Genomic DNA, 72,089 nt, shown 5'->3' with positions numbered 1-72,089 from the left:
AGATAATTCATTCAGGAGAGAAGCCCTACCACTGTGACCAGTGTGGGAGCAGGTTCAGCTGGAGCAGTGCTCTCAAAAGTCACCAGAGAATTCATACAGGAGAGAAGCCCTATGCCTGTGACCAGTGTGGGACTAGGTTCAGAGTGAGCAGTCAACTAAAAGTTCACCAGAGAATTCATGCAGGAGAGAAGCCCTATGCCTGTGACCAGTGTGGGAGCAGGTTCAGCCGCAACAATGGTCTCAAAAGTCACCAGATAATTCATTCAGGAGAGAAGCCCTACCACTGTGACCAGTGTGGGAGCAGGTTCAGCTGGAGCAGTGCTCTCAAAAGTCACCAGAGAATTCATACAGGAGAGAAGCCCTACGCCTGTGACCAGTGTGGGGCTAGGTTCAGCCAGAGCAGTCAACTCAAAAGTCACCAGAGAATGCATACAGGAGAGAAGCCCTACGCCTGTGAACAGTGTGGGAGCAGGTTCAGCTGTAGCAGTGCTCTCAAAAGTCACCAGAGAATTCATACAGGAGAGAAGCCCTACGCCTGTGACCAGTGTGGGACTAGGTTCAGCGTGAGCAGTGCTCTCAAAAGTCACCAGAGAGTTCATACAGGAGAGAAGCCCTACACCTGTGACCAGTGTGGGAGCAGGTTCGGACGGAGCAGTGAACTAAAAGTTCACCAGATAATTCATACAGGAGAGAAGCCATATGCCTGTGACCAGTGTGGGACTAGGTTCAGCGTGAGCAGTGCTCTCAAAAGTCACCAGATAATTCATACAGGAGAGAAGCCCTACGCCTGTGACCAGTGTGGGAGCAGTTTCAGCCGGAAAGGGGAACTAAAAGTTCACCAGAGAATCCATACAGGAGAGAAGCCCTTTGCCTGTGACCAGTGTGGGACTAGGTTCAGCGTGAGCAGTGCTCTCAAAAGTCACCAGATAATTCATACCGGAGAGAAGCCCTACGCCTGTGACCAGTGTGGGAGCAGTTTCAGCCGGCAGCAGGGACTAAAAGTTCACCAGAGAATTCATACAGGAGAGAAGCCCTACGCCTGTGACCAGTGTGGGACTAGGTTCAGCTAGAACAGTCATCTCAAAAGTCACCAGAGAACTCATAGAGAGAAGACCAGCTACCACTGACTCTGTAGTTCTGTAGACTTCTCTGTAGTCTCACCTCAAACAACATCCCATCGTAGTAGTGGTGCACAGTGCACACTTACCGATGCACAACATGCCAGTGGTGGAAAGTAACTAAGTACTTTTACTTAAGTACTGTACTTAAGTACAATTTTGAGGCATTTGTACTTTACTTGAGTATTTCCAATTTCCAATACCTTTACTTCTACTCCACTACATCTCAGAGACAATTTTGTACTTTTACTTTTACGACAATTATTTGAAAACTTTAGTTACAAGTTACTTTGGAGAATTAAAATTTGATTAGAAAACATACAATAACCACTTCAACCCTATACATTTCGGCCATTTGAAAATAGCCGATCTAAAAGCTCACAAATAATGTGTCGCAACACGATGCATTGTGAGCTTGTAGATCTGCAAGCTCTACACAAGTGTCTGTGTGTGTGTGCGCGCATGCACACACACACACACACACACACACACACACACACACACACACACACACACACACACACACTCCCCTCAATACATCTTCCCCCTGAAGAAGATCTCTTGGAATTCCTTAAATTCTAGGCTACCACCCAAAGTACTCACTTGATTTCCTGTTTTCTTCATTACATCATAAAAGTACTCACTTCATTACCTGTTTTCTTCATTACATCATAAAAGTAGGCTACTCACTTGATTACCTGTTTTCTTCATTACATCCTAACTTGGTTTGCCTGATGGGTGGTGATCCACCTGAACTGAAGCCACAGCTGTTGTATGATAAAGGGTGAGGGGTTAGGGGAGGGGCTGGTAGTGTGATGTCACTATATTACAGTTTTTTTCATTGGCACGTTTGACTGTCAAGGTTTCAGCCTCCAGGAAGAAACCCTAAATACAAAGGGAAGACATCATTGCACATAATGAAGTACTGTCACCTCTTAAACACATGAAACATTGGAAAAAGCATAACAATCACGGCACTCCATCTTTAAGGTCAGGTGTAGTTGTGGAAAAGCAGTGGTTGTAAAGTAATTAAGTTTACTCAAGGACTGTACTTGAGTTAACTTCTTATTAAAGGACTAAATTAATTTTGCCTCTATAACATGTGAATCCCTTGACTCCTTCAAAACCGCTCTCAAAGGGCACCTATACGGACGGCTGCAATTCGAAACTGGCCCCCGTAAAGTCGAGTCCCCCCCACCCCCTTTTTCCACCCCTTGTTTCTCCATATTGTGTGTTTATATATAATTATCCTTTTTACCTCCTTTTATGATGACTTCCTGTTTTCTTTTATATAGAAGTGTATATTTGTACGTCTCTAAATGTGCTGATGAATTGAACACGGTGGACCCTCTTGTAAACAAGTGTAAAGCTTTATGGTGTCGTCCACAGTTAACAGTTTTTGTATTGAGTTGTGCTTTTCGTTTGAAATGTACCCATTCTGCATACTGTTAATAAAATACTTAAATCAATCTACATCTCAGAGACTTATTGTAGGCTATACCTTTATGCCACTGCAATTTAAATGGAACACTTTTATTTAATTATTATTATTACAGTGGTTTATGCTTGTTCTGACTGTAACCTGACCTACGTCAGATTATTATTTGTATTTATTGTTCTTGTTCTACTTGTGTGTAGGATGCACTTAATGTAGTGAGGAGGAGTATCATATTCTTTGTGATTACCATTATACTGACACCTGTGGGTGCTAATCTGCATAACCACTAGAGGGCGATGCAAGCCAATGCATCTCAGTTATGTCACAGGCCAGCGGTGAATACATTATTAGCCTACTAAAATAAATAAATTACTCCTCCAGATTCGGTCCAAAAATCCTGCAAATCGTTTCACAGTATCTCTATAGTCATGTGCTCAAGACGGATCTGTCCCATATTTCATATTCCATCCTAATTGGCTATAATTGGTTTGGAACCAAAAGTGTCAAATTTAAAAAATGTCATTTCTCACTTCACTTGCCGTTGTTCTTTCTTTTATCAATCATTTTTTAAGAGCCTGCCCAGGGACTACAGGTTAAATTTAGCTTCGGCTAACTCTGACCCATTTACATTGATGTGAAAACTGAAAAATGTTGATTAATGAGCTTTGTCCCTGTCAAATAAATAAATAAATAAATCATGAACAGCATGCAATTGACGTGAGATCATATCTCCAATCACACTAAGACCTCTTTGAGAAAGGTGGTGGGAATTGTATAATGAACAGGAGGAGAAAACGGAGAACGTCGTCGCTTTGCCTCCTTATATATATATATATATATATATATATATTCCACCCCGCCGCCCTGATCAATGACAACTCTGATGATCTGTGTGATTGGACACAGTGTGTAAATTTAATATATTGTGAGCTCGAGCACTAGCGAGTCTGCCATTGTTATCGTAATTATATATGTGTCTATGTGTACCACGGAATGTGATGATTTGATTGGCTGAGCACGGAATGTGATGATGTATGATGATAAGACAAGAGCGCCCCTAACTTCACACAAGTGTGATTTTTGAGGGGCCATACCTAGCCTATGTCCAGCTTTTAGTGTGTGTGTAAACACACACTAACACCAACATTAAACGCCGTTGACAATGGATGTTGACTGTTTGTGTAAACACAAACATTGCGTAACGCAAACATTTGACAAAGGTGAGTGACGCAAATTCTGATTGGCCGGAATGAGATGATGTACGATATTAGAGCGCCCCTCACTTCACACGCGTGTGATTTTTAAGATTACATGCAATGTAAATATTGTAGATCAGTGTTTTTCAACCTTTTTCATATCAACGCCCATATTTGCCATTTGAGCCACACACACACACACACACACACACACACACACACACACACACACACATGCACGTGCGCGCGACCCGTCAGTGGTAGTGCGGACTGGAGATGTTGCACAGAGAACTGTGACCCATTCAAAGTAGTCACTTCTTCCCAACATGCATTGCAGTCGCCTATGAATACAATGTTCACTCCCCGTTTTTCCCCCTACCCTATTTCTCCCCAGTGAGCGGTGGGACTGGGAGGGGCGTCTGGACGGCAGGCGGCTGTGGCGAAAACAGGATAAAGGAACAATCAGTCAAAACGGGGACGCGTTTCAGTCAGACAAACAGCGGCGGCCATTGCTTTGCTCTCTGTTACAGACAGTTAGATTAGATTAGCATTTAGTCACTGTTCTGTCCACTACGTTGAACTGGGAGAGTTTAAAATAGTCATTGTTCTGTATGTTGATCTGGGAGGAGAGTTTAGTCACTGTTCTGTCCACTGTTGATCTGGGAGAGTTTAGTCAAGAAGCAGAGCAGAGGACTGGGTCAAAGACCACAACATGTCAGCGAGTAGCCCTCCAAGCAGAACCCAAATGCTACTGAAGTTTCTGACATTTGTTCGACCCAGTGCATTGGGTCCTGTTCCTCGTCGTCCATGCCACCTGATTAAAACATTTACTGGCTCGTGTTTACATGTTAAAACGCCTCCCCGCGGCATGTGACGCCATTATTTTCCTTGAGTTATTCTGAATTCGGTAACTTTAAGTAGCTATACATCCCGGTGCGAATATCTCCTGTGGCGCGGAAGCCGTTAAGTATTTTTAATATATGTTTGCCCGATTTGGAAGCTTGGATTCTTCTTGTTTATTGACACCTCATTGTACCGCCTATCTGGCTAGCTAGTGGCGCTATAGCTATGACACAGCAGATCAGAGGCAGGGACGTAGCCTCACAAGCCAACCGCACACCGGGAGGCGGTACAATAAACGGTAAACAAACAAGAAGAAATAAAGCGACCAAATCGGTCAAACAAAGATTAAAAATACTTAACGGCTTCCGCGCCACAGGAGATATTCGCACCGGGATGTATAGCTACTTAAAGTTACCGAATTCAGAATAACTCAAGGAAAATAATGGCGTCACATGCCGCGGGTCCTATTTTAGAGAGAATCTCCACATCCGCATTTAGGAATTTCCATACGAAAATACACTAGCGAGCAGGGACCCAACGTAAAACTAAACAAAATATCAAAAAAGTTTTACGTAGGGTCCCGAAAGGGGCTAGTCAGCGAGTAAAGTCACATCCCAGACGGTAAAAGCGGACCTCAAACGTGGACCATCATCAGAGTGGACCGATGCTGCGTCAGAGAAGGAACAGATCCAGGCAGCCATGCTGAAGCAGCCTGTGATAAAGTTACACAGAATAAGTATGTGCATGTTTTCATGTCACTGTATTGTACACTTTGATTTAATCTTCAACAGACAGCACATGTACACACATTTTGTCACTACTCGGTGGAGTAACTGAGTAATGCTTAAAGGACCACATTTCAACCTATCTTCATATAATAGGTCCTCACTAATAATCATGAAAAAATGGCACGATTTTTTTCTACTCAGTCTGTGTCTCATATGACGGCTGCGGGCAGTTTAGAAACCGTCTTCCAGTGACATCATCATTAGGCAGATTCTTTTTTTTAAACAAGATTTATTTACAAAAATATTTAGATTTTCATTATCGTGGGAACAATGACTTCCATTCTCCCATTGCAACTTTTCAGGACTAGAAAGCCTGCAGTTTCTATTAGCTTGTATTCCCCATTGATCATTTCACTGGAAGACGGTTTCTGAACTACCCACAGCCCTCCTATGAGACACAGACCGATCGAGTAGAAGAAAATTGCAATTTCTTTTCATGATTATTAGTGAGGACCTATTATATGAAGATAGGTTGAAAATTGGTGAAGTGGTCCTCCTAGGAGTCCTAGCACTAAACTCAAACTGTAGTTAATTGTCTCCACCAGGCCGAAGGCATGGGGAGAGTATGTTTTGCACTCGTCTGTCTGTGGACAGCTAATCTCTGGCACTGTTGGCTTGATCGCAGCCAAACTCTGCACACACACTCTGTGGATGCCAGAGCTGAAGCTCTGCTCCGAATATTTCACATGGCCTTGTTATAGCGCCACACGGAGGCCAATTTTTGCAAAACACATTTTTTTACTACACCTACAGATCGTGTCCAAACATCACGCAAATTGGTACACAGTCTCTCCATAGCCATTACACAAAACTGGTCTTTCAGTTTTTTTCATACTCCATCCTGATTGGCTAAGATTGGCTTCCAAAGTTCGCAGGAGTGCTCCGTTTTGAACAAATTGTCGCACATGAACACATGGTGTGATTTCTGTGGAATGTTGCATGCACATTCCCACTAGGCAGAGGAAGAAATGCCACTTGAAACTTCTCAAATCAGCCTCATGATGGCGCTATAACTGGCCTATTCGTGTTTTTACCTATAACTGCACCGATCGGTGTAAAACTTTGTATGCACACTCCCTAGAACCTTTGCCCTGTATTGTTCACATCTGCTCTTTATAGCGCCACCAGGAGGCCGTGTGTGAAACCTTTCTTTTTATTACTCCTTCAGATTTGATAAAAATGTTACTTTAATCGGTATACATGATCTCTGTAGCCTTATGATCAACAAGTGTCTGTTTGATTTCTCATATTCTAGACCATACGTCCTCTTTTGGGGGTCTGTCGGGGGGGGGGGGGGGGGGGGCGGGGATTATAAATTCTTTCAAATGTCGGGGGTTATACTCACAGACCATTAAAGCATGTGCAGTGACGTCATCTCTTTTGGGGCTGGGGGCCCCAGTGGGGAATTAGACCTGAATATATTCGCCTCGGGCTGGGGGCCTCCATGAGGAATTAGACCTGGATATATTCGCCTCGGGCTGGGGGCCCCCATGAGGAATTAGACCTGAATATATTCGCCTCGGTTCGTCCCGTTTGTACCGCGCCAGGTTGCGCCGCGCACCCTGCGCCCGTTCACTCAGTTCTCGTCTTGCATTGACTTTGTATGTAATCGCGCCGCGCTAACCATCCAAGTCTGAACGCACCTTAACACCTCTTTTGTCCTCACTGTCCGGGCCCGGGGGTTGGGGGTGGTGGGCAGCGTCGCTGGTCCTCTTGTACACATGCAGATCAGGCATTCAAATGCTAATCTGGTGGCTTTTGTTTTCACCTGCCAGGTACTGTAGGGTATGCATACAGTACTGTGCTCTGTACTGTACTCTATGCATACAGTGCTGTGCTCTGTACTGTACTCTATGCATACAGTGCTGTGCTCTGTACTGTACTCTATGCATACAGTACTGTGCTCTGCTTTACTTGTTCACATTCACAATGAAACCACCGCCAGCAAGAACACCCTGGCTGGCCGCTGGCAACAGCGATGCCAGCCTGCCGTTGAAACCTGCCGCCGACCCAGCTACAGAACACAGAACCTGCCGAGGCGGACAGCACTAGTGTCTCTACATTCACTGCACCGCACATGTCCTGAATTTAGTTATGCAGGATGTTGTCCAGGATGTTGGTGGAGGGGGGGGGGGGGGGGGGGAGGAGGAGGAGGAGGAATGCAGAGCGTGTGCTCGGACTATTCCAGCTGTCTACTCCTCCATTCGACGGTGTGTTACAGAGAGACACGCAGCTATACATCTCCGTACAACGGTGCTTTACCGGAGTTTGCTGTTAAATAAATAAATAGCGCTCGACTGCACGTTTAGATCAGGAACCGATAGGTAGAACAGAAATTGAATTATTTGTATGTGTACCCGGTACCAACCATGTGTTCATTCGGTTCCTACTTGGAACCCAATTTCAGTACCCAATAACCATCCGAATTACCAACGCAACTTGCATGTTATTTTTAAATCTCATTTAGCGTCTGTTTCTCTCTCCTCATTCTCCATCCCAGATGTCTTTCCTGCCCAACTCAAACATGTCTACAGCAGAAATAGACATGTCAACCAACACCAGAGAATTCATACAGGAGAGAAGCCCTACGCCTGTGACCAGTGTGGGAGCAGGTTCAGCTGGAGCAGTCTTCTAAAACGTCACCTGAGAATTCATACAGGAGAGAAGCCCTACGCCTGTGACCAGTGTGTGGCTAGGTTCAGCCAGAGCAGTGAACTCAAAAGTCACCAGAGAATTCATACAGGAGAGAAGCCCTATGCCTGTGACCAGTGTGGGAGAAAGTTCAGCCATAGCGGTCAACTAAAAGTTCACCAGAGAATTCATACAGGAGAGAAGCCCTATGCCTGTGACCAGTGTGGGACTAGGTTCAGCCAGAGCAGTGAACTCAAAAGTCACCAGAGAATTCATACAGGAGAGAAGCCCTATGCCTGTGACCAGTGTGGGAGAAAGTTCAGCCATAGCGGTCAACTAAAAGTTCACCAGAGAATTCATACAGGAGAGAAGCCCTACGCCTGTGACCAGTGTGGGAGCAGGTTCAGCCGGCACAGTCAACTAAAAGTTCACCGGAGAATTCATACAGGAGAGAAGCCCTACGCCTGTGACCAGTGTGGGACTAGGTTCAGACAGAGCAGTCAACTAAAACGTCACCAGAGAATTCATACAGGAGAGAAGCCCTACGCCTGTGACCAGTGTGGGACTAGGTTCAGCCGGGACAGTCAACTAAAAGTTCACCAGAGAATTCATACAGGAGAGAAGCCCTACGCCTGTGACCAGTGTTGGACTAGGTTCAGCCAGAGCAGTAGTCTAAAAGTTCACCAGAAAATTCATACAGGAGAGAAGCCCTACGCCTGTGACCAGTGTGGGAGCAGGTTCAGCCAGAGCAGTGAACTCAAAAGTCACCAGAGAATTCATACAGGAGAGAAGCCCTACACCTGTGACCAGTGTGGGACTAGGTTCAGCCAGAACAGTCAACTCAAAAGTCACCAGAGAATTCATATAGGAGAAAAGCCCTATGCCTGTCACCAGTGTGGGGCTCGGTTCAGATGGGGCAGTAATCTCAAACGTCACCAGAAAATTCATACAGAAGAGAAGCCCTACCACTGTGACCAGTGTGGGACTAGGTTCAGCCAGAACAGTCAACTCAAAAGTCACCAGAGAATTCATACAGGAGAGAAGCCATACGCCTGTGACCAGTGTGGGACTAGGTTCAGCCATAATAGTACTCTCAAATGTCATGAGAGAACTCATAGAGAGAATACCAGCTACCACTGACTCTGTAGTTCTGTAGACTTCTCTGTAGTCTCACCTCAAACAACATCGTAGTAGTGGTGCACAGTGCACACTTACCGATGCGCAACATGCCAGTGGTGGAAAGTAACGAAGTACTTCTACTTAAGTACAATTTTGAGGCATTTGCACTTTACTTGAGTTTCCTTGAAACTTCCTTGAATTTCCAATTTCCAATACTTTTACTTCAACTCCACTACATCTCTGAGACAAAATTTGTACTTTTACTTCACTACAATTATTTGAAAACTTTAGTTAAAAGTTACTTTGGAGATTTAAATCTCCAAAGTTTTTTTTTGATTAGAAAACATACATTAACCACTTCAACCCTATACATTTCGGCCATTTGAAAATAGCCGATCTAAAAGCTCACAAATAACGTGATTGTGAGCTTGTAGATCTGCTATTTTCAATAGATTTTATACACATTTTGAACTTGTGACTGAAATGGCATATTCTGCACAATGAGTACTTTTACTTTTAGTACTTATTTTTAGTACATTTTGATGCCGCTACTTTTGTACTAAACAAAGTAGTTATAAAATTGCAGTATTGGTACTTTTACTTAAGTAAACCAATTGAGTATTTTTTCCACCACTGCAACATGCGCACGCGTACGCACGCACACACACACACACACACACACACACACACACACACACACACACACTCCCCTCAATAAATCTTCCCCCTGAAGAAGATCTCTTGGAATTGCTTAAATTCTAGGCTACCACCCAAAGTACTCACTTGATTACCTGTTTTCTTCATTACATCATAAAAGTACTCACTTGATTACCTGTTTTCTTCATTACATCATAACTTGATTGCCTGTTTTCACTTGATTACCTGTTTTCTTCATTACATCATAACTTGATTACCTGTTTTGCTCGTTTAAAGATGGAGTGCCATGATCTTTTCCCCACCCTAGAACATGATCATCAGGTCTTATTGATATATAAGGAGGAAGATGTTTTAAAAGAAATGGTACAGTATTTGTTAAAATGTCGGGGAGAACATGAGTAAACTTCTTATTAAAGGACTATATTAATTTTGCCTCTATAATCCATGTGAATCCCTTGACTCCTTCAAAACCGCTCTCAAAGGGCACCTATACGGACGGCTGCAATTCGAAACTGGCCCCCGTAAAGTCGAGTCCCCCCCACCCCCTTTTTCCACCCCTTTTGCTCTATATTGTGTGTTTGTGTATAATTATCCTTTTTACCTCCTTTTATGATGATTTCCTGTTTTCTTTTATATAGAAGTGTATATTTGTACGTCTCTAAATGTGCTGATGAATTGAACACGGTGGACCCTCTTGTAAACATGTGTAAAGCTTTATGGTGTCGTCCACAGTTAACAGTTTTTGTATTGAGTTGTGCTTTTCGTTTTAAATGTACCTATTCCGCATACTGTTAATTTTCTTTTTTAGTAGTGCTATTATAGTTATATTATCATCATCATAGTCCTATTATGTGCTACTGAATCAACCAGATGGCAAAGCATATAGATATATGCTATGTGAGGGGCAGAATATAAATGTCTAATTGAGGAATAGAAATGTTATTATTTTTGTTTTCGTATACGACACAACCCTGCATGTGTCCCACATTGTCCCACAAAAACACACTCTTTGTCCCACATCTGGTTAGTTGGGATCTGGTCACCCTAGCTATAGCCCATGGTCAAAAATGATGAAAAATGAGGATTTGAGAAAAAGACGAAAATCACTCCAGTGATAGTCCATGGTCTCGAGTGATTTTCGTCTTTTTTTTCAAATCCTCAAAAATGATGAAAAACGGCATGCTATAGTATGCTTTTATTTCGGCCCTGATCCTGTGTGTAAATAAATGAAACACTGTATGGATCTGATCCTGTGATCAGCTTAGGTGGTTCGGGCATCTGGTTAGGATGCCTCTCGGGCGCCTCCCTAGGGAGGTCCTCGAAGCACGTCCCACTGGGAGGAGACCCCGGGGCAGACCAAGGATCACGTCCCACTGGGAGGAGACCATCTGGTTAGGATGCCTCTCGGGCGCCTCCCTAGGGAGGTCCTCGAAGCACGTCCCACTGGGAGGAGACCCCGGGGCAGACCAAGGATCACGTCCCACTGGGAGGAGACCATCTGGTTAGGATGCCTCTCGGGCGCCTCCCTAGGGAGGTCCTCGAAGCACGTCCCACTGGGAGGAGACCCCGGGGCAGACCAAGGATCACGTCCCACTGGGAGGAGACCATCTGGTTAGGATGCCTCTCGGGCGCCTCCCTAGGGAGGTCCTCGAAGCACGTCCCACTGGGAGGAGACCCCGGGGCAGACCAAGGATCACGTCCCACTGGGAGGAGACCACGGGGCAGACCAAGGATCACGTCCCACTGGGAGGAGACCCCGGGGCAGACCAAGGATCACGTCCCACTGGGAGGAGACCCCGAGGCAGACCAAGGATCACGTCCCACTGGGAGGAGACCCCGGGGCAGACCAAGGACCACGTCCCACTGGGAGGAGACCCCCGGGCAGACCAAGGATCACTTCCCACTGGGAGGAGACCCCGGGGCAGACCAAGGCGCAGGTGGAGGAAATACATCGACTCACTGGCCTTGGAACGTCTCGGAATCCCCCAGGATGAAGTCAGCTCTGGAGAGGACTCTGGTGGAGCTGTTGCCCCCGCAACCCGACTACGGATAAGCGGTTGAAGATGGATGGATGGATTGATTATGAATAAATAAAATAAAAATGCATGAAACATAAAATTGCTATAAAGAACAATCACATTAATTTGCTGTATTATTATTATATGTCCAAAGCATTCTATATCTATCTGTCTGTCTGTCTGTCTGTCTGTCTGTCTGTCTGTCTGTCCGTCTATTAGCCTACTTTTTTCCACCACTGGACTTCCATAATTGCAGCACAAAGATGACTCATATAATGCCATGTTTAGATACAGATATAGTGATAAAGATGACTCATATAATGTCATGTTTAGATACAGATATAGTGACAAAGATGACTCGTATAAGGTCATGTTTAGATACAGATATAGTGATAAAGATGAGTCATATAATGTCATGTTTAGATACAGATATAGTGATAAAGATGACTCGTATAAGGTCATGTTTAGATACAGATATAGTGATAAAGATGACTCATATAATGTCATGTTTAGATACAGATATAGTGCCGCCCGTCGTTCAACTGCTCGTTTATGGCAAACCAAAAACGGCACACCGTGAAATTCTCAGTGACGGTTTGTCCTAGCCTGGGTAAAACCACTCCCCCTGCTGGACAACATTTTCATTAGGTTTGTCCTCTGCTCCATTTCTCTCCCAGGTTATTCCTTCTACCAATTCCCACTTCCCACTGTTTTTCGTTGATATATCAGATGTTTTAAAAATGTATAACCTCCAAAAATGTGCTTTGGACCGATTCATTATGTTCCTTTCTGTCTGTCTGTCTGTCTGTCTGTCTGTCTGTCTGTCTGTCTGTCTGTCTGTCTGTCTGTCTGTCTGAGACTGAGTGTCTGTCGTGTGTGCGCTCGCATGCGTGTAAATCCACACAGCTGTAATCCATTCAATTCAATTCAATTCAAAGGGCTTTATTGGCATGAGAAAACATACGTTTACATTGCCAAAGCAGAAAGAACAATACAGCAATACAATCAAAACAAAAATTATGTACTTTGTCATAGATAGATCAACTTCTATGTACCAAGATCACTCGATGCAGGTATAGTGCAGGAATATACACAATGATTAGACTTTACAGTGGTTGTGTTCCATTTGATATCCTTTACCTATCACAGCAACTCACAAATTGCTGTGTTTGCACATTGTTGTACTTCGCCCAGCAGATATGGGAGTTTTTCATGTTTCATGTCATGTTTTCAAAATCTCCGTGTGTGGTTGTAATCTGTGGGAAGTATGTGTCTCTGATGTCTTGGTACAATGGACAGATGGTTAGGAAGTGTAGCTCGGTTTCCACTTCATTTAGTGTGCAGTGGGTGCATAGTCTGTCTTCTCTCGGGATACAGGTCTGCCTATGATGGCCTTTCTCGATCGCGAGACTGTGCTCACTGAGTCTGTACCTAGTTAAGATTTTTCTTTGTTTTGGGTCGGTCACAGTGCTCAGGTATTCTGCCACTGTGTATTCTCTGTTTAGGGCCAGATAGCATTCTAGTTTACTCTGCTTTTGTGTTGCTTCTTTCCAGTGTGTCAGATAGTTTTCCTTTTGCTGTTTTATAATTTGGTTTAGTCCAATGGGTTTTCTATCTCGTGGCTCTGTTTGTGTTTGTGCCCGGAGTTCCAGGGCCAGCTGGCTGAGGGGGCATCTCTCTAGAGTTTCACTGTGTGTGAGTGCCTTGTTATGGAGTGCATCTAGGTCACTTTCTTTTAGGTGGTTGTAGAACTTAAGTGCTCTCTTTTTTATTTTGATTATGAGTGGGTATCGTCCTAATTCTGCCCTGCATGCATCATTTGGTGTTTTTCGCTGGGAGAATGGATTTGCAGAATTCTGTGTGTAGGGTCTCGGTTTGGTGTTTATCCCATTTTTCAAGGTCATGGTTTGCTAATGGTCCCCAGATCTCGCAACCATAGAGGGAAATTGGTTCTATCACAGAGTCCAGTATTTTAAGCCATGTTTTAATTGGGATGTCTATTCTGATGTTTCTTTTGATGGCATAGAATGCCCTTCTTGCCTTGTCTCTCAGGTCCTTTACAGCTTGGTTGTAGTTCCCTGTGCTGCTGATGTTTAGGCCAAGGTAGGCCAAGGTAGGCATTCACTCTGACGGACCAATGACACGGTCTAGTCCCGGATACAGTAGGCGGGGCTTATACTTTAAAATGGAGCCGCACATGGTCCATAGCAGAGTTTGGGGTGTAGCTGCAATAAGGTGAGGTTTGTTTGACTGCATGGTTGTGAGCCAACATTAACTCTGTTATTGTTTAAACATTATAGTGTTGTTAGAAGGACTGTTGGTTGTTTATTGTGACTCTAAAAGGACAACAATATGAGGAATGTGTTGGTACTTTTTGAGACACAAACAAATAAACAAACAGGTGGAAAGTAAATTACATCTACTGAAGTACTGTGGACAATATATTGTACTTTTATATTCTATTATTTGGACACTTTACTAGTTATATTGTAGATTTGGATTATTTAAAATATATCCTTTTGGCTACATTGCAATTTGCCACTGGGCTACAAACACATTTTGGCCATTTGGAAGTAGCTGATCTACAATCTCATAATGCATTGTGATGCAATGGATTGTGAGATTGTAGATCTGCTATTTTCGGATTTTTTTCTTTCAAACATTTGAAATGGGACATTTCTGCGTAATGAGTACATTTGGTCATTTTGTAAGTGCATTTTGATGCCATACCCTTTTACTTTAGTACATAATGGTAACACAAGTTGTAACTGTGGCTCAGACACATTCATAAGATTAAACTAAATGTCTCACTGCTGGATGGAAAACTCAAATGTACAAACGTACACATACAAAAGTAGCAGATCTACATGCCAATTCCTACCATACAGAGCAACTTTATTTCAACTTTAAAGGGCCACTTCACCCCTTTTGCAGCCAGATCTTATTTGACTGATTTTTGAGACAAACACTTTCCTGGGGTTTTTATGTGTTTTTGGATATTTTAGTATTTCAAAGTGTCCATGGACTCCATGATGTCATGGACATCGGGTTCACTTCCTTCCTGAACTACAATTCCCACAATGCTTTGGTCCACTGCTCCTCCTTGTGGATAGGGGGAGGGCTGTCTTACTGAGACAACATTTAGTCCAGGAAGGAAGTGAGCCCAGTGTCCATGACATCATGGACTCTTTGAAATACTAAAATATCTAAATGCATAAAAACCCCAGGAAAGTGTTTTTTTGTCTCCCAAACATCATTAAAATAAGATCTGGTTGCAAAAGAAAAATGCAAGAATTTCCTAAAGTATGTAGGAAATTATGTATGTATTATGTAATTATGTATTTTCTACAATGTATACAATCTGGATAAAGAGTAATGTTGGCGTATGTTTGTGTCTTACAGGTTGATCATGTGACCTTGGTGTCATGCGGTGACCTTGGCTGCAGTCATCAGGAGATGGCTGGTATTGGTAATAGAGTGTCTACTCGGTTGGGCTGAAACGAATAACGGTGTCAACGAACGCTCCCTGAGATTACGAGGCGTACGGTGCTCGGGACGTATTGTGCCATACAACCTACGCGGCTCTATTAATACCGGCCATCTTCAACCGAGCGACGGAAGGCCCCCCACGGTACGTACCTGGATTACATGTGGCTGTAGTAGAAACTAGGGCTGTGTCACCATTACAACATGTTAAGTTGACCATTCATTGTCATACAAAGTATTGCGATTAACAATTGTGTTTGCTGTTGAACATAATATTCAAAGTTTCCTTTTTAGCTTTTAGGCTTCATAAAAGAAATGTTTGCACAAGGCAGATTATAGCCCTAGAATGTGTGTAATAATGGTGACACAGCCCTGTCAGTGACTGTTATGACTTCCAAAATGTCATCCTGTAGGCCGACAACTAATTTTCTTTTCCCCTGCCATTTCAGAAAGTGAAGCTGACTGGAGGTGTGAACTCTATGCTGTTGCCACTGCTGGGTGAACTCTATGCTGTTGCCACTGCTGGGTGCTGTTGGCAGTGAAGGTTAGTTAACCGTCTGATTCCTGCTGTTTGTTTAAGTGGGCTACATGCTACCATACCGTAGGTTGTCTTCGCGCCATGTATAGTTTCACTTAATTTGTGTGTATAATGCCAGTCCACATCACTGTTATGTGATGTTTGTGGAGGCATGTGATTTATTTATTGTTTAACATAATTTATGGGTAAAGTCTGTCCACATCCACATCACATATATGTTCTCTTGTGTCTCCTTTCTCTTCTCTATTCTTTGGATTTAATAAAGTTATTTATTTTTTGTTGAGTTTTTAATCGCATTTTGCTTTATTTAGGTAATTTCTTTCCTATCTATTGCCCTAGTTCTTTACTAGTGTTTTATGTGTGTACAAATGTGATGTGGAGGTATGTGATTGTAAATTAATTTCCTCACTTGGTCATGCTACAGTGTCACACACAAGTAGCAAATGGCCAATCTCATGAGGCAAAGATAATCCAATTATTGAATATTTAACATGTAGTATTCTGTTTTTCTAATGTATCAAACCAGTGAAGTATCAGCAAGAGCTTGTGACTAAATAATAACGTTGGAACACAGATTATTATATTAATAATATTGGATCACAGTTGTTTTGGTCCATAAAAGTAACCATTTTGGACATACAAGGTTTCTACCCAACCTTCATCTTTTCTCTCTTCTTTGCTTTAATAAAGTTACTTGTTTTTGTGGTCTCAGACTTTTTAATCGCATTTTGCTTTATTGTATTGTAATTTCTTATTTCTTTCTTGCCTATCTATGACACTAGTACAGTTTCTCATTTGGAGCTGTTTCATGTAATTTACCAGTAAAGCGTCAACATGTCAGTTCACATCAGATATGAACACAGGCCCGTTATGTGATGTGCATTCATGTGTTTTTTTTTAAAGGTGATATTTCACAGCAATTGCGGATAGCTCGTCATTCACATCTGTGAATGTGTGTGTGTGTGCGCGCAAGTACTATAGCCGAAAGATTTAGGCCCTCATTTATCAATCGAGTGTAAAATCTGCCACAGATTCGAGTGCAGGTTTCGTAGTACACCCACGTCGCCACGGCATTTATAAAGTGATCGCAAACAGCTGATCATTCCTTAATTTTGTTCTCACGTTAATAAATGTCACGGCTGAATTTGATCTGGCACGCCCTAAGAAATCAAGCATCGCCCTCGTTTTTGCGACATGAACAACGGCAATACGTTTCCTGAAACCATGGTTACATGAAAAAATAGGTTTCTCCCGTGCCTTGCTGCCCGCCTCACCCCCCTCTCTCATACACACGCACAGCACGCACACGCAACTTGCAAGCCCAACTAACTGGTGTGTTGTTAAACAAATAAAGAACGAACACCTGCATGAATTAAATAAAGCGTGCGTGCGGGGGGTGAGGCGGGCAGCAAGGGAGGCGAAGCGAGAGGAGAAACAGACAACTAAATAAAGTTGTAGGCCTACCCTGTGACAGGGTAGGCCTACAACTTTATTTAATTCATGCAGGGTCCCTGTCTGTTTCCCTCTCACCTCGCTTGCCTTGCTGTCATGCACGCACGCACCTACATGACACATTAAATAAAGCTGTCTGTTTCTCCTCTCGCTTCGCTTCCCTTGCTGCCCGCCTCACCCCCCGCACGCACGCACATATTGCTATTTGAAACTTTCACTGTGTGTTGTTAGTTGTATATTAAATTAAAGTATTTTTAATTTAATATACAACAAGATATATTAGTGAACGAAAACCTGAACCTGTGAACCATAATTAAATAACAAATAGGCACACACACGCTGCTGTTTTGCAGGTGCTCGTCCTGTCCTGTCCTGTCTGTCTGTCTCTCTCTATCACAGTGGTCCGTCCGTGACCAACTGACCATGCACGTTCCGACGTTCGACAGTCTATTTAGATTGCCTCCAGTCGTTAGTCACTGCAGTGGCCGGGCTGTCAACTGTCATTATATGAATGTGCAGCCAAAACAGTATATAGCCTCATGTGGCTGGTGGTGGGCAGTGGGCTGGCTGGGTAATATACCTATATCTCCGATGCAGTTCCCACTTGCGCTGGGAGCCTGGCACGGTACATTTGGCATTCGAGCGACGTGTCAGGTTTATTATATTGCACATAGGCTACCGTAAGAAAGACATCGGCCTTCATGCTGTAGATTAGGCTACAGTAGGCTATACCTGCACGTTGGGACTCTCCGCAGCTGAGCTGCAGCAGCTGCTGCACTATACTCTCCAACGTCCCGTCATGGAAATATTTCAGCACAGACAGCCCAAATCCTCGCATGTATGCGCTCATGCAAAACACTGTTTAAATGACTTAAGCATCTCTTGCAACATTGTTTTTAATTGCGCGATTTTATCTCCTACTAATTTCATATGACACATGTATTCCTTAACATTTTTATTTATTTTTTACATGTAGCCCATATACATTATACATACATTTTATATAAACATTTTAGGAGTGAATACATATATGTTTAGATGCCTGTGACAGCCTCTCAGCAGTTCAGACAAGGCTGCTCCGCTTGAAAAACAGCGTACGCCAGCTGCAGAGTAGACGTGGGTTTTGATCGTTGTCAAGTTCAATTTCAAGCTTTGCCGGAAATGTTAAATGCCGAAAATGTCGGTAATTTCGGCGTGCGCCCATATTTTGGCGTACGCACGGTTGATAAATGAGGGCCTTAGACTCTCGTCTCGTAGATGTATCGTATCGATTCTGACATTGAAAAGTACAGTACCACACACACACACACACACACACACACACATATGTGAACCCGGCGAAACACACACAGCTTTACATCAACGACACATGGTGATTTCGTCAAAACAACTCACCGTGAATTATAAAGAATCAAAAGTCTTCTTGTCGTTACGGTGTGACACGCATTCACACGCACGCACGCACACTCACACACACACACACACACACTCACAGTAGCCTACAGTAGACACTAGACAGCCGACAGCCTGCAGACACGGCTCCCGTTGGCCCCGCCCCTGTCGGCACGCCGTGCGTCGATTGCCCAACGGTGATTGGCCGTCCTTGCACGTCACTCACGGCGCTTACGTGAGGAAGCGGCCCTTTTTAAACTACCGGCTAATAAACGTTTGAAAGGCAGATTTTTGGTTGTTTTTTTAGATGGACTTTTCAGTGAACACAATTGTCGGAAAATAAAATGTATTATCATTAATTATCAGTCAGCGTGACACACTCCATATTTGGGCGTAGCTCCAGTAAGAACTCTATATATGGTCTGTATTTTTTTTTTTGATTTTTTACAAACACAACAGAAAACCTCAAATATAAACACAAGCAACAACACCAGAGTACGTAATCATGGACAGACAGATAAAAAAAGAAAAATCAAATTAAAATTTGAAAATAGTTTACATTATTTACACGACCAAACGCAGCGTCATCAACCGTATCATAATGTGTAGTAATACAATAAACAGTCAAAAGGGCATTGCCTGACCATGGATCACACAAAGGGACCTGCAACATGACCGAGGAACACGTCCCACTTCAGATCATATTTATCCAACTGATTATTCATCTTAAAGGATAACCTCTCCAAAGCAGCCACAATGCCGAGCTGAGTGAACCATACATGTGCTGGAGGTAAAACCTCAGACTTCCATTCCTTAACAATGATCTTCCTGCCCACCATATAATGCTGTTTGAATCCAGTCAGCTAGAGGTGCAGGGAGGTGTTTTAGTGGCGATGGATCACCCAGAATAAAGAGAGCCGCTGTATAAGGAATAAGAGGGCCGATAGTTGGTGAAATTAGGGGTAGGCCTACATTGAGTGTATGTATGTGTGCGATCATGTGCACACAAGTCCAAGGGAATGTATGAGAGACTGTAACAAGGAGAACTAAAGTAACTGTGTTGATAAGGTTATTTTAAATAAAGTGCACTAAAATGATCAGTTGCATCTTCTTCTCCCCCCCCCCCTGTCCCCTCACTGTATATGTATCTTTTCCCTTTTTGCTTCCTATATGATGAATTCCTGTTCTGTTCTTTAGCTACATAGAAGTGTCTATTTGTATGTCTCTAAATGTTTTGATGAATTGAACAATGTGGACCCTGTTGTAAACAAGTGTAATGCTTAATTGGGTCGTCCACTCACAGTTAACAGTCTGTATTGAGTTTGTGCTTGAAATGTACTGTAATTCTGCAAACTGTTAATAAATATTTCAATCAATCAATCAAAATGGTTACAGTGAAGAGGGCCTATACTGTATTGATAGTTGGTGAAATTAGGGGTACAAATGGGAGTGTATGTATGTGTGCGATCATGTGCACACAAGTCCAAGGAAATGTATGAGACTGTAACAAGGAGAACTAAAGTAACTGTGTTAAGGTTATTTTAAATAAAGTGCACTAAAATGATCAGTTGCGTCTTCTTCTCTTGTTTATGCTATTGTATCCAGGACGCACTCAGGCCACAAGAGGGCCCCCAAGGACAGGACATTTTTTATGGTAAATATTTCCTGTAGAAACCACAACTGTTGCATTGTGTATGCTTATGCTATGAGAACAGTGGAAGTTCAGATCATCGTCAGTCAGTCAGTCAGTGTCCATTTGAGGATGTTTGTGCTGTAATTCCAAAACTATACAGGAGAGAATTAGCTCAATTAAGAAGATCACATGTGAAGAGAGCTGTGTGAGTTTGTGAAGATATTATGTAACACAGTCCTCAGCACCTCAATGATAATATCCCAGGTTGATCACTGCACTGACGGGCCCAGCTGCGCACACACAAACACGCACGCACGCACACACAAATATGGACTCTTCGAATCCAAACACTGCGTCTTAATAATATTATGTAATTATAGGTAAAATGTAGCGCTTTTCTAAATAGGCTACAAGCGCTTTACAGACGATCCGTAGCCTACTGAATAATGCTCGGCACATTTTTACAACCGGAGGCCGGGTGATTTTTCACACTGACTTTTCAAAGAGAAAGTTAGTTTATAATAAAGGATGCATGAGCTGAAAGTAACGCGCTGCTGTAGTCCTGTCCTGTAGATTTGAAGCTCATAAAGGAGACAAACAAAATGCATTTCATTTCATTCAACATAAACACCAGCAAATATAGCCTATATATGAGCTCTTCCACTGTAAAAAAAAAACGTAGCATATTTATTTAATTCAAGCAGACGCGGATATAAACAGTATAACAGGAGAATGAAAACAACATTTGGATTCGAAGAGCGAATGGCTAGCCGCGGTGACCGTGACGTCACGTACAACAATGACTAGTGAATGTCGCGGCGCTGCGGGTAACCACGGCAACCCGCATTTGTTGACATCAACAAACAACGCATGACGCGCGTGTCACGTGGGCACGCGGTGACGCGGCAGCTGTCTGTTTAAAAGGCAGACGGTCAGTATAGCATAGCCTAACTCACTGTGAACGGAAGGAGACAGACAGACAGACAGACAGACAGACAGGGACCTGACTGACTGCTGCAGCTCAATCTACTCCAACAGCAGCATCACCTCTCAGAGGACGGAGGACATATATTATTATTATTATAGCTACCAATTATTCACAGTTATTATACCAATTATCCACAGTTAGCCACAGTTAGCCAAACCTTTTTGTTGACACACTCACCATACTCTTCCAACTCTCATCGCACATCGTTAGCAGAATATGCTGGACGTCATGGTAACCACCATCAAAGAGGAGAACTCTGTGCCTGGTTACCCGGAGGAGGACATGAAGGCTACGGCTGACAGCGACATAAAAATCACGGCTCATTACAGCATAGACGACAGCCTGACCAGTCTCCACTGGCTGAACAAGTTCTCCATTTCCGCTGCCGCTCACACGGACCCGGGGAGGAGGTGGAGCGGAGTCGCCGGTCGCCCGTCCGACTCTCCACCCAGCCCGCTGGCGGGGGACACGGCCTCCTCCACCCGGATGCGCCTACACCCGCCTTCCTCCACCCGGATGCCCCTCCACCCGCCTTCCTCCACCCGGATGCCCCTCCACCCGCCTTCCTCCACCCGGATGCCCCTACAACACCCGCTGGCTGACGCCTTAATGCCTCTGCTGCACCCAGGGAGCGACTCCGTCAGGCCTCCTTATTCCTACGCCACTCTCATCTACAGGGCCATACAGGCCAACAGGCGGTGTAGCACCACCCTCTCCGACATCTACAAGTGGATAACGGAGCAGTTCCCTTACTACAGAGACCCCGGGAATCTCACCTGGCAGAACTCCGTTCGTCACACCCTGTCGGTCAAGGGGTGCTTCCTGAAGGTCTGCAAGGAGCAGGACCGGTTCGGGAAGGGAGGCTACTGGCGGGTCAACCCCGAGAGCGCCCACATGTTTTCCGGCGGCGTCTTCAGAAGCAGGCTGTCGGGCTGCTCCGCCTCGCGCCACACGCCGAAGAGAAAGCCGCCGCCGCAAAGCCGCGACGCTGCGGCGCGAGGACCCGAGACCGTGGCGGCGACCCGCGATGCCGCGGTGCAAGGAGACGACGCCGTAATGCCGGGACTCGAAGCCGCTGTGCCAAAGCACAACACCCCAGTGCAAGAAGACAACGGTGCAATACAAGTAGCTGGGGGAGGGCCTTCTTCTACAGCACCCGCGGGCATGGTGCCAAGCCACGACGCTACTGCAGTGCAAGAAAACAACACTGCGACCCAAGCTGAAGGAGCCAAACTGAGAAGGCTGCTGCCGCAACAACACCACACCACCACCACCACCACCACCACCGCCGTGCCACAAGGACACAACATCATTCTCCAGCAAGGAGGACCTGTCATCCATAACGCCACCGTGCCACAAGGACACAACATCATTCTCCAGCAAGGAGGACAAGGCATCCACAAGACCACCGTGCCACAAGGACACAACATCATTCTCCAGCAAGGAGGACCTGTCATCCATAACGCCACCGTGCCACAAGGACACAACATCATTCTCCAGCAAGGAGGACCTGTCATCCATAACGCCACCGTGCCACAAGGACACACCATCATTCTCCAGCAAGGAGGACAAGGCATCCACAAGACCACCGTGCCACAAGGGAACACCATCATTCTCCAGCAAGGAGGAGGACCTGTCATCCATAACGCCACCGTGCCACAAGGACACAACATCATTCTCCAGCAAGGAGGACAAGGCATCCACAAGACCACCGTGCCACAAGGACACAACATCATTCTCCAGCAAGGAGGAGGACCTGTCATCCATAACGCCACCGTGCCACAAGGGAACACCATCATTCTCCAGCAAGGAGGACACAACATAATGCTGCAACAAGGAGGAGGATACGGCCGCCACAGCACGTCAGTGGAGCAGCAGCAAGGTCACACCACCACCACCACCACCGTGTGGCACGGTGGGCACAACGACACGCCGCAGAGACACAACATCGTGGTGCAAGGAGGACCCAACACGGCCAGCGTCCAGATCTGCACCACCACGCCCGGTGTCCAGATCTGCAGCTGGACCACCGCCCCCTGTGTCCAGATCTGCATGCCGAGTATGCAGATCTTCACGCCCGGAGTCCAAATAAGTGCACAAGTGAATAAGTGAGTTCACTGACCGTGAAAGCTATAGCCGCAAAAAGGTGGCACGGACGGACGGACCGGGTCCAAATCATCTCCCTGCTGGCGATGCATTCTCACGGTACAGATGTCCTTATACGCAGTGTCTTCGAAACCATCTCGGGTGACGTCCTCCTCAGCAGGAGCTGGTCCTCTACTACTGTGAGAAGGAGTTGTCCAACCTTCCACCTCCGTCGTCCACAAGCGTCCATGGACTTTGGGGCTGCAACATAGGAGATGGACGGTGGTGTGGTGGTGTTGGATCTCCAAAACCAGGAAATGGACGGTGGTGTGTTGGTGTGTTGGATCTCCAGAACCAGGAGATGGACGGTGGTGTGTTGGATCTCCAGAACCAGGAGATGGACGGTGGTGTGGTGGTGTTGGATCTCCAGAACCAGGAGATGGACGGTGGTGTGGTGGTGTGTTGGATCTCCAGAACCAGGCCTCACCGCTACGACTACAGGAGACCTCCACATCTCCCAGCAGCATGCAGCTATACACCAGGATCAGTTAACCCATTCTGACCCGAGATCAGATTCTAAAAATCTCTTCTACATCCTGACAGTTTTCCATTCTGACCCGAGATCAGATTAAAAAAAATGTCTTCTATGTCAGTCGCTCTTCGATTTTTCAAAAAATAGCAGACCCTACAAGCTTGTAGCGCGCCACTCGGTGGCGCGCTATGAGCTTGTAGATCTGCTATTTTTCAATAGCTAAAGCACGACATGATGAAATATATGATCTATATGATGAAATAGAAAACGTAAAAATATATATTTATTATATATTTGTATTCTTTATTTCTTATTTTGTACTTTTTGAGATATAGCCTAAACTCACTCCGCCCATGATTTTTACACTGTAGATATATTTATATTTTTAGAACGTTCACAAATCTGCTGAATGCTAAAATGCAATTAACTAAGCTGTGCAATGTATACTTACAGTATATGCACCATATTATGACATTTGAACTGACCCCTGTTCATTCATACTTTTAATTAACACTATCTTCAAAACATTTACAATACGGTACTTAAAAACTATTGAACACAACTATTGAAAAAGGTTAAAGCTTATGATAGTACTCATCATTGCTAGAGTGTTTGCTCAGTAACGGCGGTAGAATTGGTATCCTAGCTGACCTGAAATATATTTATTTTATGTTTTTTTTAAAGCTGGGAAGACAGGGAGCCCCCTGAACAAACACTCAACACAGCAATATCAGAATATAGAGCTATTTAACCCTCAACAAAAACAATATCAACGTACTCTACCTTTAACACTATTCAACAACATACTGTACTGTAATAGTGAAAACACTGTTTCTTCAGGAACTGTATTTTCTACTTTTATTATGAGCATCAAATCATGTCTTTCATATATTCTCAATACCACAGTATGTCAGTAGATCATGAATTCCTTTCAGATAGTTGCAAAGCTGTCTTTGTATTTTAAAACATAAATTGTTTTACAATGATGACTATGGTGAGTATGGTGACTGAATTTGTTACAGTGTACAAATAAAACATGCAAAAATGAAAATGTACAGGTCCATTTTACGCTCCAAGAGTTGAATTATTGTTAAACATCTGCATTACGTAATTTACAACAATTAGAGAATGTACAATAATTGTTATTTTGATCAACGTTTGCCTGTTCTCTCTCCTAATGGTACCAACATCGATAGTACAGCATGGAACTGTGGACAAAATCTTATCCAATGACAACAAAATATAAGTTTTGGATCTGAGAGGTGGCCCAAAAGCTGAATAAATAAGGCAAATATCGGGCCTTGATATGAAAAGATTGAAAGCCACTGGTTTAAACGAAGACCAGAAAGAAAAAGCTGCATGTTCTGGGATTTCGAGAAGGTTATTAAGGTTAAGGTTATTCTCCTCTCTCCACCTAAGCGCTGCTCTCTACCAGACGTGGAAAGTATTACATTTACTCAGTGGTGCTCAATATTTCATTTCAAGGACCCCAAAAATCATATGCAATTGCTCACCGACCTCCATCTAAAAATGTTGTTCCAGGGACCCCCCAGAAGCAAAGATTTGAGTTAAAAACGTTGAAAGAATATATATTCAAAGATTCGCACCACATTTTCACGATTTTTCCAAAATAGCAGACCTACAAGCTCGTAGATCTGCTATTTTTCAATAGCTAGATTATAACATGTTTAAAACACCAAAAGGGGTTCCCGCCCTGAATGGGTTAAGTACCGCGTGTAAGTACAATTCTGAGGTACTTTTACTTAGCCTACTTATGTGTATATGTGACATTCTGCATGATGAGTACTTTTACCGTTGGTACTTAAAGTATATTTTGATGCCATTTCTGGGTGGCTGTGGCTCAGGAGGTAGAGCAGGTCGTCCAATGATCCCTGGGTCGGCGGTTCGAGTCCCGGCTCCTCCTCCTGTCCACATGTGGAAGTGTCCTTGGGCAAGAAGACACTGAACCCCACGTCGCCTCCAGTGAGTCGGTGTGAGTGTGAACTGTAGGCTACGTCCCTCTGCTTTTTTCTGCAAACTGTTTATAAAGTAATCAATGTATGGAGGTATAAATATATGCACCTAAAGGCTGGGCTCTCAACAGTTACGCGATTAATTTAGAGCCAAATCAAAAGCAGTTGAGTTGCTTATAATAAGTTGTAAAAAATAAGTGCCGACAAATTGATTTTCATTTAATTCATGGCTCTATAGTTAACGTGATTCAGACAGAAAGACGTCGAGTCATTGGCGTTCTAAATTAACACCATTAACAACAGTTGTACAATAAGCCTAATAAAAAGCTCTGTAGAAGTTAGTAGGCCTAGTTTTTATTTTCTAACGCTATTCGTGTAGGCGTATTGATTTTGACGTGTTTCCTCAATGTGGACGTGCAACTGGTGCAAGTTACCTTTGCAGGAAACCATGGCATCGCATTTATTGCACTTTGCGTGCTCAGCCTCAGAGTCATTTCCCTCTCTGTTAACCACACTCGCTCCGTGGCGGTGAGCGCTCGCTGAATGCACAGAACAGTGGTATATCCGCCCCACTCACTCACTCATCGCAAAGTGCAATAAATGCGAGGCCATAGTTTCCTGCACCAGTTGCACGTCCACATTGAGGAAACACCTCAGAATCAATACGCCTACACGAGTCACAAGATTAATCTACTCACTCATGTAGGCGGGGTGACGTCACCCCAGTAACTTGGCTCTGCATGCAAAAAAACAATGGAACCGGCTCCGGATCCGCAATGTCGGAACCTGGTCTGAAATGGACCCGGTTCCGAATCCCAACCCTACGAGTGGACTAGAGTTTAGTAGGCCTAGAGTTCCCCTCAGGTGGGTACAGGGGAGTATGGGGAGTGGGGGGTCACTGGATTTCTCCCTGGGGACTTGGAGCACAGAAGAGCAAAGTTAAGAAGACCCTCGTGATCTTTTCCTCTCTGTATGTCCGAGGTGGCTCATACATGTCCCATTAAAGCTATGGGGCACTTGAGAGCCCAGGACGAGTGCTCATTAGGCGGTTAAAGAGATTGGGGCTCGTCTGTCCCTGTGGTAATAATAATAATAAAACTTTATTTGTATAGCACCTTTCATGACATGAAATGCAGCTCAAAGTGCTTTACAGAACAATGGAGAATAAAAGAAAAGGCATTCAAAGACAAGCAGTAATGCAATACAGTGAGGACATGAATAACACAAAATAAAAGATCAATTAAAGGCAATGTTGTAGAAGTGGGTCTTGAGCTGAGCTTTAAAAATGTCTACAGAGGCTGCCTGACGAAGGTACAGTGGGAGCTTGTTCCATGCCGACGGCCCGTAGAAGCAAAAAGCTGCTTCCCCGTATTTTTTATTTTTTAGGCAAAGCGAGCAGGCCAGCAGTGGAAGACCTTAGGGGGCGGTTTGGGACATATTTAGGCAGGCAGTCATGTAGGTAGGAAGGTGCGAGACCATTGAGAGCTTTATAGACAAGTAAAATAATTTTAAAATCAATCCTAAAAACAGTAGTTCTAAGACCTCCATGTTGTGCATTGCAATAGCCACATTCCAATATTCCAAAGTATACATTCTTCATGTCCTCCACTCCCGCCTTAGCCCTGGCGTCGAGCGAGAAGGGGGGAATAGACCGGCATAGGTGTGGAGCAGATCAAATGTACATTAACAAGGTCAAGTCAAGTGATATATTACAGGAGAATTCCATACTATAAAGGCTTTCTTACCTTTCTTTGTAGTCGTTACGTCCCCATCAAAGAGGTCCAGGGGTTATTTAATATTTTGTGCAAAAGCTCCTTATTGGCTATTTCCCTATACCATTAAGCCCTCAATGAATTGCATTGAATTGAATGGGGCTATGGGGTGTTGTGCTAATTCGCTTATTTCCATAGCTCAAAATCATAATTGTTTTGTATATATCCTCTCTTCATAACGTAAATCTAGGACCACTGACATAGAAACATGGGATTTTATGAAAACCCAAAAGGGGTTATTCCCGCCCAAAATGGGTTAACAGTAATTAAAGCACTGTGTGCCTTAGTACTTACTAACTCAAATGTAATATTTATATTGCTCTTACTCAGACAGTAATATTATAATGTAATATATCATTACTTTAAAATGAAGGTATAATAAGTACAATATGTGTAATATCTGTTATAAGAAATAAAGTAACTTGCCCAGCGCTGATCAGTTGTGGTGGATGGCTTTGGTAAAGACTGCATGTCTGCAGGTGGTGAGACCCATCTATAAACACAGTGCTTTTATTTATTTAGTGAATGCAATTTCACAATGGCTGCGGTTACATGAGGGCTTTTTCATTCAGAATGAAAACTTCAGAATGAATTCATTCAGAAGTAATGTTTTTTCCTGCGTGTTTACATGGGAAATGGTCATTCCGAATGAGTGTTTACATGGACAATACTTTTAAATCCCATTATTTCATTCCACATCAGGTTTGGGGCTGGGAAGGCTTCTGATTGGATAGGGGGCGGGGCGGATATGTTTACGTCCAGTGGTGGAAAGTACATTTACTTTAGTGCTAAAGTACAATTTTGAGGTATTTCTACTTTACTTTCAAAATGGTTTTACTTTTACTACACTACATTATTTCAGTAAAACAAAATAATAATAATAGAAAAACACTTTTATGCCGTATTACTTTATATTTGATGTATCCTGTAGCCTATGAGAGGTTTCTAATATAATTTCTTAATATAATTAATCGCAAAACAAGAGCATAATATAGCCATTCCAATTACATGGAAACAAGCATGCACAGAAAGACCAGAATGAACTTCAATCCGAATGAGTGTTTACATGAGTCCACAATTGTTTCAATAGGATTTAAAAATGGAATAAACCGGTCAGTTACATTTAAATCAGATTGACCATTTTCATTCCGATTTAAGTTTTTGTAGGTGTTTACATGAGAACTTTTAATAGGATTTAACTTTTATTCTGAATGAAAAGGGGATTTAACTGTCCATGTAAACGTAGCCACTGAGAGAGAGCTGTTATTCACTCAGAGGAAAAAGTATGTTCAAAAAAAAGAAGAAGAAAGGATCAACGTGAGAAGTAATTGTATAACGATAAAGGGTGTGAAGCTGTGGAATAGATGTGATGATGAATTGAAAGACTGTGTATGCTAAAGATAAATTTAAGAAGGTATTTAAAAAGAAAGTATTAAATAGCTATACAGAGTAAAGGCTCAATTCAAGTGGCATTTGTTTCTTTTGGTTTTGTGTGAACATGTTACTACTGTGACTTTTATATTGTTTTTTTGTTATTCTTTTGCTTGTTTTTCAGATAGAAGAAAAAAAAAGAAACTTGAATGTTGCACTGTTCAGTAGAAATGTTGTTTGAGGACCTGTAAAAGGGATGTACATATATATTTTCATTTTTATTATTTTAATTTAATGGACAAAAGGGTAGACGTAATAAGCCTAGGCTTCAGTCTATACCCTTTTTTTCCAGAATAAGAAAAAGAAAAAAAAACTGATGAACTAAGAATGTTTTGTATGGAAAGAAAAAAAAAACTAATAAACTAAATGCAAATGTCAAGGCGGACTCCCAGGGAGTGTGTGTTTACTCAAACACAAGCGAGATCGACCTCTCAAGCCTGAAAGGTCAAAAAGGTTAACCTAAAGGTCCAAATGAAATGAATGGGGAAAATAAAAGTGAACCGTCTCTAAAGGTTCAATTCAAATGGTGTAGCAGACTAGCTGACATGTCCTAAGTAGGCCGCACGTTGTAGAGTTTGAACTTTGAGTGTCTTGCTAAATTAGTATGAAGGACTATAGACTATAGTTAGGGATCAAAACACAGACCGTATAAGACAACAACGGTGTGACTGCCTTAGCAATCCCACAATTCATGTGCTCCACATTTTCCTCTCCACAAGCACACAGTGGGGCTTAATTGGGCTAACTGCCCCATTTGTGAAGGCAGGGTCCGGTCCAGTCCTCAATCGCTTGGACATAATCTGAGCACATCTATTGTCTCCATGGGAGGTCATGGTGCCATGGGACCTGTCGGCTGGAGTCTGACCGGAAGTTCCAGACACACAGAAACGGAACCGAAGGGGCCGGGGCCGGTTCCTGGCGAGCCGCACCCGCGTCCAAAACGGTAGAGAAATGACAGAGTCACCATGTGGGGGTCCCCGGAACATCCAGACCCCCAGGAACGTGGCCGGGCCTGTCCGGCGTGCCGCCCGTGTCCGAAACGGTAGAGAAATGACAGAGTTACCGTGTGGCGGTCCCTCTACTGTACCCTCTACTGTACTGTACTGTGCTGGCACACCCGAAATCATCATATGCATACATACACAGTTAATATGTGCGTGTGTTAGGCTGCGGTGGTGAAAAACCATGCTGTTTTCATGCTCAGACCCAGCCCCACACACAGTGCTCAGACACAGCCAGCCACTGCACACATAGCTCCGTAAGGGACCACTCAAAAATAAATAAGCAAGGATGCTCTGTGGAGAAATGAGGAGCCGGAGCCTTCTGGGAGAAAGGTCTGTTAAATAGTGTTTGAGGAAGACAATGGCCAGGTGTCTCCCCTTCCGCTGATTGCCTCTGGCTCCACCCTCTGAACCAGCTCTAAATGGTTAAAGGGACACTTCACCCTTTTTGCAAAAACATATATGTTAATGACGTTTAGAAGATTTAGAACACTTTCCTGGGGGTCTTTATGTGTGTAATATGTGGTTTTAGATATTTTAGATTTTAGCAGTGAGCCCAGTGTCTCCGATGTCATCGACACTGGGCTCACTTCCTTCCTGGACTACAGTTCCCATAATGCTTTGGTGCACTGCTCCTCCTTGTGGATAGGGGGAGGGCTGAGACAACATGTAGTCCAGGAAGGAAGTGAGCCCAGTGTCCATGACATCAGAGACACTGGGCTCACTTCTAAAATATCTAAAACCACATATTACACACATAAAACCCCCCAGGAAAGGGTTCTAAATCTTCTAAACGTCATTAACATGTATTTTCTTTGCAAAAAGGGTGAACTGTCCCTTTAAATGGATTAGGCAGGCATGCCACACACACACACACACACACACACACACAAAAACACACACACACACACACACACACACACACACACACACACACACACACACACACACACACACACACACACACACACACACACTCACAATTCAACCTGTTGTAGACGGTACGTGGTTCATCTTGTTTGACATATTTGATTGTTTTGTTCATGCAATTAAAACACTGAAACATTTCCGACCAAACTATAGTTCAAGCTGTGAAACGTGTTGTTGATGTCTGTATGCTAGTATAGAGACGCTGTGAGACGTGTTGTTGATGTCTGTATGCTAGTAGAGACGCTGTGAGACGTGTTGTTGATGTCTGTATGCTAGTATAGAGACGCTGTGAGACGTGTTGTTGATGTCTGTATGCTAGTAGAGACGCTGTGAGACGTGTTGTTGAAGTCTGTATGTAGAAATCCACACTGAGATTGGCAGCGAATGCTAAAATGCTTTCTCTTGTGGCCCAAGAGTCGACTCATTTGCATCTCATGCAACATAATCGCTGTTGTTGCCACTGTGGGTCACATCGCTCTATCAAAACAAAAAGGCTCCATGTCACGAAGCATTAAGGTGAGACAAGGAGGAGGAGACAGATCCATATTAATATCCTATATTCATTTTTTTGGCCACGGGACCGCAGCGGGAGATCGGAGGTTAACCAGCCCACCAGTTAGTTAGTTAGTTACACACACCTGCCTTTATCCACGCATTCATCAATCACTCTGTGGATGTTCATCAATCACATTCATCAATCAATCTGTGCACGTTCAAATTATTATGACAGCCCTGGACCTAAAACTATAGAGCGTCGCGGTCCCGCCCCCCCTCGAGAGACCCGGAAAATAAATGGCCGTTCATTTTCCTCATAGGCATTTCTTAAAGTATTTATTTAAAGACGGTTACGCCGCGGACAAAGCCAACTCGGATCGTGACAAATCATGACAATGAACACAATATTTTGGGCCGATCAAATCATTAGAAAGAAGAAAATAAAGGCAAGAGACAACACACTGTTTTGTTTTTCTTCTTGTAAATTTCTTCGGCCCAAAACATTGTGTTCATTGTCTTGATTTGTCACGATCCGAGTTGGCGTAACCGTCTTTAAATAAATACTATAAGAAATGCCTATGGGAAAAATGCATTGGGATTCATTTCCTGGGCCACTCGTTGTTCTGAAAGGGGGAGGGACTGCGACGCTCTATAGCCTTATAATGCTTAATGCTAGTCTCTAAACTATATCTGAAATTGAAGGACAGAAATCTGTGGCTGTTTGTGAGGACCGTTGCTTGTTATCACAAATGATAAAAGCAAATGAGTACAGTGTCCCCTCAGCCTTAACTTACTTACTAAGTAAGTAAGTATATTATCTATATTATGTTTAAACATTTTCTTAAGTGGTTCTTTAGGGGGGGTTCAGTAGAAATGCAGAAGCATCGAAGTTTCCTGTCCCCTCAGTCTTAATGCAGCAGCATCAGTGTTTCCTGTCCCCTCAGTCTCGTGGTCAGCTCTTCAGAGCGTCTCTGGTTCGTTTCACACCTGCCGTCTCCCCGCCTGTACCAAAACAACAGAGAAACCACACAGTCGTATTATGACACATCCTGTCCTCAGTAAATTGTTCAGTTGACCCGAACCCTAACCCAGGTCTCCACCAGGAGGTAGAGTGTGTGTGATGCTTGGCAAAATGTTTATGGAGTAATATAATCGTGTGTGTGTGTGTGTGTGTGTGTGTGTGTGTGTGTGTGTGTGTGTGTGTGTGAGACACACACGGCTTGGCCTGTTGTAGCGCCACCATGAGGGCTGATTTGAAAACTGTCAAGTGGCATTTCTTCCTCAGCCTAGTGGGAATATGCATGCACAGTTTCACCGCAATCGGATGCTGCGTTGAATAGTTGTGGTGATTTGTACAAAACGGGTACAAAGCGGGCTACTCCTGAAAAGTTTAGAAGCCAATCGTAGGCAATGAAGGTGGATTATGAGAAATCAAACAAACCCGTCTTGATCACATGACTATGGAGAGCATGTGTACTGATTTGTGTGAAATTTGCATAACATCTGAAGGAGTAATATTAGAAAATGTGTTTTACATATGTCGGCCTCCTGGTGGCGCTATAATGAGCAGATGTGAAGAAATCCAGGCAAATGTTTTTCCTTGGCCTCTAGGGAGTTGGCATACAAAGTTATCCACAAATCCATGCAGTTGGAGGTAAAAACACTTTTCGGACAGTTATAGCGCCACCATGAGGCTGAGTTGAAAATGTTCACTTGGAATTTCTTCCTTGGCCTAGTGGGAATGTGCGTGCACAATTTCACGGAAATCACACAATGTGTTCATGATTTGCAGCATTTTGTTTGAAACTGAGCACTCCTGCGAACTTTGGAAGCCAATCTTAGCCAATCAGGATGGAGTCTGAGAAATCTGAAAGACCTGTTTAGTTGAATGGCTCTAGAGAGTCTCTGTACCAATTTGCGTGATGTTTGGACAAAATCTGTAGGTGTACTGTTCAAAAACTTGTTTTGCACAAAGCGGCCTCCTGGTGGCGCTATAACACGCCGTTCTGGAAATTCTGGGACAGAGGTTCATCGGTGGCATCCAGGGAGTGTGTGTGCAAAATTTGGCATCGGCCGGGTGGAGATAATTAGCTACAGATGAGAAAGATGACATTGTTGTAGGCTTAATTGTGGATTTGTGAAATATTGAGTATATGTGTCATGAATGATTTTGTGGTACGACGTGGTGAGATTTGGCCTGATTAGTAATGCTGTTTTCTCCTGTCAACTCTATACTCCTATTCCTATATTCCTCAACTGTAATATCACTATAGACTGTAATCTATAGAGCGTCGCAGTCCCTCCCCCTTTCAGAACGATGAGTGGCCCAGGAAATAAATCCCAATGCATTTCTCCCATATAGGCATTTCTTAAAGTATTTATTTAAAGACCGTTACGCCGTGGACAAAGCCAACTCGGATCGTGACAAATCATGACAATGAACACAATATTTTGGGCCGATCAAATCATTAGAAAGAAGAAAATAAAGGCAGGAGACAACACTATTTGTTTTGTTTTTCTTCTTGTAAATTATTTGATCGGCCCAAAACATTTAGGGGTCGATTTAGGACTTCTATGTTACTTACTTCTATATTACTAATCTAATTACAGTATTATGATCTGGGGGCGTGTAGTATGTCATATTGCAATTTTGGGCATGTTAAGAAGCGCTTTTGACACCCCGCGGAGTGCGCAAAACGGCCTTGAATTAGTCATGGGTGTGTTTAAGGCGTGTTTGAGACGTACCCAATCAACATGTCCGTACTATTCTCTTTACCAGTCAGCTGATGTCACATACGGAATGCGCACTTTGGGGGTCGTGGTATGACATTTCTTCAGGCTGGCACCATAGAAGACATGACATGCCTTTGTCACATTTGGGTTAATTATTCCTATTGCACTGCATGCTGTCACCTTTATGCCTCAAAAGAACAGACCCACCTTTCAGATCGGAATGGAATTGCGAGTAGATAGCAGCATATTGGCAAATTGCCAATCCATGCGTAATTAATTAATTCGATAACGATAGAACCATGTACCATACAGCGAATGAAAGCAAGATTCATAAGGAATATGGAGATTTTTACATTTAATAAAACGGTTGAGAAATGAGAGAACCATGAGTGTTTATAGGCTAATATCAACGTTTTTTTATGAAAGACCAAACGGGCTGTGAACTTGAAGAGCTCAATCACCATCCCGACACGGAAGAAATATAGCCTAGTGCATGCATGTATATGCACTGTTGCACTTGCACACAGTAGCCTACACACGCTCTTTATTTGTTTCTATTGAAAAACACCAGTAAAATAACGTTTATTATATTTTATTTCATTCAAGTCACGACGAAGGAATGAGTTGAATGCGTGCTGCGTAATGCTGTGGCCCCGATGGTATGGTCTTCGCTGAGTTCGCTCGTAGCATTTTATTGAAGAAGACTTGAATCGGGTGTGATACAGCATATGAAAGCACATTTCCCACGGATTATGGAGATGTTTTTATTTATTTTTAAGGTTGAGAAATGAAAGAATTATGGCCGTTTCTAATCTCAACATTTTTTTTTAAAAGACGCAAAAATGCCATGTCTCATATAAACAAGTAAATAGGTCTATAAAAATAAGCGCATATAACAGGGGTCTGTAACCTATTTTAAATGAAGTGCCATGTTTTTATTTTCTAAATAGTGAGTCTGCCATATCCAGATTAATTTGAATGACACCACATTAAAATAAAAAAACATATTTTGATTGTCCACAAATATAAAGTTCTTCCTTCTTTTTAAATATGTTCTTGCACATTGTTATAATGATCATTATATATCCCCCTGCAGTCAGAGTTCATAGTTTTAATGAATGAATGTGATGCATTGTGAGCTGGTATAGATCTGCTATTTTCAAAAGTAATCTTTTTATTTAATTTTTGGATTAGCTGTCCTTAGTTGGGCAAATGCATTCATCTGGGGATCCTTGACATGGGAATGTGCTGTGTGACGATCACTGGTTTAAACAACATTAGGAGAAAAGCCCAAATAACCACTTTAGAAACAAGAAAAGCAACCACACAAAGCAACTTTACAGAAAAATAAGCCGCTTATAATAAACAGACATGGCAACACTCTACCAGCCTTCCAGAGCCGCTCAAGTGTCAAATCAAACAGTGCTTTTTGCGTTTATGAGGTGGTCAGACCCACGTCTAATCGTTATGCGCTGAGTGTCTTTAGGTCAAGGGGCTTAATAGCAAATTGCGCAAAGCGAGAATAATTAACATATGGACACTCCCACAATGCTAAAATATTCAGGGACGCGGTATGCCAAATGTGTGTGCGTTCAACACGGGCCGAGTGCGTTCAACACGGGCCGATGTGCCTTTCATAATACGAATGTGCGCAGAGCGAGGCCAATTTATGTATCACGACCTGGTAAACTGCACCTTCAAAATCGACCTGATAGTGTTCATTGTCATGATTTGTCACGATCCGAGTTGGCTTTGTCCGCGGCGTAACCGTCTTTAAATAAATACTATAAGAAATGCCTATGGGAAAAATGCATTGGGATTTATTTCCAGGGCCACTCGTTGTTCTGAAAGGGGGAGGGACTGCGACGCTCTATAGCCTTATAATGCTTAATGCTAGTCTTTAAACTATATCTGAAATTGAAGGACAGAAATCTGTGGCTGTTTGTGAGGACAGTTGCTTGTTATCACAAATGATAAAAGCAAATTAGTACAGTGTCCCCTCAGCCTTAACTTACTTTCTAAGTAAGTAAGTATATTCACTATATTATGTTTAAACATTTTCTTAAGTGGTTCTTTAGGGGGGTTCAGTAGAAATGACGTTTCGACGTTTCCTGTCCCCTCAGTCTTAAGGCAGCAGCATCGGTGTTTCCTGTCCCCTCAGTCTCGTGGTCAGCTCTTCAGAGCGTCTCTGGTTCGTTTCACACGTGCCGTCTCCCCGCCTGTACCAAAACAACAGAGAAACCACACAGTCGTATTATGACACATCCTGTCCTCAGTAAATTGTTCAGTTGACCCGAACCCTAACCCTAACCCAGGTCTCCACCAGGAGGTAGTGTGTGTGATGCTTGGCAAAATGTTTATGGAGTAATATAATCGTGTGTGTGTGTGTGTGTGTGTGTGTGTGTGACACACACGGCTTGGCCTGTTGTAGCGCCACCATGAGGGCTGATTTGAAAACTGTCAAGTGGCATTTCTTCCTCAGCCTAGTGGGAATATGCATGCACAGTTTCACTGCAATCGGATGCTGCGTTGAATAGTTGTGGTGATTTGTACAAAACGGGTACAAAGCGGGCTACTCCTGAAAAGTTTAGAAGCCAATCGTAGGCAATGAAGGTGGATTATGAGAACTTAAACAAACCCGTCTTGATCACATGACTATGGAGAGCATGTGTACCGATTTGTGTGAAATTTGCATAACATCGATTCTGAAGGAGTAATATTAGAAAATGTGTTTTACATATGTCGGCCTCCTGGTGGCGCTATAATGAGCAGATGTGAAGAAATCCAGGCAAATGTTTTTCCTTGTCCTCTAGGGAGTTGGCATACAAAGTTATCCACAAATCCATGCAGTTGGAGGTAAAAACACTTTTCGGACAGTTATAGCGCCACCATGAGGCTGAGTTGAAAATGTTCACTTGGCATTTCTTCCTTGGCCTAGTGGGAATGTGCGTGCACAATTTCACGGAAATCACACAATGTGTTCATGATTTGCAGCATTTTGTTTGAAACTGAGCACTCCTGCGAACTTTGGAAGCCAATCTTAGCCAATCAGGATGGAGTCTGAGAAATCTGAAAGACCTGTTTAGTTGAATGGCTCTAGAGAGACTCTGTATCAATTTGCGTGATGTTTGGACAAAATCTGTAGGTGTACTGTCCAAAAACTTGTTTTGCACAAAGCGGCCTCCTGGTGGCGCTATAACACGCCGTTCTGGAAATTCTGGGGCAGAGGTTCATCAGTGGCATCCAGGGAGTGTGTGTGCAAAATTTGGCATCGACCGGGTGGAGACGATTAGCTACAGATGAGAAAGATGACATTGTTGTAGGCTTAATTGTGGATTTGTGAAATATTGAGTATATGTGTCATGAATGATTTTGTGGTACGACGTGGTGAGATTTGGCCTGCTTATTACTGCTGTTTTCTCCTGTCGACTCTATACTCCTATTCCTATATTCCTCAACTGTAATATCACTATAGACTGTAATCTATAGAGCGTCGCAGTCCCTCCCCCTTTCAGAATGATGAGTGGCCCAGGAAATAAATCCCAATGCATTTCTCCCATATAGGCATTTCTTAAAGTATTTATTTAAAGACGGTTACGCCGCGGACAAAGCCAACTCGGATCGTGACAAATCATGACAATGAACACAATATTTTGGGCCGATCAAATCATTAGAAAGAAAAAAATAAAGGCAGGAGACAACACTATTTGTTTTGTTTTTCTTCTTGTAAATTATTTGATCGGCCCAAAACATAGTGTCATTGTCATGATTTGTCACGATCCGAGTTGGCTTTGTCCGCGGCGTAACCGTCTTTAAATAAATACTATAAGAAATGCCTATGGGAAAAATGCATTGGGATTTATTTCCTGGGCCACTCGTCGTTCTGAAAGGGGGAGGGACTGCGACGCTCTATAGACCAGAGGTGAGCAGTCTTGACTAATATTGTGTGCGTGCGTGCGTGCGTGCGTGCGACGTGCGTGCATGCGTAAAATCTCACTTACAACTGTTGGGTTATGCAGAGTCCAGAGAATCCAATAGTTTGAAGATGTTAAGCTCCATGTGTGGAGGAGAGAAATTCACATAATGTATTTTATATACATTGTTAGCATAGGATAGTCCTATATACATAGATAATTAACAGACTTTACAGAAAATATTTGGACCGAAAAGGTCCAAGCCCTACAGCTTATTGTGCCGACCCTTTTTATCTGGTATTATAATAACACAAGTAATAAAATAAATAATAACAACACGTCGATACAACATGCAAAACAATTCAGGAAGACATTTGGTTTCATCACCTGGTGTCGATAATGAGTTATGAAAGGTTCATAATAATGTTTTATATTTCTCAAATATATTCTCTTTAACGCATTTAGACCTGAGGACGATTAAAAAAATAAAAAAAAGCTTCTAAAACAGTTTTCTGAGAATATATGATTTCATTCAGACCCCCCTCCCCATGTAACCGTGTCAACATTACCCCCGCCATTCCTACACAGGATATATATTATACAATAATAAATAATAATAATAAACCAATTTACTTTATAATGAACTGTCGGGGCTTGCATGAATGGGTGATGAATGGCTCATCCCCCATTCAAGGTTAAAATATGGACATTGCAAATACAATGGGAAAAAATAAAATAAATTAAGACAGAATACAGTTTGTGGAGTTTAATAAAACTAGCAGATTTATCTGTAACACTTGCTATGCATCTCATGTTTCTAACACATTATGAACACACGTCATACACAAGTCATAACCATGTGTAATTATAGGCGCTCATAAATAATCATATTTTAACACATAAGCTTTATTATAATACTTCATAACTTGCTATTTATTCCATATCTATAACGCAATTATAACAAATATAAGACAATATAATTTTCTCAAACATTTAAAATAAATTATTATAAATGTTACATTATTATTATTTAATATTATATTAATATATATTATTATTATTATCATAACACATTATAAAGCTTATTTGGGATGCATAGCAAGTGTTACCATTTATTCTTTTACTGGAGGGGTCATATTTTGCTGCCTGTCATAATTCCGTATCAAAGTATTGGACAAAATCATACCCTAGAAAGCACTAGTGTCTATTTAAAACACAGAGGTTATTGGAATGATTTTGTATTCATCCTTAGGGCCCCAAATTACACCTTAGAAAGCATGAGTGTCTATTTAAAACATTTTTGACTGGGGAGTCATATTTTGACGGCAGTAACTGCCTGTCAGTTCATATTAATTTTGTATTCATCTTTACAGACCCAAATCATACCCTAGAAGTGTCTATGGGATAAGCCATTCATCACACATTCACATTCATCAGTAAATGGGGGGGGGGGAAATTCCAGGACAACAACAACCAGAACAACAGCTGTCTATGGAAATGGTATACAACAATGCTCAGTGCAATGGCTAAACTTGTTCTAAATGTTCTAATATGAGAAATAAGGTGAAATAAACATGGGGCGAGATAGCCACACTTCTGGGCGAGATATCCACGCTTTGGGGCGAGATATCCACGCTTTTCGGGGCGAGTTGGAAAAGGGGCGACTGTACCTGTTACCATAATGACTCTACTGCTCTGCTGTTCTGCATGAACGCTGCTCTGCATGAACGTGCAACAGACAGACAGACAAGCTGTGTGCGCTGCGTGCGCTGCTGCCTATATTTTTCACAGTCATTTTGGGCTTGTCATAAAGTATATAGGCTACTTTAGTTTGTGCTCTTCAACGGGATGATCAACTTTTGGAGACTGGAGAGGGAAGAGGGGTGGAAAATCTGCAAGTTCATGTTCAAACTCAAAGCCATATTGTAGTAGCCTATACAGTCAATAGGAGCCAATAGGCTGCGTATTAATTAAATGCCCCGCACTCGATTTTTGGATCCAGCGCATCATTTTCTTTTGAGTTTAACTATATGTTCAAAACAAATAAATATAGGCTACGTGGCTACTCCAACAGCCGGACAGTCCGCGTCATTATATCTTCCTATACAGGAGTAGGCTTTTGACAGCAGATGGAGGAGACCTCATAACAATAACTTAAACAAATATGCCTATTAGGCTACCGGGCGAGAGAGAGATATGGCAAGCCCGACAGTTTATTATAAAGGTATATATATATTGGTAGAGAATTTAATTGACAGAATTGATTCACATATTTATGGTCGACTCAAAGTGACTTTCCGCCGTTGCCCCCCCCCCCCCCTATGATGGCGCACGGCGGGTGGATGGGCCTGTCGGAATGGCGGTATGTCGAAATGGGGGTATGTCGAAATGGGGGTATGTCGAAATGGGGGTTATGTCGGAATGGGGGTATGTCGAAATGCCGGCATGTAACCACGATATGTCAGCGGTGCTCAACCACCAGCAGCATCTGTGCTTCCTGTCGTCTCAGTCTCGTGGTCAGCTCTTCAGAGCGTCTCTGGTTAGTTTCACACCTGCCGTCTCCCCGCCTGTACCAAACAACAGAGAAAGCACACAGTCGTGTTGTGACACATCCTGTCCGTCCTCAATAAAGAGACCGTGAGACGGAGAGGCTTGTTCAGTTGAGAGAGAGTACAGTCTGGATAACAGCCGTCCTGCAGCTACTGTCCTACACACAGATATGGATACAACATGGATTCTGGTCTACCTGCTGTGGAGCTCAGGTACAGTTAGTTGGCACTTGGTTTTAATGTCTGCTTGACTATATAATGCAGTGCAGTGTGCAGGGAGTGTGTTTTAATGTCTGCTTGACCATATAATGCAGTGCGGTGAGCAGGGACTGTGTTTTAATTTCTGCTTGACAATATAATGCAGTGCAGTGTGCAGGGAGTGTGTTTTAGTGTCTGCTTGACCATATAATGCAGTGCAGTGAGCAGGCCTGGCATTTCATCCTTTTAGGGGCAAGGCCACTTGGCCTTTAGTGTGGTCAACTTTTTTGAGGGCACAAGGCCGAGGTCCAGGGCATGAAGGCCATACATTAAAACAATGATTCAAAGTCATTATTAGCTTAAAGGTAATGGATGATTACATTTTTTTTTATTTCAAGGCGAACATTGGTTCAGAACAGTGCTTCTTAAATAAATAATCACAGATTTAAATAACAAAATATAAGTAGCTACTGTTATAATAATGAAATGGCCTGGGACCCTGTCACCCTAGGCTAATTCATATACATTTAATTTGGGGGTCCTTGAAATTAAAATGGCTGAGGATCACTGGATTAAATTGTGAGTTCATTCACAGAAAATACAATGACAGACAGCCTACATTCATTTCTTATAGCCCTATGTTTCTGTTCTGCCTTTTTTGTTTTTGTTCTGCTATATTGTCATATAACTGTGATATGTTCCTTGTTTTTAATTAGCTTCTATTGTTTATACTGTGCAAATTGTTCAGCACCTAACTTTGTTTCGAAAGGTGCTTTATACATAACATTTACTTAGTTACTTACTTACATAACTTTTGAACGAGGGCTTGGTTTAGAAAAGCCTATATTTTGTGCTAAAGTAATATATTGAATAACATATAAATGTAGATTTTAAGGATAGACTGGCATATGGCATTGTAGAGAGGTTAGTGACAGATGAGATCTCTCCATTGTGGGGCTGCAGGACTGAGGACTCAACTCAACACAAAGTGTAAAAGGCATTTGTATAATTGTGTGCTTATGAACATTTACCACTTTTTATGGAACAGGACATTCTGCATAATGAGTACTTTTACCTTTGGTACTTAAAGTATATTTTGATGTCTGTGAGCTCGCCACCGTCGGTGTGAGGCTGTGAGCTCGCCACCGTCGGTGTGTGAATGTGGGAAGTGAGGACGCTGGCTTCACCTCCCAATGTATGAATGAATGAACCATTGTAAAGCGCTTTGAGCATTTTCAAAAGTGCTATAAATGCAATTAATTATTTACTCAAGTAAATTGTGATTACCGGACTCACTGGCCTAGGTATATGCAGTCGCATCAGTGTTGTTTTTGGCAGGCATTTTTTAGATTAAGGGCGCTTTCACACCGGACATGTTTGGTTCGTTTAAAACGAACCATGGTCCGCTTACCCCTTTGGTTCGGTTGGTGTGAACGTGCATACGAACTCTGGTGCGGATCAAAGAAACGAACCATGGTCCGCTAAAAAAGGCCGAACTCGGTTCGCTTCCAAACGAACCACGGTGCGGTTCGTTACTGGTGTGAATGCATTCGGACTTTATAGAGGACCAAATACAGGACGATAGGCAAAATAGCCGTCGGGCGTCGGCAGTTGTGAGGCTGCATTCATAATTATAGTTATAAAAGCATGTATTTTTTTACGGGGATCATATGACAGCTGACAGTCTGATTTTAATAGTAGACGCATACAGTATATGTCGAGGCGCAGCGCAGCATACGAGGTTCACATGCGCAAAATGTACAAGTTATCGACATGGAATGGTGCACGGTATGGCACACGATGTTAGCTTGTAGATCTGTTTATTTTAATCATGCGCCGGCCACCGCCACGCATGCGAATCTGCGATGCATGAGTCTTCATGCGAGTTTCTCTTTCAACTCGTGTCCCCTCCTTTTTGTGTGTGTGTGTGTGTGTGTGTGTGTGTGTGTGGGCGCGTGGGCGCGCACGCACATGAGGGGACTGGGGGAGAGACCCATATATTTATATGGGAGAGACGCAGAGACAGAGAAATATTTAAAATCATCCATGTCGCGCAGGCCGCAGGTATCGAGAAAAAGCCAATGTTAAATAAGCTATACACATGTGGTCCCAAATGATTAATTGATTACATCACTATAGCAAAAGACGTAAAACTAGGTCAACTCAATTAGCTGCAGCGGAGCTGTTCTGACTTGAAGCTCAATAACCAACTGACCAAACCATAAGATGACATGGAAATGCCCGCCGCGGCGCCGATTTGATGCGCAGAAATAACATGGGTGAAGGTGCACACATGGAAGAAAAGTCCTTTTTATCGGGGATACCTTGTTGTAGGCTATACGTCTCCGTGAATTTATGCATCAGCATTCAGCAGCAAGCACATTATTGTTCAAACACCTGCTCCTCTGTTCATCTGTTGCTCTTATTTGGCTAATAAAATAATTAATAAGAATGAATGCAATAGCAAGTTGTTGCTGCCTGTCATGTTGCTGTTCTCTTCTCTCTCTGTGTGACTGAAGGTTGCCCCTGCAAAAATTGTAGACAGTGATTTCCCCTCATGTTCTTTTCCCCCCCACTATTTGGTTCGCTTAACATGTCCACGTGTCATTTGTTTACATATTTGGTACGCTTTACAAAGTCCAGTGTGAACACCAAACGGACCAAAATCAAAATGCTAATATTTGGTCCTTGGTCCTTGATCCGGACCTTCTAAGCGAACTTTGGGTGTGAAAGCGCCCTTAGTCTTTTGGAAAAATACTTAATTAGTCTTAGTCAGTCTTAGTCATTTGGAAAAATGCTTAATTAGTCTTAGTCAGTCTTAGTCATTTCTATCCTTGATAGTTTTAGTCGACGGAAACTCCTAAGGGTTTTAGTCAGTTTTAGTCATTTTAGTAAAAGGTTTTAGTCCAGTTTGTCAAAAAATAAAAAAAATCTTTAAATAAAATGTCTATAGCGTACAGGTATTAATTAGAGCTGGGACTCGATTAAAAAAAAAATCTAATGAATCAGAGGCTTTGTAGTTAATCTCGATTAATCACATTTTAATCGCATATCATTATTTGACCCAAGAACTGTGAGAGCCATTTTTTTAATGGATTTTGGTATACTAGTGAATCAATGAATAGTGAATACATAAGTTTAAAGATGGAGTGCCACAATTTTTGTATTTTTCCAGCTTTTCATGTGTCTATGGGGTGACAGCAAGTAAATGTTCACGTCGGGTCCTCAGGAAGGAAACCACAACAAACCAGTCTTATAGCCTACCTGCTCTGCTGTATAGTTGCTCTTGTTGTTCTCAAGGAGTAGGTTGTTTCTTTTATAATCACAGTGGTCGGGCTTTGATACAGAGTGTAGTGTCACAGTGTGCATTCTTGTTGGCTGTTGTAGTCAATATGTATGTAGGTCCTAATACTTATACGAGGCTGTAAAGTCAATAATTAGAAGTATGTTGTGTCGCGCTGGATGTCATGTTGCCATGTCTGGCTATTACAAGCGACTTGGGCTTGTTTTCATATAAGTAACTTTCAGGGGAGATGTGGTTGACTTGACCAATGATTCATGTGAAGGACCCTCAGATTAATATGTTGTTAAAAGGATTGGTGTTGTTGAAACGTTTTCATAAATATTCACGGCAATTTCTGTGACTTATTTTTGTGGACCTGGCCGCTTGTTTCTTTAAATCTGGCGACTTTTGCTGAAACTCAACGCAGTCAGATAAAGGACAGTTTTAATGCCAGGGTGCTTAGCTGGAGGAAATCAATAGCCTACAATATATTGTAGGCTAAATGATCTATCAAACTAATTGTTTCTGCTGTTAAACTATGATCGAATTGGATGATGAGCTGAGCTGATTGCGACAATAGGGTCAATATAATTGGAGGAAATAAATAAATGATTATAAAAAATCAGAAAAAACAGATCTGATATGGTATGGATGCATGGATTATATGCCTATACATGGATGGTGGCAGTATAAGTGCATAATGGTGCCTATACGATATCTCAGAAATATTGGAAGTGTTCACTTCTAACATTCACAAAAACATGAGTTTTTGTTACATTACAGACACCAATTTGCCATTTTGTAAACAAAGGGGCAGAGCCATGGGCTGTCCTTTTATAAGGAGGGGGAGGGACTAGGACAAGTGGGTGGTCTTAAAGGAGGAGGCGGAGGGACTGGATTAGGTGGGTGGTGCTATGGTTAAACTCACGCATACCTAATGAACTGGTGGGTGTGTCCACATAAAACCATCATTTTAACAAATACTGTACACTTTTTTGAAAAAAGTATACCTCATATACACCTAAATACACCTGATGATCATGTTTAAGTGTGGAAAAAAATCACGGCACTCCATCTTTAAAGATGGAGTGCCACAATTTTTGTATTTTTCCAGCTTTTCATGTGTCTATGGGGTGACAGTACTTCATTAGACACCCTGGAGTCGTTTTTATGTCCAATGGTGTAATAACTTTGTATTTAGGGTTTCTTCCTGGAGGCTGAACCCTTGACGGTCAAACGGGCCAATGAAGTAAACACGGATAGTGTGACGTAAAAATATTGCACGCACACACGCACCTCCCCCTCTATACATATTTTTTAAATACGACAACCTCTGTGGGCGGAGCTGCCTGCCACATACACACGTGTGAACTGAACAGCGCAGCCAGTTTGCTTTTGCTGCTCTGTGTGTGTCTAACTGTGTGGCAGATTTTCAAACAGTCATTTCACACATTACCAGTTCACAGCAGAGCAGACTGTTTTTCGTTAGATTGGAAGCAAGTAAATGTTCACGTCGGGTCCTCAGGAAGGAAACCACAACAAACCAGTCTTATAGCCTACCTGCTCTGCTGTATAGTTGCTCTTGTTGTTCTCAAGGAGTAGGTTGTTTCTTTTATAATCACAGTGGTCGGGCTTTGATACAGAGTGTAGTGTCACAGTGTGCATTCTTGTTGGCTGTTGTAGTCAATATGTATGTAGGTCCTAATACTTATACGAGGCTGTAAAGTCAAGAATTAGAAGTATGTTGTGTCGCGCTGGATGTCATGTTGCCATGTCTGGCTATTACAAGCGACTTGGGCTTGTTTTCATATAAGTAACTTTCAGGGGAGATGTGGTTGACTTGACCAATGATTCATGTGAAGGACCCTCAGATTAATATGTTGTTAAAAGGATTGGTGTTGTTGAAACGTTTTCATAAATATTCACGGCAATTTCTGTGACTTATTTTTGTGGACCTGGCCGCTTGTTTCTTTAAATCTGGCGACTTTTGCTGAAACTCAACGCAGTCAGATAAAGGACAGTTTTAATGCCAGGGTGCTTAGCTGGAGGAAATCAATAGCCTACAATATATTGTAGGCTAAATGATCTATCAAACTAATTGTTTCTGCTGTTAAACTATGATCGAATTGGATGATGAGCTGAGCTGATTGCGACAATAGGGTCAATATAATTGGAGGAAATAAATAAATGATTATAAAAAATCAGAAAAAACAGATCTGATATGGTATGGATGCATGGATTATATGCCTATACATGGATGGTGGCAGTATAAGTGCATAATGGTGCCTATACGATATCTCAGAAATATTGGAAGTGTTCACTTCTAACATTCACAAAAACATGAGTTTTTGTTACATTACAGACACCAATTTGCCATTTTGTAAACAAAGGGGCAGAGCCATGGGCTGTCCTTTTATAAGGAGGGGGAGGGACTAGGACAAGTGGGTGGTCTTAAAGGAGGAGGCGGAGGGACTGGATTAGGTGGGTGGTGCTATGGTTAAACTCACGCATACCTAATGAACTGGTGGGTGTGTCCACATAAAACCATCATTTTAACAAATACTGTACACTTTTTTGAAAAAAGTATACCTCATATACACCTAAATACACCTGATGATCATGTTTAAGTGTGGAAAAAAATCACGGCACTCCATCTTTAAAGATGGAGTGCCACAATTTTTGTATTTTTCCAGCTTTTCATGTGTCTATGGGGTGACAGTACTTCATTAGACACCCTGGAGTCGTTTTTATGTCCAATGGTGTAATAACTTTGTATTTAGGGTTTCTTCCTGGAGGCTGAACCCTTGACGGTCAAACGGGCCAATGAAGTAAACACGGATAGTGTGACGTAAAAATATTGCACGCACACACGCACCTCCCCCTCTATACATATTTTTTAAATACGACAACCTCTGTGGGCGGAGCTGCCTGCCACATACACACGTGTGAACTGAACAGCGCAGCCAGTTTGCTTTTGCTGCTCTGTGTGTGTCTAACTGTGTGGCAGATTTTCAAACAGTCATTTCACACATTACCAGTTCACAGCAGAGCAGACTGTTTTTCGTTAGATTGGAAGCAAGTAAATGTTCACGTCGGGTCCTCAGGAAGGAAACCACAACAAACCAGTCTTATAGCCTACCTGCTCTGCTGTATAGTTGCTCTTGTTGTTCTCAAGGAGTAGGTTGTTTCTTTTATAATCACAGTGGTCGGGCTTTGATACAGAGTGTAGTGTCACAGTGTGCATTCTTGTTGGCTGTTGTAGTCAATATGTATGTAGGTCCTAATACTTATACGAGGCTGTAAAGTCAAGAATTAGAAGTATGTTGTGTCGCGCTGGATGTCATGTTGCCATGTCTGGCTATTACAAGCGACTTGGGCTTGTTTTCATATAAGTAACTTTCAGGGGAGATGTGGTTGACTTGACCAATGATTCATGTGAAGGACCCTCAGATTAATATGTTGTTAAAAGGATTGGTGTTGTTGAAACGTTTTCATAAATATTCACGGCAATTTCTGTGACTTATTTTTGTGGACCTGGCCGCTTGTTTCTTTAAATCTGGCGACTTTTGCTGAAACTCAACGCAGTCAGATAAAGGACAGTTTTAATGCCAGGGTGCTTAGCTGGAGGAAATCAATAGCCTACAATATATTGTAGGCTAAATGATCTATCAAACTAATTGTTTCTGCTGTTAAACTATGATCGAATTGGATGATGAGCTGAGCTGATTGCGACAATAGGGTCAATATAATTGGAGGAAATAAATAAATGATTATAAAAAATCAGAAAAAACAGATCTGATATGGTATGGATGCATGGATTATATGCCTATACATGGATGGTGGCAGTATAAGTGCATAATGGTGCCTATACGATATCTCAGAAATATTGGAAGTGTTCACTTCTAACATTCACAAAAACATGAGTTTTTGTTACATTACAGACACCAATTTGCCATTTTGTAAACAAAGGGGCAGAGCCATGGGCTGTCCTTTTATAAGGAGGGGGAGGGACTAGGACAAGTGGGTGGTCTTAAAGGAGGAGGCGGAGGGACTGGATTAGGTGGGTGGTGCTATGGTTAAACTCACGCATACCTAATGAACTGGTGGGTGTGTCCACATAAAACCATCATTTTAACAAATACTGTACACTTTTTTGAAAAAAGTATACCTCATATACACCTAAATACACCTGATGATCATGTTTAAATGTGGAAAAAAATCACGGCACTCCATCTTTAAAAGGGCAGATTACAGTCCGTCTCAATCATAGGAGGACTTCACGTCCGAAAGTGGTGCATGACGAGCCAACCAGAATCGTCTGGAACCAGGCTATAAACCAACCAGGGCCCAGTATTCAAACATGGGGGCGGGACATTGCAGGAAACACATCTAAAACACTGACAGGGACGAGACTAATATCCGCACGCAGTGATATTAGTATCGCTATACACGCAAGGCCTACGAGTGCATATAAGGGGCTATTGTTCCCCTACACCTTATGTAGGAGCCATGAATTGGTTCATTATGTTTGGTCTATGAAATGAGTGGGCTGTCACTGGTGATTGACGTGGATGATTGACGGGCATATATAGGGGCGGACCTGATTCATTCAATACCTCACCCATAGTTCACCTGCTTCACACAGGGGGGTGTGTGGGAAGCCGCACTTTTGTTGACCGCTTTATACCGCTTACTTTGCTATCTTTTATTTACTTTATTTATACGTTTGATCGCTGTGAGTACTTTGCTTTATGTCTGAGCACCGTTTGAGTTATGCACCTGGCTTTAACAAAACACCCTAAACGCATTGTTTTGGACCCCACAGCGAAATGCTTTTGTTTGCGGAGCGCGTCTGACAACCTGGCCCATTATCCCAACGCCTCTCAGCGACTTATTTATACATGAATCCATTCTGACCTGAGATCAGATCCATACGAGGTTTCCAATGGACAAACACTGGTCTGATTAACCCATTCCGACCTGAGATCAGGTTCTAAAAATGTCAGTCGCTCTTCGATTTTTCAAAAATAGCAGACCTACAAGCTCATAGCCATAGACTGTAAAAAATATGGACAAAGCGTTCCCCGGGTCTAACATGAACGTAAAATCAAGCCTGTAATAATATGCTAATTCCTGATGTAAGTCGCCATCTTTGGTACCAGCTGGCCATTGGCTGGCTCCGTTTTGTATACCAGCTGGCCATTGGCTGGCTCCGTTTTGTATACCAGCTGGTCATTGGCTGCCCAGACAACGAGGCGGGACTTCCCCCCTTCTTCTCCGTTGGTTTTTATTTTGACTCGAGTGGGAGGGGAATCCCGATCATAGACTGTAATGGTAGCCACGCCCCTCAGAACATACGCGATGGTTTTTTTTCTTTATGGTCATTTTTTTAATTAATGGGACCATAATTTTCCAAAAAGAATATTATGACATTAGAAATGAGACTTTAAACTAGTGACTGGAAGAAGAAAGTATTCATGACCATGTTCTCTATGGAGCTATGGGGCTTTTTGGGTCCGGTCCAGCGCCACAACAGGCCATTATATGAACTACCGATTTCAAATGAGGCTTCACGAAATATCTGGCTGACTGCCCCCCTGCTCATAGCGCGCCACTCGGTGGCGCGCTATGAGCTTGTAGGTCTGCTATTTTCCAATAGCTAAAGCACGACATGATGCTATAACGCCAAAATGGGGTCCCGTTCAGAATGGGTTGATCTCCTGTAGTCGCTCTACACATTGTATTAACCTTTACGAGAGGAATGGGGGACGGACGGACGGGACAGGGGGCAGTTTGGGGCGGGGGACGACAGACCCCGGCGGCGTCACGCTGACGTTCATCAGGGCAGTTTGAGGGGCAGCCCCTCCACTGAGTTCCAGAAGAGAGGCCTGGGCGTGGCCACGACCACGTGGCAGACGGGACAGGTGTGTTTGCTCCACAGCCACTGCTCCATGCACTGTAACACATTGACAGGGGGGGGGGAGGGGGGGTGTTGTTAGTATGGGGAGCTCCATGCACTGTAACACATTGATTGTTTTTGTAGTAATAATATCTCAAAATTAATAATTTATATACAGCTTTTCTGAGTACCCAAAAATGCTTTACAAGGGGGACATGAATCAAAAACAACTTTATTAAAGGAAAAACACTAAGTAAATAAAAATAAATAGCTGGGGAAAGTAATATTGAAGTTTTGGATGGTGGGGGCATGTCTCTGAGAGTTTTGGGGAATGCATCCTACAGGGTTTGGGGGGGGGGGGGGCTTCAATTGGTGCAGCAAATATGTGACATGACCATAAGAAAACACCTCTGTGTTTCTTCCGTGGACATACAGTAACAGCCATAGTAGATTTTACATTTTATTTGGCCATAACCGTTTAGTTAGAAACCATGTCATCTGGTCGGGTACTAGAACTGCTACTGGGAGTTTGAATAACGGGTTACATGCCGGCATTTCGACATGCCTCCATTCCGACATACCGCCATTTCGACATGCCTCCATTTCGACATACCGCCATTTCGACATGCCTCCGACATACCGCCATTTCGACATGCCGCCATTTCGACATGCCTCCATTCCAACATACCGCCATTTCGACATACCGCCATTTCGACATGCCTCCATTTCGACATGCCTCCATTCCAACATACCGCCATTTCGACATACCGCCATTTCGACATGCCGCCATTCCGACATGACAATCCATCCATCCACCGTAGCCTACGCCATAAAGGTGTTCCTAGGCACGCCACTCGACGGCCATAACTCTGCATTACCACGGAGCGCTTCTCTATCTCTATCTCTATCTCTATCTCTATCTCTATCTCTATCTCTATCTCTATATCTATCTCTCTCTCTCTCTCTCTCTCTCTCTCTCTCTCTCTCTCTCTCTCTCTCTCTCTCTCTCTCTCTCTCTCCCTGTCTGCTGCAACACGCACATCTGAATATTATGATTCCACAGATCCAATCAAAAGTCCGTGGCTGGTTATTATTATTATTATTATTATACTCCTCCATTAATGATTTTAAAAAAGACTATTGCGCGCGCGCACACATGCGCTCTCTCTCTCTCGCTCGCTCCCTCTCTCTCTCTCTCTCTCTCTCTGCACGCAACACGCACATTAGTAGCCTAGTAGAATATGATTTCAACAGATCCAAATAAATCAAAAGTATTATTATTATTAGTAGGCCTATAGCATTTGTGTATACCCTCCCGCTCCTCCATCTAAACATTATTGACATAAAAATACCCAGCTAGCAAGTTATGGCGCGCCGCCGACGTGAGGCGGTCCCCGCGCGCCGCGGATCGTGTCCTCCGCCGGGCGCGTGACGCGACGTGGGTGAGTCGTTCATGATCAGCGTGGGCCGCGCGCCCCGACGTGCGTGTAGCCGGCGCCCCGCTTCTCTGCCGCGACTCGAACGTCAGCTACGGACGGCAGCAGCAGGACAGCATGAAGCTGTCTTATGACACCCCCCCCCCCCCCATATATATTGCGACCCCTCGATCCTCCCCCATGCTCACCTCCCTCCCACATATTTATAGAAACATAATAAAGCAGCAAATGTATACTTCATTTTGTTTCTTTATTAGGAAAAAAAAAAGGTTACAATGAAAACATTTAGACAGCCATGTTAAACATAAATAAAGTCACATAAACATTAAAAAAACATGGAAATATTTTAAAACAGACAAGTTTAGAATACAAGTGGTTGATTTTTATGCCATTTTGCTGAGAATGCACTTTAGGACCACACTTTGAGAACCACTGGCTCCTAAAATATATAAAACAGTAAAACACCAACTTTCCTGAAACCACCAGAACATTGTTGGATAAGATTGTCCACAATTCCACAGTTTTCTGAAAAAGTTATGTTTCTATATCAGTGGTTCTCAAATTATGTCATGTCAAGGACCCCAGAAATATTATGAAATCTGAAAATATGTTGTTCCAGGGACTACCCAGAAGCAAAGATGAGTTAAAAACGTTTGCTCTGAAATAATATATATTCAAAGATTTGCACATTTTCAGGATAAAACAAAATAGACCTACAAGCTCGTAGCGCGGTCCCTGGAACAACATATTTTCAGATTGGAGTCTAGGTTTTTCAGAAAACAGTCATAACATTTAAACACTTTAACCATAATTGTAAAAGCCGTTAGATTGTTGGCAGATCTACAAGCTCACGAGCTTGTAGATTTGCTATTTGTGAAAATGTGGCTCAAACACAGTCAACGTTTTAACTAAAGTCTGCGAGGATTTAGAAGACATTTTGTAGAATCAGTTCTCAAGTTTAATTTCTTAAGTCTATAAAACACCAAGTCTATTCTGTGTGGAGTAGTTATGTTAGTTATATAGGCCCAGTAATGTTGCAATAACAGTTACACAGCAATAGACAGAACACATAGGCACGCAATATTTGTTAAACTTTTCAGGGGGAAAAAAAGTAATAACTTAAACTCCATTCACATTTCAAAACCAAACTTTTATCCCGGTATAGCAGGCCTGAGACCCCTCAATTCTTGGAGGGAAATCGAGATTCACCTTTGAGCAATAAATCGTGCAGCATCAAGAGTCCATTTGGAAACCCCTATAGCGGTGGGTTTAAACCATTTTCATGCCAAGGTTATTCAGCATTTAAGCCACGGACCAACGTTTGATGAGCTTTATGAAGCCTGACTGGTGGTGGCCCCCAGCAGAAGTTCCAGAAGGCGCCCTGTCCAATGTCTCCGGCTCTGTCCCAGGTTGTGTCCACGGTCACCCTATCTTGCTTCATGGTAGAATTTCATGACTGCATCTGCAAAGTAAAAAAAAAAATACAATGAAAAAAGTGCAGTCAACTTTTTCTGCAAAACATAATTGCCTGTACATCCACTAGTTTAATACAAATCCATCTCCCTTCTACACCTCAGTCATTTAAAATGTCATGATGGTAACAAATTAACAATGGTACACAGTTACTCATTGCAAACTTGAGGCAAGAGAGCTTGTAGATCGGCTATTTTCAGCAGGATCCAAAGGCCAATATATACAGAAGTTACACAAAATATATGGCTTAACCTTGTTATGTAGCTGCTGTTGTTGTTGCCATGGTCCAGGTCAGGGCGGTAGAGAACGCAGGGTTCCAGTCCAGTCCTGAGAAGTTTAGAGACAGGAAAAGACAACGTTCAGTTTAAAAAAGTAATTACTTAATTCAGTGGTTCCCACCAAATAACTGTTCAGACAGAGCAGAGACAGGGCAGTTTTCTTGAGTTCCTTTAGAGGAGACAAGAACGGAGAGAAGAGTAAAAGAAATGGCTCAGAACGTACCTGCATGGCAATGCTCATTCACTGCATCTGCACCTGTAATATAATAACAAAAAAAGTCTGTTTTAAACATTAGCCTACTATGTGATATATTTTACATTTGCAAATTAAAGATAATAATAATATAATAATAATATAAAACACCGTCCATAACGCTTAAGCTGCAGTAGCTTTCTCTCTTTCCAACGGAGCTAGATGTTTTTAAGCATTGGGGTTTGCTAACCCCGTCCAAACAATAGATTAGCTAGTTATCTGATTAGCTAGCTAGCTAGCTAGCGAGCTAGCTAATCAGATAAACAGATAACAGATAAAGATCAAAACTATTCTAACACGTGCAATTACACTACACAGTATACAGTATATATCAGATATAAAAATACACTGACCTTTCAACTGAATTTCTCCGGAGAAAAACGGTGAATAGAAGCATTTATTGCCAACTTTGTCTTCCTCGTCTACTCCGCTCCGTCGAGTCGACTCAACAATAACAACTGGCCGTCGTCTAGTGGCGGGCAGCCTGCAGTGCAATGCATGCCGGTACACTAACACCAACCGGCACATTAAAGTGTTGAATGATGATGAGAAATTAATAATAATAAGAAGAAGAAGAAGAAGAAGATAATAATAAGAAGAATCCACTTAATTATATTCAATAATAGTTAAAAAATAATCTTAATAATAATAATCCTACAAAATATAATATTATTATTGATTTATTTATACATACGATGCGCAGCACATCCTTGTCTGAGAGAGAGAGAGAGAGAGAGAGAGAGAGAGAGAGAGAGAGAGAGGCGGGGGGGGGGCAAGCCTCAGGAGAGCGTCACGAGGGCTGTAAATGCACAGATCTGTGCATCAGGAATGAAAATCTACTGAGTGACAGTGACTGACGTGAAGCCCGCGGGGGGAATTCGCCGCGCGCCTGGGCGACGCGCGCCCGGCTCCCGACAGCGGGAGGCGGTACCTAGCGGGGCAATGTTAGATAGTGGATGGCTTTGGTAAAGACTGCATGTCTGCAGGTGGTGAGACCCATCTATAAACACAGTGCTTTTATTTATTTAGTGAATGCAATTTCACAATGGCTGCGGTTACATGAGGGCTTTTTCATTCAGAATGAAAACTTCAGAATGAATTCATTCAGAAGTAATGTTTTTTCCTGCGTGTTTACATGGGAAATGGTCATTCCGAATGAGTGTTTACATGGACAATACTTTTAAATCCCATTATTTCATTCCACATCAGGTTTGGGGCTGGGAAGGCTTCTGATTGGATAGGGGGCGGGGCGGATATGTTTACGTCCAGTGGTGGAAAGTACATTTACTTTAGTGCTAAAGTACAATTTTGAGGTATTTCTACTTTACTTTCAAAATGGTTTTACTTTTACTACACTACATTATTTCAGTAAAACAAAATAATAATAATAGAAAAACACTTTTATGCCGTATTACTTTATATTTGATGTATCCTGTAGCCTATGAGAGGTTTCTAATATAATTTCTTAATATAATTAATCGCAAAACAAGAGCATAATATAGCCATTCCAATTACATGGAAACAAGCATGCACAGAAAGACCAGAATGAACTTCAATCCGAATGAGTGTTTACATGAGTCCACAATTGTTTCAATAGGATTTAAAAATGGAATAAACCGGTCAGTTACATTTAAATCAGATTGACCATTTTCATTCCGATTTAAGTTTTTGTAGGTGTTTACATGAGAACTTTTAATAGGATTTAACTTTTATTCTGAATGAAAAGGGGATTTAACTGTCCATGTAAACGTAGCCACTGAGAGAGAGCTGTTATTCACTCAGAGGAAAAAGTATGTTAAAAAAAAAAAAAAAAAGGATCAACGTGAGAAGTAATTGTATAACGATAAAGGGTGTGAAGCTGTGGAATAGATGTGATGATGAATTGAAAGACTGTGTATGCTAAGGATAAATTTAAGAAGGTATTAAAAAAAAAAGTATTAAATAGCTATACAGAGTAAAGGCTCAATTCAAGTGGCATTTGTTTCTTTTGGATTTGTGTGAACATGTTACTACTGTGACTTTTATATTGTTTTTTTTGTTATTCTTTTGCTTGTTTTTCAGAAAGAAGAAAAAAAAAGAAACTTGAATGTTGCACTGTTCAGTAGAAATGTTGTTTGAGGACCTGTAAAAGGGATATACATATATATTTTCATTTTTATTATTTTAATTTAATGGACAAAAGGGTAGACGTAATAAGCCTAGGCTTCAGTCTATACCCTTTTTTCTTTCCAGAATAAGAAAAAGAAAAAAAAAACTGATGAACTAAGAATGTTTTGTATGGAAAGAAAAAACAAACTAATAAACTAAATGCAAATGTCAAGGCGGACTCCCAGGGAGTGTGTGTTTACTCAAACACAAGCGAGATCGACCTCTCAAGCCTGAAAGGTCAAAAAGGTTAACCTAAAGGTCCAAATGAAATGAATGGGGAAAATAAAAGTGAACCGTCTCTAAAGGTTCAATTCAAATGGTGTAGCAGACTAGCTGACATGTCCTAAGTAGGCCGCACGTTGTAGAGTTTGAACTTTGAGTGTCTTGCTAAATTAGTATGAAGGACTATAGACTATAGTTGGGGATCAAAACACAGACCGTATAAGACAACAACGGTGTGACTGCCTTAGCAATCCCACAATTCATGTGCTCCACAGTTTCCTCTCCACAAGCACACAGTGGGGCTTAATTGGGCTAACTGCCCCATTTGTGACGGCAGGGTCCGGTCCAGTCCTCAATCGCTTGGACATAATCTGAGCACATCTATTGTCTCCATGGGAGGTCATGGTGCCATGGGACCTGTCGGCTGGAGTCTGACCGGAAGTTCCAGACACACAGAAACGGAACCGAAGGGGCCGGGGCCGGTTCCTGGCGAGCCGCACCCGCGTCCAAAACGGTAGAGAAATGACAGAGTCACCATGTGGGGGTCCCCGGAACATCCAGACCCCCAGGAACGTGGCCGGGCCTGTCCGGCGTGCCGCCCGTGTCCGAAACGGTAGAGAAATGACAGAGTTACCGTGTGGCGGTCCCTCTACTGTACCCTCTACTGTACTGTACTGTGCTGGCACACCCAAAATCATCATATGCATACATACACAGTTAATATGTGCGTGTGTTAGGCTGCGGTGGTGAAAAACAACCATGCTGTTTTCATGCTCAGACCCAGCCCCACACACAGTGCTCAGACACAGCCAGCCACTGCACACATAGCTCCGTAAGGGACCACTCAAAAATAAATAAGCAAGGATGCTCTGTGGAGAAATGAGGAGCCGGAGCCTTCTGGGAGAAAGGTCTGTTAAATAGTGTTTGAGGAAGACAATGGCCAGGTGTCTCCCCTTCCGCTGATTGCCTCTGGCTCCACCCTCTGAACCAGCTCTAAATGGTTAAAGGGACACTTCACCCTTTTTGCAAAAACATATATGTTAATGACGTTTAGAAGATTTAGAACACTTTCCTGGGGGTCTTTATGTGTGTAATATGTGGTTTTAGATATTTTAGATTTTAGCAGTGAGCCCAGTGTCTCCGATGTCATCGACACTGGGCTCACTTCCTTCCTGGACTACAGTTCCCATAATGCTTTGGTGCACTGCTCCTCCTTGTGGATAGGGGGAGGGCTGAGACAACATGTAGTCCAGGAAGGAAGTGAGCCCAGTGTCCATGACATCAGAGACACTGGGCTCACTTCTAAAATATCTAAAACCACATATTACACACATAAAACCCCCCGGGAAAGGGTTCTAAATCTTCTAAACGTCATTAACATGTATTTTCTTTGCAAAAAGGGTGAACTGTCCCTTTAAATGGATTAGGCAGGCATGCCACACACACACACACACACACACACACACACACACACACACACACACACACACACACACACAAAAACACACACACACACACACACACACACACACACACACACACACACACACACACACACACACACACACTCACAATTCAACCTGTTGTAGATGGTACGTGGTTCATCTTGTTTGACATAATTATTTGATTGTTTTGTTCATGCAATTAAAACACTGAAACATTTCCGACCAAACTATAGTTCAAGCTGTGAAACGTGTTGTTGATGTCTGTATGCTAGTATAGAGACGCTGTGAGACGTGTTGTTGATGTCTGTAATCTGTATGCTAGTATAGAGACGCTGTAAGACGTGTTGTTGATGTCTGTATGTAGAAATCCACACTGAGATTGGCAGCGAATGCTAAAATGCTTTCTCTTGTGGCCCAAGAGTCGACTCATTTGCATCTCATGCAACATAATCGCTGTTGTTGCCACTGTGGGTCTCATCGCTCTATCAAAACAAAAAGGCTCCATGTCACGAAGCATTAAGGTGAGACAAGGAGGAGGAGACAGATCCATATTAATATCCTATATTCATTTTTTTGGCCACGGGACCGCAGCGGGAGATCGGAGGTTAACCAGCCCACCAGTTAGTTAGTTAGTTAGTTAGTTATTTAGTTAGTTAGTTACACACACCTGCCTTTATCCACGCATTCATCAATCACTCTGTGGATGTTCATCAATCACATTCATCAATCAATCTGTGCACGTTCAAATTATTATGACAGCCCTGGACCTAAAACTATAGAGCGTCGCGGTCCCGCCCCCCCCTCGAGAGACCCGGAAAATAAATGGCCGTTCATTTTCCTCATAGGCATTTCTTAAAGTATTTATTTAAAGACGGTTACGCCGCGGACAAAGCCAACTCGGATCGTGACAAATCATGACAATGAACACAATATTTTGGGCCGATCAAATCATTAGAAAGAAGAAAATAAAGGCAGGAGACAACACACTGTTTTGTTTTTCTTCTTGTAAATTATTTGATCGGCCCAAAACATATAGTGTTCATTGTCATGATTTGTCACGATCCGAGTTGGCTTTGTCCGCGGCGTAACCGTCTTTATATAAATACTATAAGAAATGCCTATGGGAAAAATGCATTGGGATTTATTTCCAGGGCCACTCGTTGTTCTGAAAGGGGGAGGGACTGCGACGCTCTATAGCCTTATAATGCTTAATGCTAGTCTTTAAACTATATCTGAAATTGAAGGACAGAAATCTGTGGCTGTTTGTGAGGACAGTTGCTTGTTATCACAAATGATAAAAGCAAATTAGTACAGTGTCCCCTCAGCCTTAACTTACTTACTAAGTAAGTAAGTAAGTATATTCACTATATTATGTTTAAACATTTTCTTAAGTGGTTCTTTAGGGGGGTTCAGTAGAAATGACGTTTCGACGTTTCCTGTCCCCTCAGTCTTAAGGCAGCAGCATCGGTGTTTCCTGTCCCCTCAGTCTCGTGGTCAGCTCTTCAGAGCGTCTCTGGTTCGTTTCACACCTGCCGTCTCCCCGCCTGTACCAAAACAACAGAGAAACCACACAGTCGTATTATGACACATCCTGTCCTCAGTAAATTGTTCAGTTGACCCTAACCCTAACCCAGGTCTCCACCAGGAGGTAGAGTGTGTGTGATGCTTGGCAAAATGTTTATGGAGTAATATAATCGTGTGTGTGTGTGTGTGTGTGTGTGTGTGTGTGTGTGTGTGTGTGTGTGTGTGTGTGTGTGTGTGTGTGACACACACGGCTTGGCCTGTTGTAGCGCCACCATGAGGGCTGATTTGAAAACTGTCAAGTGGCATTTCTTCCTCAGCCTAGTGGGAATATGCATGCACAGTTTCACCGCAATCGGATGCTGCGTTGAATAGTTGTGGTGATTTGTACAAAACGGGTACAAAGCGGGCTACTCCTGAAAAGTTTAGAAGCCAATCGTAGGCAATGAAGGTGGATTATGAGAAATCAAACAAACCCGTCTTGATCACATGACTATGGAGTGCATGTGTACCGATTTGTATGAAATTTGCATAACATCTGAAGGAGTAATATTAGAAAATGTGTTTTACATATGTCGGCCTCCTGGTGGCGCTATAACGAGCAGATGTGAAGAATTCCAGGCAAATGTTTTTCCTTGGCCTCTAGGGAGTTGGCATACAAAGTTATCCACAAATCCGTGCAGTTGGAGGTAAAAACACTTTTCGGACAGTTATAGCGCCACCATGAGGCTGAGTTGAAAATGTTCACTTGGCATTTCTTCCTTGGCCTAGTCCCTAGTGGGAATGTGCGTGCACAATTTCACGGAAATCACACAATGTGTTCATGATTTGCAGCATTTTGTTTGAAACTGAGCACTCCTGCGAACTTTGGAAGCCAATCTTAGCCAATCAGGATGGAGTCTGAGAAATCTGAAAGACCTCTTTAGTTGAATGGCTCTAGAGAGACTCTGTACCAATTTACGTGATGTTTGGACAAAATCTGTAGGTTTACTGTCCAAAAACTTGTTTTGCACAAAGCGGCCTCCTGGTGGCGCTATAACACGCCGTTCTGGAAATTCTGGGGCAGAGGTTCATCTGTGGCATCCAGGGAGTGTGTGTGCAAAATTTGGCATCGACCGGGTGGAGAGAATTAGCGACAGATGAGAAAGATGACATTGTTGTAGGCTTAATTGTGGATTTGTGAAATATTGAGTATATGTGTCATGAATGATTTTGTGGTACGACGTGGTGAGACTTGGCCTGATTAGTACTGCTGTTTTCTCCTGTCGACTCTATACTCCTATTACTATATTCCTCAACTGTAATATCACTATAGACTGTAATCTATAGAGCGTCGCAGTCCCTCCCCCTTTCAGAACGATGAGTGGCCCAGGAAATAAATCCCAATGCATTTCTCCCATATAGGCATTTCTTAAAGTATTTATTTAAAGACGGTTACGCCGCGGACAAAGCCAACTCGGATCGTGACAAATCATGACAATGAACACAATATTTTGGGCCGATCAAATCATTAGAAAGAAGAAAATAAAGGCAGGAGACAACACTATTTGTTTTGTTTTTCTTCTTGTAAATTATTTGACCGGCCCAAAACATTGTGTTCATTGTCGTGATTTGTCACGATCCGAGTTGGCTTTGTCCGCGGCGTAACCGTCTTTAAATAAATACTTTAAGAAATGCCTATGGGAAAAATGCATTGGGATTTATTTCCTGGGCCACTCGTCGTTCTGAAAGGGGGAGGGACTGCGACGCTCTATAGACCAGAGGTGAGCAGTCTTAGACTAATATTGTGTGCGTGCGTGCGTGCGTGCGTGCGTGCGTGCGTGCGTGCGTGCATGCGTGCGTGCGTGCATGCGTGCGTGCATAAAATCTCACTTACAACTGTTGGGTTATGCAGAGTCCAGAGAATCCAATAGTTTGAAGATGTTAAGCTCCATGTGTGGAGGAGAGAAATTCACATAATGTATTTTATATACATTGTTAGCATAGGATAGGCCTATATACATAGATAATTAACAGACTTTACAGAAAATATTTGGACCGAAAAGGTCCAAGCCCTACAGCTTATTGTGCCGACCCTTTTTATCTGGTATTATAATAACACAAGTAATAAAATAAATAATAACAACACGTCGATACAACATGCAAAACAATTCAGGAAGACATTTGGTTTCATCACCTGGTGTCGATAATGAGTTATGAAAGGTTCATAATAATGTTTTATATTTCTCAAATATATTCTCTTTAACGCATTTAGACATGAGGACGATTAAAATAAATAAAAAAAAGCTTCTAAAACAGTTTTCTGAGAAACCCATGTTTCTATACGATTTGTCAGCGGTGCTCAACCACCAGCAGCATCTGTGCTTCCTGTCGTCTCAGTCTCGTGGTCAGCTCTTCAGAGCGTCTCTGGTTAGTTTCACACCTGCCGTCTCCCCGCCTGTACCAAACAACAGAGAAACCACACAGTCGTGTTGTGACACATCCTGTCCGTCCTCAATAAAGAGACCGTGAGACGGAGAGGCTTGTTCAGTTGAGAGAGAGTCCAGTCTGGATAACAGCCGTCCTGCAGCTACTGTCCTACACACAGATATGGATACAACATGGATTCTGGTCTACCTGCTGTGGAGCTCAGGTACAGTTAGTTGGCACTTGGTTTTAATTTCTGCTTGACCATATAATGCAGTGCGGTGAGCAGGGAGTGTGTTTTAATGTCTGCTTGACCGTATAATGCAGTGCGGTGAGCAGGGACTGTGTTTTAATTTCTGCTTGACCATATAATGCAGTGCGGTGAGCAGGGAGTGTGTTTTAATGTCTGCTTGAGCATATAATGCAGTGCAGTGTGCAGGGAGTGTGTTTTATTGTCTGCAGTGCAGTGAGCAGGCCTGGAATTTCATCCTTTTAGGGGCAAGGCCACTTGGCCTTTAGTGTGGTCAACTTTTTGAGGGCACAAGGCCGAGTGCCAGGGCATGAAGGCCATACATTAAAACAATGATTCAAAGTCATTATTAGCTTAAAGGTAATGGATGATTACATTTTTTTTTATTTCAAGGCGAACATTGGTTCAGAACAGTGCTTCTTAAATAAATAATCACAGATTTAAATAACAAAATATAAGTAGCTACTGTTATAATAATGAAATGGCCTGGGACCCTGTCACCCTAGGCTAATTCATATACATTTAATTTGGGGGTCCTTGAAATTAAAATGGCTGAGGATCACTGGATTAAATTGTGAGTTCATTCACAGAAAATACAATGACAGACAGCCTACATTCATTTCTTATAGCCCTATGTTTCTGTTCTGCCTTTTTTGTTTTTGTTCTGCTATATTGTCATATAACTGTGATATGTTCCTTGTTTTTAATTAGCTTCTATTGTTTATACTGTGCAAATTGTTCAGCACCTAACTTTGTTTCGAAAGGTGCTTTATACATAACATTTACTTAGTTACTTACTTACATAACTTTTGAACGAGGGCTTGGTTTAGAAAAGCCTATATTTTGTGCTAAAGTAATATATTGAATAACATATAAATGTAGATTTTAAGGATAGACTGGCATATGGCATTGTAGAGAGGTTAGTGACAGATGAGATCTCTCCATTGTGGGGCTGCAGGACTGAGGACTCAACTCAACACAAAGTGTAAAAGGCATTTGTATAATTGTGTGCTTATGAACATTTACCACTTTTTATGGAACAGGACATTCTGCATAATGAGTACTTTTACCTTTGGTACTTAAAGTATATTTTGATGTCTGTGAGCTCGCCACCGTCGGTGTGAGGCTGTGAGCTTGCCACCGTCGGTGTGTGAATGTGGGAAGTGAGGACGCTGGCTTCACCTCCCAATGTATGAATGAATGAACCATTGTAAAGCGCTTTGAGCATTTTCAAAAGTGCTATAAATGCAATTAATTATTTACTCAAGTAAATTGTGATTACCGGACTCACTGGCCTAGGTATATGCAGTCGCATCAGTGTTGTTTTTGGCAGGCATTTTTTAGATTAAGGGCGCTTTCACACCGGACATGTTTGGTTCGTTTAAAACGAACCATGGTCCGCTTACCCCTTTGGTTCGGTTGGTGTGAACGTGCATACGAACTCTGGTGCGGATCAAAGAAACGAACCATGGTCCGCTAAAAAAGGCCGAACTCGGTTCGCTTCCAAACGAACCACGGTGCGGTTCGTTACTGGTGTGAATGCATTCGGACTTTATAGAGGACCAAATACAGGACGATAGGCAAAATAGCCGTCGGGCGTCGGCAGTTGTGAGGCTGCATTCATAATTATAGTTATAAAAGCATGTATTTTTTTACGGGGATCATATGACAGCTGACAGTCTGATTTTAATAGTAGACGCATACAGTATATGTCGAGGCGCAGCGCAGCATACGAGGTTCACATGCGCAAAATGTACAAGTTATCGACATGGAATGGTGCACGGTATGGCACACGATGTTAGCTTGTAGATCTGTTTATTTTAATCATGCGCCGGCCGCCGCCACGCATGCGAATCTGCGATGCATGAGTCTTCATGCGAGTTTCTCTTTCAACTCGTGTCCCCTCCTTTTTGTGTGTGTGTGTGTGTGTGTGTGTGTGTGGGCGCGTGGGCGCGCACGCACATGAGGGGACTGGGGGAGAGACCCATATATTTATATGGGAGAGACGCAGAGACAGAGAAATATTTAAAATCATCCATGTCGCGCAGGCCGCAGGTATCGAGAAAAAGCCAATGTTAAATAAGCTATACACATGTGGTCCCAAATGATTAATTGATTACATCACTATAGCAAAAGACGTAAAACTAGGTCAACTCAATTAGCTGCAGCGGAGCTGTTCTGACTTGAAGCTCAATAACCAACTGACCAAACCATAAGATGACATGGAAATGCCCGCCGCGGCGCCGATTTGATGCGCAGAAATAACATGGGTGAAGGTGCACACATGGAAGAAAAGTCCTTTTTATCGGGGATACCTTGTTGTAGGCTATACGTCTCCGTGAATTTATGCATCAGCATTCAGCAGCAAGCACATTATTGTTCAAACACCTGCTCCTCTGTTCATCTGTTGCTCTTATTTGGCTAATAAAATAATTAATAAGAATGAATGCAATAGCAAGTTGTTGCTGCCTGTCATGTTGCTGTTCTCTTCTCTCTCTGTGTGACTGAAGGTTGCCCCTGCAAAAATTGTAGACAGTGATTTCCCCTCATGTTCTTTTCCCCCCCACTATTTGGTTCGCTTAACATGTCCACGTGTCATTTGTTTACATATTTGGTACGCTTTACAAAGTCCAGTGTGAACACCAAACGGACCAAAATCAAAATGCTAATATTTGGTCCTTGGTCCTTGATCCGGACCTTCTAAGCGAACTTTGGGTGTGAAAGCGCCCTTAGTCTTTTGGAAAAATACTTAATTAGTCTTAGTCAGTCTTAGTCATTTGGAAAAATGCTTAATTTTTGTATTTTTCCAGCTTTTCATGTGTCTATGGGGTGACAGTACTACATTAGACACCCTGGAGTCGTTTTTATGTCCAATGGTGTAATAACTTTGTATTTAGGGTTTCTTCCTGGAGGCTGAACCCTTGACGGTCAAACGGGCCAATGAAGTAAACACGGATAGTGTGACGTAAAAATATTGCACGCACACACGCACCTCCCCCTCTATACATATTTTTTAAATACGACAACCTCTGTGGGCGGAGCTGCCTGCCACATACACACGTGTGAACTGAACAGCGCAGCCAGTTTGCTTTTGCTGCTCTGTGTGTGTCTAACTGTGTGGCAGATTTTCAAACAGTCATTTCACACATTACCAGTTCACAGCAGAGCAGACTGTTTTTCGTTAGATTGGAAGCAAGTAAATGTTCACGTCGGGTCCTCAGGAAGGAAACCACAACAAACCAGTCTTATAGCCTACCTGCTCTGCTGTATAGTTGCTCTTGTTGTTCTCAAGGAGTAGGTTGTTTCTTTTATAATCACAGTGGTCGGGCTTTGATACAGAGTGTAGTGTCACAGTGTGCATTCTTGTTGGCTGTTGTAGTCAATATGTATGTAGGTCCTAATACTTATACGAGGCTGTAAAGTCAAGAATTAGAAGTATGTTGTGTCGCGCTGGATGTCATGTTGCCATGTCTGGCTATTACAAGCGACTTGGGCTTGTTTTCATATAAGTAACTTTCAGGGGAGATGTGGTTGACTTGACCAATGATTCATGTGAAGGACCCTCAGATTAATATGTTGTTAAAAGGATTGGTGTTGTTGAAACGTTTTCATAAATATTCACGGCAATTTCTGTGACTTATTTTTGTGGACCTGGCCGCTTGTTTCTTTAAATCTGGCGACTTTTGCTGAAACTCAACGCAGTCAGATAAAGGACAGTTTTAATGCCAGGGTGCTTAGCTGGAGGAAATCAATAGCCTACAATATATTGTAGGCTAAATGATCTATCAAACTAATTGTTTCTGCTGTTAAACTATGATCGAATTGGATGATGAGCTGAGCTGATTGCGACAATAGGGTCAATATAATTGGAGGAAATAAATAAATGATTATAAAAAATCAGAAAAAACAGATCTGATATGGTATGGATGCATGGATTATATGCCTATACATGGATGGTGGCAGTATAAGTGCATAATGGTGCCTATACGATATCTCAGAAATATTGGAAGTGTTCACTTCTAACATTCACAAAAACATGAGTTTTTGTTACATTACAGACACCAATTTGCCATTTTGTAAACAAAGGGGCAGAGCCATGGGCTGTCCTTTTATAAGGAGGGGGAGGGACTAGGACAAGTGGGTGGTCTTAAAGGAGGAGGCGGAGGGACTGGATTAGGTGGGTGGTGCTATGGTTAAACTCACGCATACCTAATGAACTGGTGGGTGTGTCCACATAAAACCATCATTTTAACAAATACTGTACACTTTTTTGAAAAAAGTATACCTCATATACACCTAAATACACCTGATGATCATGTTTAAGTGTGGAAAAAAATCACGGCACTCCATCTTTAAAAGGGCAGATTACAGTCCGTCTCAATCATAGGAGGACTTCACGTCCGAAAGTGGTGCATGACGAGCCAACCAGAATCGTCTGGAACCAGGCTATAAACCAACCAGGGCCCAGTATTCAAACATGGGGGCGGGACATTGCAGGAAACACATCTAAAACACTGACAGGGACGAGACTAATATCCGCACGCAGTGATATTAGTATCGCTATACACGCAAGGCCTACGAGTGCATATAAGGGGCTATTGTTCCCCTACACCTTATGTAGGAGCCATGAATTGGTTCATTATGTTTGGTCTATGAAATGAGTGGGCTGTCACTGGTGATTGACGTGGATGATTGACGGGCATATATAGGGGCGGACCTGATTCATTCAATACCTCACCCATAGTTCACCTGCTTCACACAGGGGGGTGTGTGGGAAGCCGCACTTTTGTTGACCGCTTTATACCGCTTACTTTGCTATCTTTTATTTACTTTATTTATACGTTTGATCGCTGTGAGTACTTTGCTTTATGTCTGAGCACCGTTTGAGTTATGCACCTGGCTTTAACAAAACACCCTAAACGCATTGTTTTGGACCCCACAGCGAAATGCTTTTGTTTGCGGAGCGCGTCTGACAACCTGGCCCATTATCCCAACGCCTCTCAGCGACTTATTTATACATGAATCCATTCTGACCTGAGATCAGATCCATACGAGGTTTCCAATGGACAAACACTGGTCTGATTAACCCATTCCGACCTGAGATCAGGTTCTAAAAATGTCAGTCGCTCTTCGATTTTTCAAAAATAGCAGACCTACAAGCTCATAGCCATAGACTGTAAAAAATATGGACAAAGCGTTCCCCGGGTCTAACATGAACGTAAAATCAAGCCTGTAATAATATGCTAATTGCTGATGTAAGTCGCCATCTTTGGTACCAGCTGGCCATTGGCTGGCTCCGTTTTGTATACCAGCTGGCCATTGGCTGGCTCCGTTTTGGACCAGCTGGTCATTGGCTGCCCAGACAACGAGGCGGGACTTCCCCCCTTCTTCTCCGTTGGTTTTTATTTTGACTCGAGTGGGAGGGGAATCCCGATCATAGACTGTAATGGTAGCCACGCCCCTCAGAACATACGCGATGGTTTTTTTTCTTTATGGTCATTTTTTTAATTAATGGGACCATAATTTTCCAAAAAGAATATTATGACATTAGAAATGAGACTTTAAACTAGTGACTGGAAGAAGAAAGTATTCATGACCATGTTCTCTATGGAGCTATGGGGCTTTTTGGGTCCGGTCCAGCGCCACAACAGGCCATTATATGAACTACCGATTTCAAATGAGGCTTCACGAAATATCTGGCTGACTGCCCCCCTGCTCATAGCGCGCCACTCGGTGGCGCGCTATGAGCTTGTAGGTCTGCTATTTTCCAATAGCTAAAGCACGACATGATGCTATAACGCCAAAATGGGGTCCCGTTCAGAATGGGTTGATCTCCTGTAGTCGCTCTACACATTGTATTAACCTTTACGAGAGGAATGGGGGACGGACGGACGGGACAGGGGACAGTTTGGGGCGGGGGACGACATGCTGACGTTCATCAGGGCAGTTTGAGGGGCAGCCCCTCCACTGAGTTCCAGAAGAGAGGCCTGGGCGTGGCCACGACCACGTGGCAGACGGGACAGGTGTGTTTGCTCCACAGCCACTGCTCCATGCACTGTAACACATTGACGGGGGGGGGGGGGTGTTGTTAGTATGGGGAGCTCCATGCACTGTAACACATTGATTGTTTTTGTAGTAATAATATCTCAAAATTAATAATTTATATACAGCTTTTCTGAGTACCCAAAAATGCTTTACAAGGGGGACATGAATCAAAAACAACTTTATTAAAGGAAAAACACTAAGTAAATAAAAATAAATAGCTGGGGAAAGTAATATTGAAGTTTTGGATGGTGGGGGCATGTCTCTGAGAGTTTTGGGGAATGCATCCTACAGGGTTTGGGGGGGGGGGGCTTCAATTGGTGCAGCAAATATGTGACATGACCATAAGAAAACACCTCTGTGTTTCTTCCGTGGACATACAGTAACAGCCATAGTAGATTTTACATTTTATTTGGCCATAACCGTTTAGTTAGAAACCATGTCATCTGGTCGGGTACTTGAACTGCTACTGGGAGGGTTACATGCCGGCATTTCGACATACCGCCATTTCGACATACCGCCATTTCGACATACCGCCATTTCGACATGCCGCCATTTCGACATGCCTCCATTCCAACATACCGCCATTTCGACATACCGCCATTTCGACATGCCTCCATTTCGACATGCCTCCATTCCGACATACCGCCATTTCGACATACCGCCATTTCGACATGCCTCCGACATACCACCATTTCGACATGCCGCCATTCCGACATGACAATCCATCCATCCACCGTAGCCTACGCCATAAAGGTGTTCCTAGGCACGCCACTCGACGGCCATAACTCTGCATTACCACGGAGCGCTTCTCTCTCTCTATCTCTATCTCTATCTCTATCTCTCTCTATCTCTATCTCTCTCTATCTCTATCTCTCTCTCTCTCTCTCTATCTCTCTCTCTCTCTCTCTCTCTCTCTCTCTCTCTCTCTCTCTCTCTCTCTCTCTCTCCCTGTCTGCTGCAACACGCACATCTGAATATTATGATTCCACAGATCCAATCAAAAGTCCGTGGCTGGTTATTATTATTATTATTATTATACTCCTCCATTAATGATTTTTAAAAAGACTATTGCGCGCGCGCACACATGCGCTCTCTCTCTCTCGCTCGCTCCCTCTCTCTCTCTCTCTCTCTCTCTGCACGCAACACGCACATTAGTAGCCTAGTAGAATATGATTTCAACAGATCCAAATAAATCAAAAGTATTAATATTATTATTATTAGTAGGCCTATAGCATTTGTGTATACCCTCCCGCTCCTCCATCTAAACATTATTGACATAAAAATACCCAGCTAGCAAGTTATGGCGCGCCGCCGACGTGAGGCGGTCCCCGCGCGCCGCGGATCGTGTCCTCCGCCGGGCGCGTGACGCGACGTGGGTGAGTCGTTCATGATCAGCGTGGGCCGCGCGCCCCGACGTGCGTGTAGCCGGCGCCCCGCTTCTCTGCCGCGACTCGAACGTCAGCTACGGACGGCAGCAGCAGGACAGCATGAAGCTGTCTTATGACACCCCCCCCCCCCCCCATATATATTGCGACCCCTCGATCCTCCCCCATGCTCACCTCCCTCCCACATATTTATAGAAACATAATAAAGCAGCAAATGTATACTTCATTTTGTTTCTTTATTAGGAAAAAAAAAAGGTTACAATGAAAACATTTAGACAGCCATGTTAAACATAAATAAAGTCACATAAACATTAAAAAAAACATGGAAATATTTTAAAACAGACAAGTTTAGAATACAAGTGGTTGATTTTTATGCCATTTTGCTGAGAATGCACTTTAGGACCACACTTTGAGAACCACTGGCTCCTAAAATATATAAAACAGTAAAACACCAACTTTCCTGAAACCACCAGAACATTGTTGGATAAGATTGTCCACAATTCCACAGTTTTCTGAAAAAGTTATGTTTCTATATCAGTGGTTCTCAAATTATGTCATGTCAAGGACCCCAGAAATATTATGAAATCTGAAAATATGTTGTTCCAGGGACTACCCAGAAGCAAAGATGAGTTAAAAACGTTTGCTCTGAAATAATATATATTCAAAGATTTGCACATTTTCAGGATAAAACAAAATAGACCTACAAGCTCGTAGCGCGGTCCCTGGAACAACATATTTTCAGATTGGAGTCTAGGTTTTTCAGAAAACAGTCATAACATTTAAACACTTTAACCATAATTGTAAAAGCCGTTAGATTGTTGGCAGATCTACAAGCTCACGAGCTTGTAGATTTGCTATTTGTGAAAATGTGGCTCAAACACAGTCAACGTTTTAACTAAAGTCTGCGAGGATTTAGAAGACATTTTGTAGAATCAGTTCTCAAGTTTAATTTCTTAAGTCTATAAAACACCAAGTCTATTCTGTGTGGAGTAGTTATGTTAGTTATATAGGCCCAGTAATGTTGCAATAACAGTTACACAGCAATAGACAGAACACATAGGCACGCAATATTTGTTAAACTTTTCAGGGGGAAAAAAAGTAATAACTTAAACTCCATTCACATTTCAAAACCAAACTTTTATCCCGGTATAGCAGGCCTGAGACCCCTCAATTCTTGGAGGGAAATCGAGATTCACCTTTGAGCAATAAATCGTGCAGCATCAAGAGTCCATTTGGAAACCCCTATAGCGGTGGGTTTAAACCATTTTCATGCCAAGGTTATTCAGCATTTAAGTCACGGACCAACGTTTGATGAGCTTTATGAAGCCTGACTGGTGGTGGCCCCCAGCAGAAGTTCCAGAAGGCGCCCTGTCCAATGTCTCCGGCTCTGTCCCAGGTTGTGTCCACGGTCACCCTATCTTGCTTCATGGTAGAATTTCATGACTGCATCTGCAAAGTAAAAAAAAAAATACAATGAAAAAAGTGCAGTCAACTTTTTCTGCAAAACATAATTGCCTGTACATCCACTAGTTTAATACAAATCCATCTCCCTTCTACACCTCAGTCATTTAAAATGTCATGATGGTAACAAATTAACAATGGTACACAGTTACTCATTGCAAACTTGAGGCAAGAGGGCTTGTAGATCGGCTATTTTCAGCAGGATCCAAAGGCCAATATATACAGAAGTTACACAAAATATATGGCTTAACCTTGTTATGTAGCTGCTGTTGTTGTTGCCATGGTCCAGGTCAGGGCGGTAGAGAACGCAGGGTTCCAGTCCAGTCCTGAGAAGTTTAGAGACAGGAAAAGACAACGTTCAGTTTCAAAAAGTAATTACTTAATTCAGTGGTTCCCACCAAATAACTGTTCAGACAGAGCAGAGACAGGGCAGTTTTCTTGAGTTCCTTTAGAGGAGACAAGAACGGAGAGAAGAGTAAAAGAAATGGCTCAGAACGTACCTGCATGGCAATGCTCATTCACTGCATCTGCACCTGTAATATAATAACAAAAAAAGTCTGTTTTAAACATTAGCCTACTATGTGATATATTTTACATTTGCAAATTAAAGATAATAATAATATAATAATAATATAAAACACCGTCCATAACGCTTAAGCTGCAGTAGCTTTCTCTCTTTCCAACGGAGCTAGATGTTTTTAAGCATTGGGGTTTGCTAACCCCGTCCAAACAATAGATTAGCTAGTTATCTGATTAGCTAGCTAGCTAGCTAGCGAGCTAGCTAATCAGATAAACAGATAACAGATAAAGATCAAAACTATTCTAACACGTGCAATTACACTACACAGTATACAGTATATATCAGATATAAAAATACACTGACCTTTCAACTGAATTTCTCCGGAGAAAAACGGTGAATAGAAGCATTTATTGCCAACTTTGTCTTCCTCGTCTACTCCGCTCCGTCGAGTCGACTCAACAATAACAACAACTGGCCGTCGTCTAGTGGCGGGCAGCCTGCAGTGCAATGCATGCCGGTACACTAACACCAACCGGCACATTAAAGTGTTGAATGATGATGAGAAATTAATAATAATAATAATAAGAAGAATAAGAAGAAGAAGATAATAATAAGAAGAATCCACTTAATTATATTCAATAATAGTTAAAAAATAATCTTAATAATAATAATCCTACAAAATATAATATTATTATTGATTTATTTATACATACGATGCGCAGCACATCCTTGTCTGAGAGAGAGAGAGAGAGAGAGAGAGGCGGGGGGGGGGCAAGCCTCAGGAGAGCGTCACGAGGGCTGTAAATGCACAGATCTGTGCATCAGGAATGAAAATCTACTGAGTGACAGTGACTGACGTGAAGCCCGCGGGGGGAATTCGCCGCGCGCCTGGGCGACGCGCGCCCGGCTCCCGACAGCGGGAGGCGGTACCTAGCGGGGCAATGTTAGCTGGGTAGGCTATCCACACGCGTGTGTGTGTGTGTGTACACACACACACACACATAACCCTAAATGGTGAGGGAAAGTGCGCGTGTACAGCGCGCCGTGCGTATAATGAAAGCCTGACACTGTGTGTGTGTGTGTGTTTGTGTGTGTGTGTGTAGCCTACACACACACACACACACACACACACACACACACACACACACGCGTGC

The sequence above is a fragment of the Protomyctophum parallelum genome (assembly GCF_964188405.1).
Source record: "Protomyctophum parallelum genome assembly, chromosome: 6".
Classification (NCBI taxonomy): domain Eukaryota; kingdom Metazoa; phylum Chordata; class Actinopteri; order Myctophiformes; family Myctophidae; genus Protomyctophum; species Protomyctophum parallelum.
Note: the sequence above shows the minus strand (reverse complement) of the source record.